At 41.3% G+C, this 60,948-nt stretch overlaps 1 protein-coding gene and 1 long non-coding RNA gene across 3 annotated transcripts; both read right to left on the bottom strand.

Annotated features, from left to right (window-relative positions):
• Nucleotides 1-10,025: 10,025 nt before the first annotated feature.
• LOC308615908 lies at nucleotides 10,026-22,983 on the bottom strand. 2 transcript variants are annotated; one of them, XR_014015637.1, is made up of 3 exons: nucleotides 22,856-22,983; nucleotides 20,582-20,739; nucleotides 10,026-10,061 (listed from the first exon to the last, which is right to left on the bottom strand). It is a non-coding gene; the product is annotated as an uncharacterized lncRNA (long non-coding RNA). The 2 variants fall into 2 exon arrangements; XR_014015638.1 differs by lacking the exon at nucleotides 10,026-10,061 and adding an exon at nucleotides 16,738-16,996.
• Nucleotides 22,984-30,030: 7,047 nt separating this feature from the next.
• Nucleotides 30,031-53,344, bottom strand: RGMB (repulsive guidance molecule BMP co-receptor b). Its single transcript, XM_081233745.1, has 4 exons — nucleotides 53,282-53,344; nucleotides 49,807-50,069; nucleotides 44,183-44,691; nucleotides 30,031-30,993 (listed from the first exon to the last, which is right to left on the bottom strand). The coding sequence occupies exons 1-4, from the start codon at nucleotides 53,284-53,286 to the stop codon at nucleotides 30,325-30,327; spliced, it is 1,446 nt and encodes a 481-aa protein (XP_081089871.1). The 5' UTR covers nucleotides 53,287-53,344; the 3' UTR covers nucleotides 30,031-30,324.
• Between the last annotated feature and the right edge of the window lie 7,604 nt (nucleotides 53,345-60,948).

The raw sequence follows: 60,948 nt of genomic DNA, 5'->3' as shown, positions 1-60,948 counted from the left end.
TCTAAAGAAGACATACAGATAGCCAAAAAGCACATGAAAATATGCTCAACATCGCTAATTATTAGAGAAATGCTACTCAAAACTACAATGAGGTATCCCCTCACGCCAGTCAGAATGACCATCATCAAAAAGTCTACAAACAATAAATACTGGAGAAGGTGTGGAGAAAAGGGAACCCTCCTACACTGTTGGTGGGAATGTAAATTGGTACAACCACTATGGAGAACACTTTGGAGGTTTCTTAAAAACCTGAAAATATTGGATTTCCCTGGTGGCGCAGCGGTTAAGAACCTGCCTGCCAATGCAGGGGGTATGCGTTCAATCCCTGGTCTGGGAGGATCCCTCATGCTGCAGAGCAACTAAGCCTGGGCACCACAACTACTGAGCCCGCAAGCCCCAACTACTGAAGCCTGTGTGCCTAGAGCCCATGCTCCACAACAAGAGAAGCCACCACAATGAGAAGCCTGTGCACCGCGACAAAGAGTAGCCCCGGTCACCGCAACTGGAGAAAGCCCACGCGCAGCAATGAAGACCCAACACAGCCAAAAATAATTAGAAAAGAAAAAAAACCCTAAAAATAGAGCTACCATATGATCCAGCAATCCCACTCCTGGGCAAATATCTGGAGAAAACCATAATTCGAAAAGATAGTTGTACCCCAGTGTTCATTACAGTACTATTTACAATAGCCCAGACATGGAAGCAACATAAATACCCACTGACAGACGAATGGATAAAGAAGATGTGGTATGTATATACAACAGAATATTACTCAGCCATAAAAAATGAAATAATGCCATTGGCAGCAACGTGGATGGACCTAGAGATTATCATACTAAGTGAAGTAAGTCAGAGAAAGTCAAATATCATATGACATCACTTACATGTGGAATCTAAAAAAATGATACAAATGAACTTATTTACCAAACAGAAAGAGACTCACAGATATAGAAAACAAACTTATGGTTACCAAAGGGGAAACATAGAGGGGAGGGATAAATTAGGAGTTTAGGATTAACATATACCCACTACTATATATAAAATAGATGATCAACAAGGATTTACTGTATAGCACATAAACCTCTACTCAATATTCTGTAATAACCTTTATAGGAAAAAATCTGAAAAAGAATATATATATATATATGTGTAACTGAATCACTTTGCTGTATATTTGAAACCAACACAACATTGTAAATCAACTATACTCCAATATAAAATAAAAATTTTAAAAAAATAAAGTGCAAGATGTCAGAGGAAAAAAACAATAAGAAAAAGAAAAAGCAATTACTAGAGACCCCTGCCCTGGCCCTTCCAGATTTAACTAAAGCCTTTGACCTTAACTAAACCCTTCATGAGAGACGGGGAATTGCCCTTTGGGCATCAGCTCAAAAACTGGGGCCCCTTGCTCAGGTGATTGCTTATTCCTCTAAACAGTTAGATCAAACTGCTGAGGGATGGCCTCCTTGCCTAGGGGCAGTAGCAGCTACTACAACCCTGCTAAAGGAGGCTGAAAAGTTAACGTTTGGCCAGCCAGTCACTATATGGACCCCACACCACATTCAGGCTTTAGTAAGTTCTAAGGGAACAGAGTGGATATCCCCTGGAAGGTCGATTCAAGTTCAGGCTATGCTTTTAGACAACCCAGTGGCTAGCATAGAAACCTGTCACACGCTAAATTCTGCCAGCCTGCCACCCACAGAAACGGGGTCCCTGGAGCATGACTGTATAGAAACCATAGACATGATCTATTACAGTCACCCCAACCTAGGAAGTTAGGAAGTGAGCCTCTCCTAAACGCCAGAGAGGAATGGTTCACAGACAGGAGTGATTTTATGAGAGAGAGAAAAAGCCTGGTGGGATACACAGTGACCTCCCAGACTCAAGTCATAGAGGCAAGAAGCCTACCCCCAGGGACTTCTGCCCGAAGGCTGAGCTGATAGCCCTCACCTGGGCCGTAGAGCTCGGACAGGGAAGATCTTAAATGTTTACAGATTCCCGGAAGACATATGCCATCCTACATGCACACAGAGCTATTTTTTTTAAAAAGGGGGTGTGCTTACTGCATAGAATAAGCAGGTGAAACATGGATTAAACATATTGAGACTCCTAGATGCAGTACAGCTTCCAAAAGAGGTGGCAGTGATTCATTGCAGGGGTCACCAAAAGGAGATGCAGAGACAAGAAAGGGAAACAAAAAAGTGGATGCAACTGCCAAAAGGGTGGCCCTAGAACCACTAACTTGGCAACTACCTTTTATACCTTGAAGGCCAGATCCACCCAATTACTCCCCAATCTACACAAAGTAAGAATTAGACAAAGCCCAGAAATGGGGCTTCAACAGAAATCTAGGAAGCCATGTGTGGCTAGTTAAGGATCATGGGCAATACTTCTTCTCCCAAACTGCAGCTTGTCAAGCCATCAGGGAGGCTCATCAAAGAACTGACTATGGGAGGGAAGCCCTATATAATTGATTAGTGGAGCTCATGGTAACTCCTGGCATGAAAAGTATAATCAGTCGAATAGTCGAGACATGCCCCATATGCACAATAAACAACACAAATACCATACCACCTTCCCCTGTCCCCCATGAGGAGGCTCCCACATAAGGCCTTTTCAGCCAGAGCGGCATACCCTGGGGAAGACTGGCAGATTGATTTCCCTGTCAGGTATTTCAGACTACTGGAAAAAGCAACTTGACTAGCAGAAACCAGTCAGCCGAATTTGACCAAACAAATGTGGAGCAACGTAAAACAAGTCCTCCCTGGCATCATTTGGTTTTTACTTTTCCTGGGCCCCTAATGACCATGATTCCCTTGCTAATACTTGGGCCATGCATCCTAAATTGTCTGGTGTCCTTCATGTTCAAAAGTTTTATAAAAGGGAGCAGAAGCCTATGGGGCCTTTCTGGGACAGACGCCCCCTCTGTCCCATGTCCTCCACCTGCCTCTTGTTTGTAGAAAATCTTTAGCCTCCTAGGCCTTCCCTGAGTTCCAAAGAATAAATTTAATCAGAGAAGTGAGAAAATACAGAAACAAAGGAAAAGAGTCAAGCAAGACAAAATAATAATACTTTAGCCATTAAACAAAGTCAAGGACCCTTAGTTCCTCCTCAAGGGCCATAGGTAACATTCTGAGCCAATTCCTTGAGCCGTTTCACAGACACTAAAAGCCCGATCAGGTGGAAGATGTTAACCGCATACTGCCCACAAGCACGTAGACCCCAGACCGGTTGGAACCAGCAGGTTGATGATGTTGATTCCCAAAATACCACCCTGTTACCTCACCACCAACCAATCAGAAGAACATCTATGAGCTGCTGATCGTGCACCGTGCAACCTTCTCCCTCACCCTGTCTTTAAAAACCAGGGACACCTGAAAGCCATCAGCGAGTTCAGGTCTCTTTACCATTAGCCACCAGTACTTGCTTGGCCTTGCAATAAACACTGCGCTTTTCTTCACCACAACCCGAGGTGGGTAATTTAGCTTTACTGCACAAGGGCGAGCGGTAGACCCAAGTTTGGTTCAGTAACAGAATCTATAAAGCTCCAAATCCTGGTCACTCAGGAACGCGAACAGTCAGGGCTAAGGCCTGGTGACCATCAGACGCATCTAAAGGCACTGGGGAGAAGCTCTTCTCCTCCACCCAAGGTTATGACAACACACAGACTCAGCAGGAAGCAGTTTCAGAAGATGCAGCTGCGCCCCGCAGCGCCCCTCAAGAATGAAGACCAGGACGAAAGACAGAGGACGGACTTGTCACTGGCAAAGCGCGTTAACAATTCCCAGGAAATAAACATGGAATCTGGGTAATAAAATAAAGTCTAACCTTTTTTTTTCCTTCGTGCGTCATATAATTTCACTTGCTCAAAGGATGGCGCGTGCAGAGCCTCCTACCCGGAGCTGCAGACTGGAGCTCCTAGCGCGAAATGGCTGCGCCTGACACCTCAGCTCAGCGGAGCGCGGGCACAGGCCTCTGCCACCAGGAGCCAGAGCAGCTCAGCTGCCCCCAGCCCTCGAGAACTCCGCCCCTCCCCGCTGAGGAGACCACAGTGAAGCAGATCCTTCACAGCTGTGCCCCTTCTGCTGTGGACCAGAGCCCTACAGAGCAGCCCCGCCCACGGGTTTTGGAGACCACGTGTGCTAGAGAGCTTGCTTGTTCTCTGACCAAAGCAGAAAGCTTTCCTTTACTTCTGAACTGAACTGCATCTCGTTCTGTTGACGGGAGCAACACTGGGCAGAAAGACCCCTTGTAGGGAGCTGACTTGGGAGGGTCATAACGGGTGTCTTCTAGCACCCCGAGCTTTTAATTTAGCATCACATTTGCCTTCCTCACACCGTTTCTCCACACCTCAGTTCCTGCATAACTTATTTTCTAGTGAGTAGAATTCTAGTTAAATTATGGATCTACTCTAACTATAAATGACGTGAAAATAAGACACACAGACATAAACAAAACACCACCTCGTCTGTATTTCTTCAGTCATTTTAGCATCTGGATAAGTATTTTATATTTAGAATGGAATTCAAGATAGTCTTTTGCTACCCTGGAAAGAAGGGAGCAAGAGAAGAGGTTTACTAGTGACTAGTTGCTGTCAGAAAGTGAGGTCAGATTCCTTCCTACTCTTTTCCTTGTGCTTCTCATCTCTTTGCTCCATTACAATGAACCTTTCTTATATATAGGATATCTTTTGAAACAGTCACCTCTTCTCTTACTCCAAGAATGCAGAGGGTTCCAAAGAATCTTTCCTACTTTAATTCTAGCTATGTCAATAATGATAGAAGAGATTGAAATTAAATTATGTAACTAATAATATTAATTGTATTTATTTGAACTGATGACACAATAAATAGTAATGAACACATGCTAATATTTTAATATTAGTGTTGGCCAATCTCTACTTGAGCATGCAAAACTGGTTATAAGTTTGAGATTCTCTGGTAATCCTAAATATAATACATCTGGGTCACTTCTGCCCATATCTTGAGCTCTAAACCTGCTTGCCAGCCATAGGGGAGACGCTTATGGCCAAGCTTGTTCTTTGTGACTGTGTGAGTCAGGGTTTTCCAGAGAAACAGGATAGATTTTCTCTCTCAGAGATCGATTTAGTTTAAGGCATTGGCTCATGTGACTGCAGGGCATGGTGAGTCTAAAATTCTTATGGCAAGCCCACAGCCTGGAAAGTGAGTCAGGGTTTCTAGGTTGCAGAGTCTGGAGGCAAAAGCCCTTCTTTTTTTTTTTCCAAAACCTCAGTCTTTGCTCTTAAGGCCTACAGCAGATTGAATGAGCCCACCCACATAATGGGGGTGGGGGGGGAGGGTCATGGGCTTTACTGAAAGGCTACTGATTTAAATGTTAATCACATCTAAAAAATACCTTCACACATCTAGACAGGCGTTTGAGCAAACAACTGTGTACTGTACCCTAGCAAAGTTGATGCATAAAATTAACCATCACCATGACCCTGCCACTCCTTGGCCATGGCTAATTGGGAAAAGATGCACGCTTTAAGCAGGACTAATCAAGTTTCTCTCATGGGAATTTATTATGAGGGACTTAGGGACTCTTGTGGGTCTTTGTTGATCCCTTGACCTAGAAAGGTGTATATAGTGGTCATCTTTAAAGGAGCATCAGCACGAAGCAGACATGCAGAGAGATGCAAAAACAAGAGACCATGCACATTCAGAGCAGCCCAGTGAATTATCTTATGGGGCTTGGCTGTACTTCCTCCTCTTACTGTGTGAGATAATATTAGATTTTTTCCAAACAAATTCTTTTCTATTTAAGTTACTTTGACTGAGTTTATATTCTTTACCACAAAGTCATCCCTACGGTGCCATTTTCACATACCATATTCTTTCTCATTCATGTGGTCAACTGTCAAAAGTTGTTGAGTCACTTAAGATAAGAACAGAGAGGTTTTTTTTTTTTTTTAATGGATTTGGTAACAGAGAATTAAATTTCTGACCTTGACAAGTCTCAGCCAAATGGAAGGATATTATTGCAAGTGAAGTAGATTGAAGAAAGCGTGTGAGGTGAGGAAATAGAAACTGTGACGCACAGACATTTTCAAGTTCAGTGGTGAAGGGGAACAGAGAAATAGGTCATCAACTACAAGGTTATGTGGAATCGAGGAAGATTTTTTAGGGGCGGAGGTTGTTTGAAAGAGAAGGAGATACTTGAGGATATTTTTCATCTGTGGAAATGACCCAGTAGAAAGAAAAAAACATGATGCAGAGGAGAGGGGATAATTGCAAGGATCAAGCCTTTATAAAGGTGGGAGTTATGAAGAGAGAGTTTCAGAGCACAGGGGAAGGAGTTACTGTCCATAGTAAAAGAACTGTGAGTGGCACATGGGTGTGATTGCTCACAGGCTGGTAATTTTAGAGGCTGTATCTATTTTCTCACTATAAACCAAGTTCAATCATCTGAGAAATGGAGAAGGGAGAGGAAGTTTAATAAAGATGAAAATGGTGAATTATTTCTCTTAAGGGGAAAGAAATATTTAAGCAAGATACATATAATGGCACTGCTGTAACTAACTAAATAAAAATGACCAAGATACCCCAACAAGTGACTCCCTGTGACTCTATTTCTTATCCCCCAAATGGTCAAACCTGCTTATCTTTCAAATGTATAAAATAGGAATAAGTACAGTTGGTTGCTCTTATTGAGCACCTTACCTGTGTGGTTTTTAGTTTTCCATGGCACCTATGAGGCCGGTAGTTTAACCGTTTTCCTGTTGTGGAAACTGATCAAGAGAAGTTAATTCTCCCAAGATCACAGCTAGTGATGGCTGGGGATAAAATTCAGATATAGTTCTTTCAAATTTCATTATGCCCCACTCTTTCCACTATGCCACACTTTCTCCATTATGTTCATCCCAGTTACTGACAGCCTCAAGGCATGGAGCCCCAGGGGGCAGAGAAGGGCAAGGAGGGAGGATGCTACAGGGAGAGTTAAACGAAGGTAAAGCTCCACAATTGCATGGAGAAAAACCCGAACCTAAACGCCCGATTTTACATTCAGCTGATGGAATGTCTCTATTATGTCTGGAGACTCTTTTTAAAAAAATAAATTTATTTATTTATTTATTTATTTTTGGCTGCGTTGGGTCTTTATTGCTGTGCGTGGGCTTTCTCTAGTTGAGGCGAGCGGGGGCTACTCTTCGTTGCGGTGCACGGGCTTCCCTTTGCGGTGGCTTCTGTTGTTGCGGAGCACGGGCTCTAGGTGCGCGGGCTTCAGTAGTTGTGGCTCGCGGGCTCTAGAGCTCAGGCTCAGTAGCTGTGGCACACGGGCTTAGCTGCTCCGTGGCATGTGGGAAACTTCCTGGACCAGGGCGCGAACCCGTGTCCCCTGCATTGGCAGACGGATTCTTAACCACTGTGTCACCAGGGAAGTCCCCTTGTCTGAGGACTCTTGAGTACTGTCTGGATATCTCTTGAAAGCAAAAATCTGCTTGCTTGGTCAATGCCAAATTACAGTTATTAAAGGTGGACAAGCTGATTTTTTTGATCCATTGGATGTTAAATCCTAAATTTCAAAATCCTGTCACTATATCCACATTTCATAAAAACTTTGATTATGTGTGAAATATAGTCATCTCTACGACAAATTGCTATTTTTTCAATGCAGCAAAAAGGAAATGGAATTGTTTCCAAAATGCCACAGGTCCAAATCTGTACTTCCTCTATAACCACCAGAGGGCAGTATGAATCCACCCATTAAAAGGAACCATAGAAAAGACAGGTGTTCTGCAACATTTTTGCTCTGAGATTCTTAAAAATAATTTTTAAAATTATGAATCCCTCCAAAAAGTTTAAGTCATATCTAAAAAATTTCAAAATAAGGACATAATTTTTGTATGTTATAATAAAGGATATCATTTCTGGTATATTTTGAAATATTTATATTTTAAAATAAAATTTATATCACCTTTTCCACCCATCCAAAGGAAACTAAATACCATGGCAACTTGATACCCATCACCATCCATTCAAAAATAAAATGGTGGATGTATTGGAGGGAGGCCCCCAGGTGGTTCCCCGCTACCCCTGCCCTACCTGGCCTCATCCTTGTACTTTATTAATTAAACAATCTCTTGTTTTTTAACCCCTAAAAAATATACATGGAAAAAGCTTTCTTAAGCAATTGGAAAATTTGCATTTTTCTATTTTCTTCTTAACTTGTATATAAATTCCACTTTCATTACATCACATATACTTGTAGGGTTTTTTGGATCACCCTCTCACACTTTCCTACAACAAAAATACATACATAAATCGAAATATAGTTTTTAAAAACTTCAAGTGACCATAATTATTACAGTTATTACTAATATACAATTAATCACAATAGCATACATGTATTATAAACATTGATATAGAATTATTAAACCTAAAAAGTAAAATTGTATTTTAAATGTAGATATTAATGAGGTGGATAAGGATATATTTATTTTAGAATAAGACAGGATTCAGCATCAATTTTATTTTTATTATGCTGACAAACTCGATCATATCAATAAGTAGATGGAAATGGAAGGAGTTTTGTTCAGGCAATGTCACAAAGTTATCTGAACCCCTCCCAGGTTACATGCTGAAAGTCACATAGTGATTGATCATCAGAAATGTTTTAATGATCTTATAGTTGATGACTGGATTAGATCTTCCTATTTTGTGCTAAGAAATAATTGAAAACTATTTGATTTGCATAATGATTGTTACCCATTCATTAGAGTCATTCACTTGCTTAAGCAATATTTTGAATTGTCCCCTGGCTTGAAGCTCCAGAGGTTTTTCAAATCAGAGTATTGTTCCATGGTAAGACTAGGGATGGTTGAGGGATATGCATTTCAGGTGTTAATTGGGAGAAGGCTGATTATGAAGAGGGAGCAGGCAAGGAAAACCAGCATGATCTTCAACTTCAGGGATGGCTTCAGGCAGAACAGTTCTAAGAAATACCACCTATGAAACAAGAGGATCTGGAACTCACATGCACATATGCCTTAGAAAGTCTTCACGTGCATCAGTTGGAAGATTATTGTCCTAACTTAAAACAAAATGAAAACACAGAACTTCTCTCACTTCCAGACCTTTGAAATCAATTGAGTTGAGAACATGAGATGAAAACTGAGAAGTATGCATGCCCCAAAATCTGATTTTAATCTAAGTAAACATATTATTTTAAGGTCCAATGAAGAAATTTCTTTCTCCAAATCAATGTGTTTATTAGTCTATACCTTCTTCTAATTCTTGTTCCTATCATCATAGATATGCTTTTGTATTCTGCATTTTAACTGTTTGAAATATACTTTTTATTGAAATTAAAAATACTCATGATATAAAGATAGAGATACCTCCACAAAGCTTTTATGAAAAAGAACAGTCCTGGGTCTTAATCACCTCACCACAGCATTGTTTACCTCCCTTTTTAACTCTCTTGCCCCATCTTATGATTGTAACCGACATATACCAAGATAAAATGTGGGTATTGCTGCTTTTCTGTCTTACAGTTTTAGGCATTAACTATTATAACTTTCCATTATGAAAGATGAGGATTCAGTTCAATTTCACCTCCATCTGCACCCCGTAGAGTTCCCGTGCTCCAGTCTTTCCTGTGTAGATGCAACTTCAGCAGGAAACACTTTCAGTTTCCACATTATGAGGGTCATATTAAACACTATCTGCACCTGAGCCACATACTCAGTGCACTGTGATTACTCTGTCTTGCCTGCACAACATTTCATTTTCCTTGGAATTTTTAATAGTTTTCTATGTACTCAACTCAGTTCCAAACTCCTCCTGAACTAAGTTGTATGTCCTCTGTTAATATGTTCAGGCATGTTAGGTTTCAATTTCATCTTCTTGAAGAAGTCTCTTCCAAAGTCTTCTGACCTTTTCTATTTGGGATGGGGCTGCCTCTAGCCTGCTGCATGACCATGGCCTCATTTAGGAATTCTGTTGGCTTCCTTCCTGCAGTGGATCTCCTGGTTCTTGGATCCCCTAGTTTCTCCTGGGTTTATCTCCTTATTCTGGTGGAACATATTCTGCAGTAGCATTCTGAGAAAGCATGAATAGGAATTAGGTTTTTGAAAGTGTATTTCTAAAAATATCTTTTTTTTTTCAAATCTGCAACTTAATTGATAATAGAGAAGGCTTTAAAAATCTAGGTTGGAAATCATTTTTTCTTTTTTCAAACCAATGGTTTAGGAGAATATGTTGCTTTCCAATCCTTGTCCATATTGTAACATATTCTTCTCCTCCTTCTTGAATCATTCATTGTGCCAGACACTCACAATCTGATCTGCAAATTCTTTAAGATCATATAAGCTTCCACCTATGAAAAAGCTTTGGAAAAAAAAAAAGAGCTCAAAAGTTTCAAAAACAAAGTAAATGGAAGTTTTATAAGTCATCAATGAGGAAACAAAGAATTGCCCTTTGAATAACCTTTGCAGTTGTTTTCAATCTCCTATATACTAATTCTTCAGTCTCAGGCACTGGTCTACTCACCACCCCCAAGCTTACCTCACTTTTCACACTTCTGTACCTTTGCATGTACATTTCTGAGTCCTGAAATATATCTATTAGCAAAGTCTTACTTGTCCTTCAATTCCCACTTTATTTCCTATTTTCTTTGTGGCATTTTCACCATTTACTTCTTAAAAAAAAAAGATACTTATTACATTTTGAACATTTTATGTAACTAACAGTGGCTGCAGGTCACTTTATAGCCAAAGCTTAGCCACTAATTTTTAGGCAGATCAAAAAACAAGAATTCATCACAACTTACAAAAGGGGAACAATACTTAAAACATGAATGATCTTTGTTTCAAACCATGGAGAAGAATGACAGTGTCTGCAGTCTTCATGAAGGTAGCACAATGAGGTTCCACATCTGGGGTATTTCTTATTTTGATCTCTATTTTAACTGGAGTAGAAAATCACATTTGTGTATCATTAAGAATGGGAGAGGGCTTCCCTGGTGGCGCAGTGGTTGAGAGTCCGCCTGCCGGTGCAGGGGACACGGGTTCGTGCCCCGGTCCGGGAAGATCCCACATGCCGCGGAGGGGCTGGGCCCGTGAGCCATGGCCGCTGAGCCTGCGCGTCCGGAGCCTGTGCTCCACAACGGGAGAGGCCACAACAGTGAGAGGCCCGCGTACCGCAAAAAAAAGAGAATGGGAGAAATGTTTTGATAATCAGTTTTCCATGTTTGTATTGTACGTAACATTGAAGTTAGATTGCTCACTGAAAATAACTTTCATCACTTTGCTGGACACTGTGTAGATGAGTTATTACACTGAAAACAACACTAGCAACAATAAAAACCTATAAAGTTGATTGCTTCAACATATAAAGTTGAACTTATAGGTTTCATTTAGCTGTGGAACATTTCTTCATGCTCTGTTTTAGCATTTAAGTAGAGACAAGGTTTGGACTGTAATATATCATTGATTTCATTCTCTGAAGGATGAAAAAAAATCAAGTGCTTGTTAACAGTCAAACTCAGCAATGCAGTGATTTGAACCCAAATTTTGTCTTCTTAGGATAATTTATCTTCAACATTATTTTCATTCAAATTCTTATTTTCAACCTTAAGCCTTGTGGAATTTTGGTCTTGAATTATTAGATTCTGGCTAATCACTAGAATAATAGCACAACATGAAAGTAAAAATACTGTCTTCACTGGCATTTTCATTGTCATGATGAAGTGTCTTATTTCATCTCTCCTTTTACAAACTCATGAGGCAACTTTCCCTTCAAAAGCCAGTTTACTGTGATATGTAAAAGCAGAATCATTTACTTATTATTTCTTCACATAACATGACGAAAAGCAGCTGTAGTCATCACAACAATTTAATTATATTAATAATTTTCACAACTTCATTTAGTGGCAAATCATGATTGAATGTCATATATTCTACATAACTGTTCTCTGTAAATAAAGCAGTGTGTAAATTTGCATTAATGTATAAATTATTTGCAATTTACGTCTCTTCCTTCCTGCATGTCAGCTGGAGTGTTTTGAGCTACATTTATACTCTGTATCAGAGGGTCAGCAAACCCTCTGTAAATGTCCAGAGAGTTAATATTTTAGGTTTTTCAGGCCTAAATGTAGCATCAAAGTAGCATAAACAATATAAAGATGAAAGTGCTTGTGTTAAAAAAAAAACTGTATTTATGAACACTGAAATTTTAATTTCACATAATTTTCACATATGAGGAAATTTACTCTTAAATTTTTTTTCCCATTTAAAAATATAAAAGCTACTGCTAGCTGGTAGGCTAATAGGTGGTGAGTCAGACTTGGCCTGTGGGCTATAGTTTTCTAACCCCTGGCCCATATCATGGCTCAAAAAGAAACCAGTTAACAAAATGAAAAGTCTGTTCTTACGTAGCCTGGGTTTTCAGTAAAAAGCAAATAAACAGTAAATCATCAAATACTTCTACCTTATAAGTATCGCATAGATGCCAAAATCTGAACCATACTTTGACCACTGGTGATTAACAATGAAGTAAACGATCTACTAGCACCCAGAAGAAAATGATTGCTCATCCACATTATGTGCCATTCATATTATATAACAACTAACAGTGTCATTTGAATAAGGAATTTTACCAGTAGCGATTTGTTCATTGGCAGGCACATGAGAATATTTAATTGTTGGTATTCAAGTTTCATAATACATTTGTTATGTCCCATCCCAGACACTTTTATTCTCTTGGTACAAATTGTAGCCAAAAAGATCTCAGCTCAAATTCAATTTCTCTTTTAAAAAAGTGTGTATTCATAAGAATTCATGAGAGGGTGTGTGTATATTTATGTCTTCATTCATGTCTTTCATCAATTTTAGAAAATATTCAGCCATTATCTCTTTGAATATACCACTCTTCCATTCGCTCTAACATACCCTTCTGGAACCTGTGTTTTACGTATGATGGACCTCACATTCTATCAGCATGCCTCTTAAGCATTCTTTAAGTTGTTTTTACTATAAACTTTTTTAAGCATAAAATAGAGAAGTTATAGAAAACAATACAACCCACACCAGTAAGTCAACTTTGTCAGACCATAGCATTTTGCCATATATGCTCGTTATACATATTGTTGAGAGATAAATTATAGATATAATTGAAATCTCCTGGATACCTTCTCAGACTCTTTCCCTTCATGCCTCTCCCAAGTTCACAATGATTCACTTTTTAATATTTTTGTTCACATAACAAAATAATATGTCCTAAAATTTTATGTCAAAGTTAAATATTGCAGATGTATCAATCTTTTTTTCATGTAGTTTGCTTCTTGTGCTTTTAGTATATGGTTTAAGAAATTCTTACTTCATTTAAGGTCATGAATCAATCAATCAATCTATATTTTCTTCTCAAATTTAAAAAGGTTTTTCTTTTAACATTTATGTCTTTAAATCATCTGGAATTTATTTTCATCTAGAGTGAGGTAAGGATACAATGCCAGTTTTTGCATGTGAATAAGCAACAGTTCAAGCACACTTTATTAAATACTTCATTCTTTTCTCACTGATTTGAATGATCAATTCCATTATATATCAAGTTCCTATTTATGCTCAGGTCAACTTCTGACCTCTATTCTGTTTTCCTAGCTTATTTTTCTCATTCTGAGGTAGTTTCACACTGTTTTAATTGTTATGGTGTTATATAGTTATAGATAGCTGGTAATCATGCTGTTTGGACATGTTCTTCTTCCGAATTATTCTGCTTTCTCTCTAATAAAGCATACAGTATTGATCTTTTTTGGTTTTAGTCTTTACAGCAATAAAGGGTAGGAGGTATATAAATATGAATAAATATCAGTCTGTGATATTGGTCATTTACCTGCCTTCAAAAAAATTTCAGGGCTTCCCAGGTGGCGCAGTGGTTGAGAGTCCGCCTGCCGATGCAGGGGACACGGGTTCGTGCCCCGGTCCGGGAGGATCCCGCGTGCCGCGGAGCGGCTGGGCCCGTGGGCCGTGGCCGCTGAGCCTGCGCGTCTGGAGCCTGTGCTCCGCAACGGGAAAGGCCACAACAGTGAGAGGCCCGCGTACCCCCCAAAAAAAAAAAAAAAAAAAAATTTCAGCAGTTATGTAATGAATAGCATTATTTTGCATAGTTTTGTAAAACTGTGATTGATTTTACAAGACTAGTCACTATGCAAGAAATCCCCTAGGGCTATATGTCAATACAGACAAGTGTTTTAACAGATAATGCACTGGGACTGGTGGCAGTGGATCAAGTTTCCAATAAAGTTCATTTATCTTATATTCATCATCATACTTAATCACACTTTTCTTTATTGGCTGCTTGTGCAAAATCATTACAAGTTTAATTTTCCTTGCTCTAGCTTATGAAGATTCACATTCTATAGTCACCCTGGAGTTCTGTTCCCTATCTATATTTCCACTTTTATTCTTAGTTGCAGTATTTATACTACCATTTTCATCACTCCTTTTAATCTTTAAAGAACTATTTTTAAGCTATGGATATACTTCCTTTGAATTAGAATGATAGCAATGAAGAATGAAAGTTTAACAGATTTAAGTGATGATACTTAATTGACTTGAAAACACCATGAGCATTGAGATAATATTTCAGTTTAGTTGAATATCAAGTAAGAGTTTCTTGATCAAATAGTCCAAATAGCACATGTACAGCCTCTAAAAGTTTAGAAATCATTAAAACATAATGAGATTTCAGCAAAAATTATGATTAATATTACATTTCAAATTTATAAAATATATGCTAACAGCTGTACTGTGTTTCAGAGAAGTAGAACTTTAACAATCTGAACATAATGAACTCAGATAATTACATATGAACCAATAAGACCCCAGGTCTCCACTCAAAAACTGGCTCAGAGGAACAACTTGGAATCACACAGGCCTTTCTTGGTACATGGTTTCTCCCATTCCTGAGCCTTCCAGAAGAGCTGCCGGGCAAACTGACTTGCTTCCCACTGGTATCTACCTTTACCTTTATCTGCATTGGGTGTTTCTTCACTCTGGTAGATGCGTGACCGTTCCCCTATTCACTTCTGACTTACACCGGGTTTAGGAAATATGGATTTATTTTAGTATCATCAAAAACTGAGCTTCTGTTTCTTTTCTGTTCTCATTTTTGGGCTGATTTTAAAGTGGATAACAGGCAAAAAGGTTTTGGTTTTTTGGGTTTTTTTTTTTTTTTGCCATTTTGTACCTGGTAATGAGATTAGTCTTGTCTGAGATGATAATGCCTCTTTCAGCCTCTGAATTGTCCAGAGCCAGACGCAAGGGTGTAATATCAACCCAGGAGGAGAGGAGCACTGCACTTGGGAGTAAAGAACTCATTCACATTTACTCAGCTAATCAACCCAGATGTCCGTGATTTTCAATAATTTAAGAAACAATTTACAGCCTGCTGCACTAAAAACCTCCAAAAGAATCCTTGAAACAATCATGGAAAATCTGTTCCACCGCTCTCAGGATTTTTGGAGACTTGGGTTACTTATTCTCAGGCAGCTAACAGCACTATTAACGTAAGATAAGATGAACGACCGAGGCCATTCACTAGGGCTTGCATGTACTATAGCCTGCTAAATAAAGAGGTGGGAAACACATCCCTCAGAAGGCCAGGAGGAAGTGTGCCAGGGAGCATCAAATCACTGCAGCGATTCCCCACCCAGGTGTCTCTGATTAGCTGTTAGCTGCCTGATTAGATCACAGTGTGTCTTAAGGATCTCAAGAATACAATAAACACTTTAAAATCACTTGAATGTAAGCATACACCTCTATCTATATCATACACCTCTGGTATATTTGACACTGCTGGGAAATAAGGATACATTTAAGTAAATTTTCCAGTTAATTTTATTAGCTAATTGTTTATGGATTGCAATATATTTTCTTATTTTCCAAAAAGACTTTGTGTAGATTAAAAGATACATATGATAATGAATCTCTCAGTGTCAATTTTTAATGATCTATAAGTGGATATCACATAGCATAATTATGAGAAATAAATGAGTTAATATTTGTAAAGGGCTTAGAATAGTATCTAGCGCATGACAACTTCCATACACGTTTTTAATAAATAAAAAAACTATAGAGCAAAAAGATATACATTCAAAATAAGTGAAAAGGACGAGGCAAATGGAAAACAAAAGGTATGGAAACAAAACGTAGTGCACAAAATAACACCTATGAAATCCCTTCAATAGTGAGAAGTGGGTCACAGTCTTAGCTTGCGCTTTCTGGTACCAAGGCAAAGGCAGTCAGTTATCTGACTCGTAGAGCCCATAACTTAACAAGAGATAGCCTTATTCCTTATATTAAGAACAGAGAGACTGCATCCCCAGGTCCTAATATCTATTATTTTCACTAAGTTTCTCACAGTTACTAAAGCAATGGGTTTTACTGAGCTGTGTCTCATCACTCCATTCAGACACATCAAGCAATCCACTGACAGCAATCTGAGGCTGCAGAAGGGAGAGCACTGGGGCAGTGATGCGCTATCTTTATGGCCTGGCTTAGTCTCAACAATTTTGAGAAAATTGTTAGGAATGAGCAGATAGCTTATCTTCCAGGCCTCAGTTATCTAAAATTAAAAACAAAAGGCAGGGGATGGAAGTCGAGCTCAGCACATAGTAAGCACTCGATGTCTATTTAATAAATGAATGAATTGAAATCCTTTATTTCAGCCATTTTTATTGAAAAACTTTATGTAATGGGCAATACACATTCTGCCTTCTTACTGGAATTCAAAATATAATTTAACCTTTTCTTGATGACTCAGTTCCACTGTACTGAACATCAGTGTTGGCCTCAGGGGATGTTGAGATACTCCCACTCACTGATTTAGAATGATGTATCTTTTATTCTGATGTACATTTTGAAGTTCTCGCTTTTTCATCCAAAGCAGTTGTCAGGTTTACTTTGGTTATTGCTAGTGTGCCTGCTTCTACCGGCCTTCTTTCTTCCTTCTGCATATTTGTTGGTTTTCTTGTGATGCTGAATAAGAAGTTGGTTGATTATCATGTACGAATTGCATGTAAAATAGAAGTAAATAAGCCCTGAGCGATGGCTTGAGATTCTTCTCTGAGTAAAATGAGCAAGATTTTGTGTACATATTCTGTAAGTTTCCTTTAGTGGCTCAGATGACTTTTTTGTGTGTGTGTGCGCTCTACGCGGGTCTTTCACTGTTGTGGCCTCTCCCATTGCAGAGCACAGGCCCCGGATGCGCAGGCTCAGTGGCCATGGCTCATGGGCCCAGCCGCTCCGTGGCATGTGGGATCCTCCCGGACTGGGGAACGAACCCATGGCCCCTGCATCGGCAGGCGGACTCTCAACCACTGCGCCACCAGGGAAGACCTCAGATGACTTTTTATCTTCCTATTTACTCTTGGCTGTGCTCTGGATAGCTGAGTTTTCTAGATAACTGATCTTGGGACAAATACATTATTAATCTACACAGGATACAGTATTATGCTCAGTAACGTGTCAAAGGGAGAGCTGTCTTCCAAAGCATTTCATGAGAAAGAGATTGCAGAAGTGTTGGTGGGAAAGTCACCTTCTTATACATAATAGATTGGTTAAGCAAGAATTGCAGGTGAATGGGGACCAGAAAAACCAGGCTGTAGCACTGAATCATCCAAATGAAGGAGACAGAGGCATTGAAGGTCCAGGGCTTGGAGCTTGAATGTCCTAGATACCCGTCTGCACCCATCTGCAACATTGTTGGCCTGCCCTTGGGGCAAGAGTTTGGAGGTTAGTCAATGCCTCTTTCTGTCATTTTCATATTCCATAGGTGGAGTGAAAAGAACATTCCTTTCTTTTCTGAAATTTGGGCAAGTTGCATCCAATTTTCATTTAGTGACTTTATTGTCTACCCTAAACTTTTTTTTTTTTTTTTTTTTTTTTTTGTGGTACGCGGGCCTCTCACTGTTGTGGCTTCTCCCATTGCAGAGCACAGGCTCCGGATGAGCAGGCTCAGCGGCCACAGCTCACGGGCCCAGCCGCTCCGCGGCATGTGGGATCTTCCCAGACTGGGGCACGAACCCGTGTACCCTGCATCGGCAGGCGGACACTCAACCACTGCACCACTAGGGAAGCCCTACCCTAAACATTTTTAGGTACCTAGAAATATTTGGGAATGGTACAACAAAATGCATGGACCACATAACACAATATAACCTTAAGGAATTCAATTTTAGCAGCATGAACAAAGATAACTGAGGTCAGTTTAGTTTTTTAAGTGGATCAGTGTAGTTCAGTAAACTTGAGAATGGAGTAAGATTCTCAAGAGAACAAGGGATGCATAGTCTGGAAAGAATAAGCAAATCCTTGAGATTGTTTTCTGACAAAATGGTACCCCACGTACTACTGATACAGTCGAAAAGAATGCACGAAGGGTATTTTAAATCTTATAAAATTTAGTCCACACTCTCTACCTATTTGGATATATTCTTCTTGACATTTTAATCAGATAATCATTTGCTAGCAATTGAGTTTGTTGATACTGTTGCCAACTTGATTAATGAAATGGAGTGTTTGGAACACTGACCCATTTATTCCTCTAAAAAACAAACCATTTATCTTTGTTTCTGAAATTTCTTCCCACACTTCCACCACCTTGGTCCCTATCCAGTTCTTCCCAAAGATCTAAATGCATCTCTTTCCTGTAAAAAAATGGGCTTCATAGTGGCCGATCATTGCATTGTGGATTGGCTTGTTCAATTTACTTCAAGGTCATGTTAAAATGACATTGTCCCAACTATAAATTGCTTAAATTGAGGTCAAAGGTAGCCCAAGGAAGTAACCTTCGTTGAGCTACCTGAGCCCACTTCCAGAAATTCATTGACCTACATACACAACACACATTCACAATCGATTAAAAGTTCCCTCCAGTGAACCAGCCTCTTGCTACTTTCTTTGTAACCTCATCAGAGAGCTTGGGGGCTATCAGGACTGTTCCTACTGATAAATGGCGACAAGGCTCATGCTGGGGATGGGAACTAGGAAAGGACTGAATCTTTGCTCTCCATCGTACCAAAAAGTGAGACAGAAGGAAGATCTTGTCAGGAAAAACTGCAACTTTCTAATACCTTTATCTCTCTTCCTGCCATGCCAGAACCTGTGTATTAACCATCTGAGATTTTCTAGGTCCCCACTTAGGTACATTTTCTTTTTAAGAAGACTAAAAAATGCAGGGACATAGAAATTTTTAAGCATTGGGAGAACATTTTGGGGTTTTCCAAGCCTATCTAATGACCATATTCAAACATGAAGAGTTAACAGTTTAAAAAAATTAATTTATGTCAGTTATTGTGAAAATTGTTTATATTTCTCTTTTATAAAAAAATTAATTTATGTCAATTATTGTGAAAATTGTTCATATTTCTCTTTTATATGCTGCACTATGGGAAAATGTTGAGACTTTTACCACAATCTTATCTCTACTGATGGTAAACAAGAGATGCTTGAACATGTATCTAAATTAATGCAGGTTAAAAGGCAGCCTACGCAAAATTAATTCTGAATTTTGTGCAACTTATTCTGGTAGCTATTTGGGGGAAAAAAGCCAAAAACCAATAACACTCAAAAATAAGGGACACATCAACCACTGCTGAGACTAATCATGAAGAAGAGACAATATTTTTCTGACCTTTGGCATAAGTTGTAAATTCCAGAAAGACATGGTTTCTGGATTATAAGCTTTTATACAGTCTAAAACACTTAACAGTATCATATAGTTGATTTCAATAGATTAATTTCTGTTTGAATTGATGAAGAGTTGAAAGGACATGACACTCATAGATAAGCATTTAGATTTATTATCACCGAAGACTGTCTGGATGTATTATCTTGCCCTGGATATTAAAGACTTGTTTCTGTGCTACTTGGGGTGTGGGTGTGCATGTTAGACCTGCACTAGTACTTGTCTCACCATTGGAGGGAAGTTCTTTCCCCAAATGTGGCATTTCCTTCTTTCCCTTAGGAAAGTGTAGATGGGAACAACCTTGCTTGTCAGACAGATGATGATTTACTGCATTTGAAAGTTTTAATGCTAGGTTAACATAATTTGGGACTTCCCTGGTGGTCCAGCGGTTAAGACTCTGTGCTCCCAATGCAGAGGACATAGGTTCGATCCTTGGTCAGGGAACTAAGATCGCACGTGCCATGTGGTGCAGCCAAATAAAAAATTTAAAAAAAGTTGAAATGCAACACTGCTCAAAACAATGACTTTTCTATCTGTGGCAGATGATGTTTTCCAAAGATATCTAATGATAACTCTAATCCCACCTTATTCTACAATGTGGTCTTGATACTCCCTCATCAAGAGATAGAGTTTATTTCTCAATGTTCCTAAGTTTGGATAAGCCCTGTGACTGCTTTGACTTATGAAATACAATGGAAGTGACGCTGTGCTAGTTCCTGGTGTAGCCCTTAAACGTGTTTGATTTATCTTAACTGCTTTTGCATCATGCTTACTCTCCATGTGCTCCCTCTTAGAGCCGCCATGCTATGTATGAAAAGCCCAAGTCAAAGTCACATAGAAAGCCACGTGCAGGTATTCTAGTGTCCAGCCCAGCTTACCTCCCAGTGAACAGTCACCTCTGACTGTCAGCCAGTTGAGCGGGCCATCTTGGATGTCCAGGCCAACTGAACTTTCGGATCACTGCATCCCTGAAGACTGCTAACCACCACTGCATGAGAGATCCCAGGGAAGAACCACCCAGCTGAGCCCAGCCAATCTGTAGAACCATGAGAGAAAGTACTTTACTTTATTGAAATTGTGGATTGATATTATAGAAATAAGTTACACTTGATATATGAAATACATATTAGCTCCTTTAAAAACATTTCATTTAAAGTTGAGCACTGAGTGATATGATCACAGCCCTGTCCAACACCTTCATTGTAGCTTTGTGAGATCCTAAGCAAAGTACCCAATTAAGCCATGCCTAGACTCCTGGTCCACAGAAAATATGAGATAATAAATGTTGGGTTATGCAGGTTTTTTGTTAACAATCTTATTCACATGTAATACAACTCGCCCATTTAAAGTATACAATTGAAAAGTTTTTATTCTCTTCACAGCATTGTGAAACCATCACCACAATCAATTTTGTAATATTTTCACTACTCCCAAAAGAAAGCCCATATTTTTTAGCTGTCACCCACCTTTCTTCTATTCCCTCAGCCCTAGGCTACCACTAACCTACTTTCCGTCTCTATAAATTTGTCTGTTCTAGACATTTCATATAAATGGAATTATACAAACAAAGTTGAGCACTGAGGGTTGAACATAATATTCCTTTTTGCTAAACTGAAAGTTCCTCTAGGTAAGGAAATATGACTATTCGGACTTGAATCTCTAGGATTCAACAATGTTTTGAACTTAGTAGATACTCAGTATATGTTTGTTAAATGAATAACTCTTCCCTTTTATACTACACTCAGTCCAATTTTCCTACTCATTAAGATTCCTCTTCAATGTCAGTAAGTTATTTTATAAATTGAATTCATAATCCTACCCCATGATTGCCAAAGAATGTGGTTCTGATGAGTTGACAAGTTTGGGCACCTTTTTGTCAGGTGATTAGTAATGCTGAAACTTATGTAAGGTTTTATCAATGTTATACACATGCATATGTATTTATATAGGTATTTACACATAAAACAGATGAAACATTCTTTAATTTTTGACCCCACTGATTCAAACAAGGATGATAAACTTCCTTTTTGTATTAATTAATTAATTAATTAATTATTGTTTAATTAATAATTAAGCAAAGTGTTTGATAAGTAAGATTACAGATGTACTATTTACTTTCTTATGACAATATTCTCAAATATTTTATATGTCTTATTAGCAAACAATTAAAATGGTAATTTGTAGTATTTACTATTCATAAAAGAAGGTTTGTTTAATAGGCTATTTAACCAGACTTTGTTAGCATTTCCTTTCAAGCAAGTACTATAATTTAATGTAAACCATACAGCAACAGTAAAACATTATTGGGCTCGAGCATCATCTCACTGGCAAGTGTGGGCTTTCCGGTTCCAGTGAGCCTGGACGCTAATGTAAGCTCCACCCCCCACTGCTTGGTGATCAGTCTAACAACTCAACCTCTCCCCTCAGTCTTCTCACATCTCATGGAGTTTGCAAGGTGCCTGCATTGTGTCTGAGACATAATAAATGATCAACAGCTATTAGATCTCTGTTGGATGCAGGATTAGTCCAGTTCTAGAATCAGCTCCTCCCCTTTCACACAGCCTCCATCTCGATATTCCTAATAGGTAAGTGTCAGAAAAAGTGGTTACCATAAGCTTGAAGTCTTCCTGATTATAATAATCACATCTGTCAGCTTATTCTCAACTCCTCTGTTCTTTGTTTCTTCTAATTTCAGTCCTAGCTCTACTCTTGAGAGATCACTAAGTTGAATTTCAGCATATCTTCCCCCTTTCCTCCCTCCCTCCCTCCCTCCCTTCCTTCCTTCCTTCCTTCCTTCCTTCCACAAATACTCTATTAATACATAGTGAGTGCCAGTCTTCTCTAGGGACAAAAAAAAAAAAAAAATCTCTGCTCTTATGGAGTTTACATCCTAGCAGGGGAGACACAATAAACACATAAACATGAAACACAGTATATTGTAAAATAGTGAAGAAATAAATCATGCAGGGTTTGGGAGTAGAGAATGAGGGAGGGGGTATCATTGTGGATGGGGCAGTCATGGTGGGCCTCTTGAGGCCTGAATAAAGTGGGCCACACCATCAATGCACTAAGAGCTCTCAAGTGCCAAAACTTCACAGAGGCCTGCAGTGTAGTGGAGATGCCTGCTGCCATCCTGTGTTATGCTCGCTTACCTGGCTGGCTTAAGCTGGGCCAAAGAGATCCCCAGTGAATACGAACTCTCTGTAGGTAGATGGAACCACAACTCTGTAGTTTTACCAAGAGTTCCTGTGAAGTAGAGGAATCAGCCTGCAGTGTGAGAAAAGAAAAGGCGTTTAGAGTCAGAAGCAGAGATGAGACCCTCACAACTTTCCAGACTCTGTTTCCCTCCTTGTGAGCCTGGCGCCATTCCTGCCCTAGGTCCATAAGATGCTCTATAACTTACAACAAGGCCCTCCTTTCCCCTTTTGTGCTTGGTAGTTTGAATTAGATTTTGTTGATGAAATCAGGCTCTTGATTCCTTCTTACTCCCTCCAATGCCCGAGGGATATATAATAAAATGTAAAAGCAAATATATAACAGAAGGATGTGAAGGTTAATTTTATATGCCAATCTGATTGGGCCAAGGGATGCTCAGATAGCTGGTAAAACATTACTTCTAGGTGTGTCTGTAAGTGTGTATCTGGAAGAGATTAGCATTTGATTCAGGAGACTGAGTAAAGGGATCCATCCTCAGCAATGTGGGCAGTCATCAGCCAATGGGGGGCCCAAATGGAACAAAAAGGTAGAGGTAGGCAAATTCTCTCTCTTTTCTTGAGCTGGGACATCCAGCTTCTCCTGCCCTTGGATGCTGGAGCTCTTGGTTCTCAGGCCTTCAGACTCTGGGACTTAACACCAGTGGCCCCCGGTTGTTAGGCCTTTGGACTCAGACTGAATGACACTCAGGCTTTCCTGGGTTTCCAGCTTGCAGAGGGCAGATGGTGGGACTTCTTGGCCTCCATAACCATGTAAGCCAGTTCCTATAACAAATCTCTTCATATATGTATTCTGTTGGCTCTGTTTCTCTGGAGAACCCTAACTGCACAAGGATATCTGATTCCTCTATGTCACTGCTCTTCTTCATAACTACTTCAAGCACTGCCTGCATTTCTGTATCTCTATTCCATGTTTTTATTTGCTGTCTACAACTTTTCTCAGTCATCCCTCCTTCACCCTTTACTTCTTTGTCACTTTTTCCATTTTCTCTTTTTTTTGTGTGTGTGGTACACGGGCCTCTCACTGCTGTGGCCTCTCCCGCTGCGGAGCACAGGCTCCGGATGTGCAGGCTCAGTGGCCATGGCTCACGGGCCCAGCCGATCCGCGGCATGTGGGATCTTCCCGGACTGGGGCACAAACCTGTGCCCCCTGCATCGGCAGGCGGACTCTCAACCACTGCGCCACCAAGGAAGCACCATTTTCTCTTTCTTATTTCTATTATTTTTGTAGTCTTTTTCAACAACTTTTCTTTTCATTAACTTTTTTCTGTGTGGCCTTTTTATTGAGTGATTCCTCTCCTCTCACTTCTTAACATTTGACAAAAATCCTAACATCAGAAAGCAGAAGGACTTGCTCAATCAAAGACTGCTAGCTGCCATGGTAGATCTCTTCTCTTTCCTTTCTCCATTTTCTCCTACAATTCTAAGAAGATAGGAGTGTGTTAAATTGGCCTAGTCTGAACAACTAGAAGAGATCTGTGGGTAAGAGTTCAGTTTACATGTGAGTACTGAAGGCCTTGCTAGCAAACCTTCTACATGCAACCCAATCTATGAAAACATGGCAGTGTCCTTTCCCAAAGTTGGATACTCTCTCCACTGGGACTCTTACTGGCTGAGATATATAGCACATGACCAGAAATCTCTAGCAATTATTTCACTGGTAGCAGCTTTTCTTCAGAGTTCTTCCGGTCCCCAGGCCATCCTGAATCCCTGAGCTTCTGTCCAGGTCAAATGGTTGCTCACACGTCTGGATTACTCTCTTAGTAGAGTCCTGAAAGAGTCTACACTGAGATTTTGCGGGAGGACGGGTCTGCAGTGAGGAGGTAGACAGGAGGCACCTGGGATGCACAGCTCTTGCTTTTGGTCTTACCCATTCCCCTAGGAGCCATGGTACAGAGTTCATCACCCTTGTGGATGTGTCTAATCTCAGGGATTGGCAGAACTCTGACCCAGCCCTAAATTCTGGAATGTTCACAGGGGCCTACATGCAAACCTTGTTCTAGAAATAGCTCAAGAGTTTGCCAGTTCCTAAAAGTAAACAAACAATTCTCCACCTTAGGTACATTTTTATGTAACGTATGTTGAGGGCGAGGTCTGTACTAGGTGCTGTGCTGAGCACTTTAGATGTGGTAACATATTTAACTCTCATAATGAATGTTTGAAGTGTGAAGTTCTATATGGCTTGTCAAATCTAAGGCTGCACGCCTAGTAGAGTATGTGGATTTGAACTCAGAACTGTGTGACTCCACCATCCATAATCCTGACCGCTATGCTATGCCACCTCCTCTAGGGAAGAGTATATAAAACACGTTTACGCACCAAAGAACCTGTGATAACGGCCCTGTGGCTGCAAATGTAATCAGGATGCACTCCGTATTTGTCATTCTGGTTTGTGAGCTCTTCCTGTCCTGTTGCCACGTTTCCTCCCAGATCCCTAAACTTTCACCTCTTTCCCAGCCTCTTAACCATCACCAAAATTCCCATCTTGACAGGATGCTGAGAATCTTATATTCTGTGCTATCCCAAGTTATTTCACCGCTCTTTCCTTTTCCTTCCCAAGAAGGAAGATGAACATCCATGCGGTGACTCTGGCGCACAATCTTTCCCTTGTACTTAGAGTGAGCCAATCGACAGCTCCCCACAGACTTCACTGCAGCGATGGCCAGCAATGTATAAATAGCATTGTTATTTGGCAGATCCAAAGAAGGTCTTGGGAGAAAATGAATGTATCCTCCCCCTCATCCTCCCCTTCAGTGACTCCTACCTTACTGCTTCTTGTTAGAAGCCCCTGGAAGCAAGTCCTTTATGCCATCAAATAGCATCATTTCCCTTGGTAGTGCTACATTATTGATTGAGACAATCCTGGTTTTTAAAACGTCATTTAAGGTAGGTACAATTCATACTTGGTTAATTTGTGTGTGGTTTGATCTCTATCCAATCTGATAGCAGAATGTTTACTTTTTTCCCTTCTTCTGGAGTTGGAGTTTTCATTATTAAAATAAAAAACGGGTCCTAGAACTGTTACCCATGAAGAACTCTCAGTTAGAAAACATTGCCTGGTTGCTTTCTTCTGGCTAGAGTTTGATGGACCTACTTTAATACATTTTAGTTGACAGGACTGGTTTGTTCAACTGGTTTGAACATCATTTTAACGAGGCCAATGGCATACATTCTACCTCTGTAGGATCTGTTAGTATATTCTCCTGGGGCTCAGATGTCCAGTCTCTTTGTAAATCCACACACTGCTCACAAGGGAGAGGAGGCACACAGACATCCCCACTCCAAGCACATACCTCACAGACATCACGTTTAGGGAACAAAGGACTGCGTTAAGCATCGTGCCTATGAGAGATACTTGGGGAAAGAAGAGAAGTAAATTCAAAGGAAAATACCATCTAAATAATGTGAATACGACTTGTCCATTTAAAAGACACAGAAAATAGATGGAAGCAGAAACAATACGGTGAGCTAGGTAGTGAATAACAAAGAACTGGGAACTGCTTGCTGATTCTTGAATGTCTTGATTACATTCTCTATGAGGGAGGGAGATGTTCCTTGGTTCACATACAAATAGATAACTGTTTATGGGAACAGGGGAAAAACTGTGGCAAAGTATCTTTGCCCAGAAAGGGCAGCAGCAATCCAAGACTGTGTTATTCCAGGTGATTCCAGGCAACAGGATGCTGCTAACTGCTGTGGGTACCAAAAAAAAAATTTTTTTAATAAAAAATAAATAAAAGAGAAAATTGAGATAACAGGATTCTTAATATTTGTTAGTCACCATCTGCAGTTCAAGACAATAACGACCTCTTTTTAAGATTTTTGGACAGCTGCTCAAGTTTCAATCCCTGAGAAGCTGGAGGTCTGTACATGAATATAGTGAAGAATTTTTTATTTTTAAGCATAGACCTCACTGTGACAGATTATTTTGTAGTGTTCATTCAGTACAGACATAAGCACTATGTACTCAGTGGCTGTTAACACTGTCATCCTACTTCACGTGTGCAGTTCAGTTGACATAATTTTCCTTTTTTATTTGTTCTGAACTGCCACACATAAACACTAAGTATAAGGATTAACTTTCTCTTTAAGAAATGATTATATATGTTTTCCCCAATCAGAATTCGCTCCATTTAATATTCTACCTAGTAGCACTAACAGTGCTTTTCTGTGCCTTCAGTTTGGGTTTAATTCTTTTTCAAGCTTTTCTACCCTTTGGCATGTTTCGTGAACAAAGCCTAACTTACAATCTTGTGATGTCTCTTTCTGGAACACCCAAGAAGTGGGGCTTTACAAAAGTTTCCAAAGCCAGAAAATCCTGCCCCCCAAGATCCTCCCCACCAGGACTAAGTTGTTACCATCCAGGCTGCCTTTAAAGAACCAAATGCAGGTCCCATGTCTGCAGGGGCCCAAAACTAATACTAAAAACAGACCTTTGGGATAATAGTGACTTATCTGCAATTGCTGAAAATTTAAAAAGGAAAAACCACAGTAGTGATATAGTTCAGAAAATGAGTCTGTGGACAAGTTGTACGACTTAACTGTCAGTAACCATAAACGATTTTGCACAAACACACCCTCACTCCCTTTCTTCTATTTCTCGGCTCTTCCAGCAGGTGTCACTATAATCACAGAACAAACATTCCACAGGATGGTATGTAACTTTATTTTTCTACCATAATAATTTAAAGTATTTACACACTGCACACTCACTGTTTTACACAGATACTTATTCATATACCTATGAGCCACATCTAAAGGTTTCTTTGCAAAGACTCTACACACTGTGGGAGTTTCCAAGCATAACAAAGAGAAGGACAAAAAAATGTTTCGAGTCTTTTAAAGACAGCCACGTGGAGCATCTGTGAAAACCAGTGTTTTCCCACAAGTTTAAGCTCCCCCAGAAGACGTTTGAACAGCTACATCCTACCTATGTGTTAGTATGACCCGACACTCTTCTGGTTAAGGAGGATTTCAAAAACCAACATGTGCAAGTAGCATTTTCTTTAGACATTCTACGAAAGAAACTGGAGAAAATAAACCAGGCCCTTCTCTAGAGAAATACCTGTATTTCTCAAACAGTTATCTGTGGGGAGGGCCTCAGTGTCATACAGAGATACTGACTATAAAGGGAGAACAGCTAAATACACTGGTACTAATAATAGTGATGTAGGATGCTTTTAAGCATCCTTTCCAGGTAAATGATATGGCAAAACAACCCAATTTTCTTTTCCCAACTATTAGCAGAGGTGGTTGATTTGCTTTCCCTGAAAAGGACGAAGGTATGTTAATCATATACACTCTAAACCCAGATACTGTAGAAAACTTCTACTGTTTTTACTTCACTTTTAAGACTATTTGCACAAAAATAGTGGTTAGAAGTACCCTAAATATTTTTCCTTCATTCTACTCAATTACGTAACAAAATTACTAGCTAACTATAGCTTCTAACCTAGCACACAATTCTGTAAGTGAACAAAAGAAGTCACGGTTCAGAGCTAATGGTAGGTAGGCCTCCGGTCCAGCTCTTATACAAGGATAACAGGTTTGGGTTTCAACTCTCTGTAAGCAGGATGCCTTCATGATTTTCCCAGACTGGCCAAGATTATTCTCTCATGTACCAGAAGATGGTCGAGAGGAGGTTTGCCACCTCTGGATGAATCCACATCTCCATCCTGTGACTGATAGATCAGTTCACGAAGAAATAGAAGTGCACAGAGTGACATCCTCTTTCCTGCCAGTCTGGGCCTCTGGCAGTGCCACTCATCAACAGGACATCGCAAAAGAAATTACCTGGCCAACTAAAACTAAGCAGAATCTTGACCCAAATTGCTGTGAAATTTAAAGTTCACTAACTTTTGTTTGCATTTATGTAAACGATTAGGGTAAAGTATAAATATTACCACTAATTCTTGGAACCATACGTTTACATTTTAGATGTAACAACATAAACCTACCTATCCTGGAGTTCATGTTCTCAGTTACTGTCCTTGCCTTTTGTTGGTGGTGTTTTCCTTTTGCAAGAGGTGCCAATAATGGAATTGAAGAGGCAAGGAGTTTCTCATGTAGCTTGGTGAAATTACTATAAAGTAAAATGATTAAATAATAGTCACCTACAGATGTTAAGAGGGAGAGTGTCTGATTAAATCGAGAGGCCACCTGGGGTGCAATATTGCCCAGTGGGAATATCTGGACTAACCAGCACCCAGAGTTAGCTACATACAGAGTCAGGCCAAGGAAGGACTTCTGTCATGAGCGCCCCAGTCCACTCCATTATGCACACAGATATGTCAAAGGCTGTGAGGAAGGCCTCAGTGTGGAGGGCAAGGAAGAGGAAAACTTTGTGATGGGATCTGGGCCTTGATGTTAAAGAAAGAATCTAACAAACCCCAGTCCCTGGGGTCCTGAAGTGAGACTGAGGAGGGCTCACTGGGTGTGAACACAGGCAGCAGTGTGTTTCTGAGCCCAAACAGCCAAGGAAGAGAAGGCTAAGAATGTGGGCTTGCAGAAATTAGAGAGATAAGAGCAGGGCATGATCACTCAGTTTATGTTTTTGCGTTTTGTTCGTTCAATGTAGAATAGAGTCAAAAGAGGGAAAAGCTACAGTTTACACAAGGACACGGGATGACAAAAGTCTGAGAGCTGCCGGGTCTAGCAAGATGCCTGGTATTTATCTATGAAATTGTCATCACTAGCCCCTTCTGACCTATAAAAACAGCAGTTTTCATTCAACCTACCATACTATAAGAGCTCAGATATAACAATCCTAGTTAATAAGAACTGTACTAACATTCTCCCCACCCTCTGAAAAAGTGACAGCTGTAAAAGAGGGAGAGGGCCTAGAATCAGTGTTTAACAGCCAAAAGCACCTGGAGGGGGGTTAACTGTCCTTCCACATCGAGAGAGGGCAGAAGAAGAGGGTAAGGTCCTAGTGCAAAGGAACAAGGCAGCTGCACCAGGAGGCGGCAGGTGAAAGCTGCGTGCGTGGGATAAGCAGCAGTGGGAAAGGACAGGAGGGCGCAGCCAGGAAGAGCTACAAACAACATCGCCGGTCATCTTCAAAGGAACGCTGCGTACGATGTCTGTGCACGTGTACTATATACATACTAACCAGGTACACACATAAATATTTAATATATAAAAAATAAAGTGCTTTCTAACAGGTCCCCAGGCAGGGACATTATAAAACATTTCACAAAACTGCAAAACAAAATCGATACAATCAAAGAACACTACATCCAACAGACGTGAAAACAGTCAAACACGATATGTACAATCAGGTGGGTGTCCCAGGACAAACATCCTGTCATATACATGGTATATACATATATACTCTTTTACTCAATATATTATGACAATATATATTTTAAAATTTTGTTATAGACAAAAACAGAAACAAAAGACAACCCCTACAAAAACACGATAAGGATGGAGCACACGAGGCCTAGACTGACAGACAAATGGCTGTCTCCATGGGGAGTTCCGAGGCCACTGCTTGGGAAAATGTGCCAGCGCTCTTTCCTGGGGTGCAGTGACGCCACGTCTTCCAAGGCACTGTGGGCTGCGGCAGTGAAGTTGGCATCCCCTGTGGTGAGCAGGTCAAAGACACAGGACTGGAAATAGATGTCCTTCACCGGCATCTTCTCGTGGCATTGAGCATTAGCAGTCTCCAGTGTGTAGCCAGGCCAGGCCTGGGCCGAGGACGTGTGAGGCAGGCTGTGCCCCAGGATGGCAGACACCTGGCCCTGCCCGTCATCGATGCGCTCGCTCAGGGGGCAGCCGTTCACACACAGCTGCAGGTCCTGACTCTCTTCGTAGGACATGGCCAGGTCTTCAGGCATGCGGACGGCGAGGGTCAGGTAGCGACCCAGCTGCCGCACGAACACCGTGGTCCCTATGTAGCGAGCGTGCATCTCCACGTAGCGGCCGCTCTCCCTCTCCACAATACGCAGGCTCTTGATGTCGCCGTCCCCTCCGCTGGTGCTGCCATCCACAAAGGCAGCTGGCAGGTCATCTGTCACAGCTTGGTATACTTTCTGATCTGTACACTCGCGGTGGGCTTTGAAGATGATGGTGATCTGTGGGAAGGAACGCGTACAAAGTTTAACACGGTGGGAGGGATACAGGACGGTGCATCCTTGTGTGGCAGGAGCTGCTCTCCATTCTGGAGTTGAATGGCTAGAGACAGAATCTCCAGACTAGGCCTCTTTGCTTCTGCCTTGCAAATGAATGGTGTCACTGTTAGGGAAACTTTTTAAAGTCCTATGTATTTGGAATGAGAATTTAACACAGATCCAGGGAATGTGCCTCAGGAAAAAATTTTCATTTTCCTAAGACAGAACAATGCTGTTGTTGGGATACAGGCAATTTTTATTGGTAATTTATATCTTGTCTCCTTCCAAAAACAGGTGAGCTGTGGTAGAGCTCTGAGAAAAAAAGATTCCGTTCTCAGTTATGCAGAAGCTCTAAGTGGCTTAATTAACAATAAACCTACCAGAACTTTGATTTCTAAAAAGTTTCTCCCTTGGACGCTAAAACCATATCCCATGACTCATCACTACAAACTTACTTATAAACACTGAGGGAGGAAATGGAAAACTGAGGAGGGGGCCATCCCAGCAACAGCTACCAATCATGTGCCTCAGGAAAGATTTCTCTTAAGTCCCTTAATCAAATGTTTCACATGACTGACTAATCGCTGTGACAGCAAACTCACTTAGCAAATGCAGCTCCCAAGCACTGGCAGAGACTAAATACCCTAAACCTAGTTACAGCAAATGTTTTCCCCAAACAGCACGATGGCCCTTCGACTTCTCAGAAATCTGTTCCCCAGTCACTCTCAACCCTCCAAGTTAAGCAGACAATCATGGAGAAAAAACTACTGATAATACAAAAGCTTCCCTTTAGTGAACCGATTTTATTTCCTTAATTAGAACAATTATTTTAAAAAATGAACCTTGAACACCTTTGTCTCCAACATCCTCAACATCTCTGCCGCAGGGGATGGAAGGAAGATGACGAGGAAGAGACAGGGCCTTCTGGGTCACACAGGTGGGAAAACGGTCCCCAAGGGGAAAAAAGACTATGCTTTGAGATCTGAGTTATTGTCAATAACTGAGGTAGCAGCTTATTTTTTTTCAGATAACGATTTTATTTTAAATTAATTTTTACTGGAGTATAGTTACTTTACAATGCTGTGTTAGCTTCTACTGTACAGCAAAACGAGTATAGTTACTTTACAATGTTGTGTTAGCTTCTACTGCACAGCAAAACGAATCAGCCATACATACACACCTATCCCTCTCCTTTTGGACTTCCCTCCCATTTAGGTCACCACAGTGCATTAAATAGAGTTCCCTGTGCTGTACAGTATGTTCCCATCAGTTTTCTATTTTATACATAGCATCAATAGTGTATATGTGTCAATCCCAATTATTCTTTCTTCTTGAAGAAAAAAAAAAGTATCAGGTGACTTCAGTCAAGGAGGGAGGTAGACAAGCCAAACACTCTACAGATTACTCTGGATGGGGGGAACCTTCCACCTCCTGCAAGGGGGCTAATCAAAACAATAGACCCTAGTTAAAAAGGCCATGCCAGGCCCTCCCCACCCGGCTCTCTACAAGTCCTCACCACCACCCTCAAGTTTATGTCCGAAGGGCTTTTTCCCCAGCTCGGCCAGCATTTGCTCACACTATTTAATTCCACATGTTACCGCCAGTGTTACCTGACTGGAATTTTCCAGCCATTTCATTTCATTTCAGCCAGTTATAAAGCCAGATCTGAACCAGCTGCACTGTAGCAACTGGTTAAATTCATATCCGTTGTTTGCAGCTGCAACTAAAAGCCAGACAATGCCCTATGAAAATGCTTGGTTTTCTCCCTTCCTAATTACCCTGAGCCTCAATTTAATTTAATGACCAGTCTTCTCACATTTCAACACCTTCCTAACAACCTGAAGGAGGTGTACCAGAGATGATTCAGGAAATTTGTTGTGCATCCAACCATATGACCTTCCAGAGCGAGTGGGATTTTGAGCTAGATATCTAATGGGACTATAAAATAGATTTATTTGGTGGCTCTAAAGCCAGTTTGACAAGTGCTTTTTTAAGGCAAGCTGGGATCCCTTGGAGGTGAAAAAGATTTATTCAAGTAAATTCTGCACCTGAAGAGTTGCAAGTTAATACAGACGGCTACAATAAGAGTAATAGACTTTTCATACAGCCACTCTCCTCATTTTCAACTAGAACATCCACACTCAAAGAGTAAATGAACTCTTCTACAACAGCTAGGCCATTTGTCCTTCCAGTCTAACAAACCTCAAATTTAAACCAACTTGGCATTATCTGCAAGAATTAAGTACTTTTTAGTTCACCTTAGGAAAAACAGACGAATTAGTTTTGTTGGGACAACACACCAGAGAGATCCAATTCCAAACAAGTTTCTAAAAAGGCAAGCAAGGGTCAATATTAAGACGAGTGGAATAGTTCCAGCTCTCACCAAGTCCACCAATTCCAACTCAGGAGTCATTTCAAACACTCTCACGTTATTGTCCTCTGCTATGCCTGTGACACTGACAGTAACTCCCATTACTTCTAGAAGATCAAGTAAAACTTAAAGCTTGACTGCTGCATACTTTCTACACTTACAAAATATTCCAGTTTGCCTAATGGATTTTTGTCTGTCCAATTTCCTAGGAGTGATTTTCTCTATGAAACAACAAAGCTGGTATTTCTCTTGTTGTTCCTCCTTTAGGTAAAGTAATTCGCACGGAGCATATGTATAGAATTAGCCCTTGAATCAAGATGCTGAGGGTAATGAAGCAACCTCAAAGCATGAGAGAGGTTTCCTGAGTGGTCCTCTGTAGTTTAAGTAGGTACTGAAGAGATACCTAGAGATATAATCAATGTAGTAGAAAACACTAGGTAACAGTTTCACATGACTTAAGTTTTGTAATGTAATTTCATTCCTCATACAATTAATTACAACTCGAGGTCTTAAAAAGCAGGCACTCAGCCGTGAAGGGCCAGAAATTCATTTTCAGATTCTGTCCCCCTCTTCAGAAAAAAAAACACAAAATTTATTCACTCTCAATAATTCTTACTTTAAAAACACTCAAAATTTAATTGGAATGTTTGGTAATTCCACACATTTTATATTTCCAACTAGCAGCTGTCAGAGGGTAAAAACAGGACATTCAAAATTGTATTCTAAAGCTCTCAAACAGATAATTTAAAAACACCAGCTATGCTGCTTACCTTCCCCCCTCTATGAACTGATCCATATGCTGTAATAACTCAATTTGGCACATCTGTTCTATGCCACACCATGTATTATTGATGGATGGCATTTCTGTGCATTTAAAACACCAGTGCCTTTTGTTAAACCTCCCCCGCCCAGCCCCTCCCAACCCTCACCTCAGACAAACTACTCCAGTCCCCTCATTCATTTTTAATGTTTCATTCCCTGAGATCTTTACCACCCAACGGGTCTCTTAGGAAGAGCAAGATAGCAGCTACAAATCAACCTTTCCACACGAGTAAGGCAATAAGGATTTAAGGTTTGCTGTGAAATACCAATATTTAGAGGCAGCTGCCTCTCCTTTCCACCAGGAAAGTAAAAACAAATTAAATGAAAACGACGCAGCCCAGAGAACCAGGCATTGCCTTGGCAATGCACAGACAGAGCTTCCCCAGGCTCAACAGCCTTGCAAAGTGCTGCACAGAAGTTTTCAAACAGTAGGATTCCCCACAGGCTGTGCACTTAACTATTTGTGCTCATTGTATTTTGGAAGAAACATTTATTGGTGTTTAATCAGGCCATCTGGCACTGCAAGTGCAGGACCTTACTAGATTTCTCTAATACCAGAACTGGACTTTAAGATCAAGGGACTCCATCTCTTGGATTAAGATGGGCCCGCAAACCAAACTGAAAGTCACAGAAATCAGCCTGGAACATAGAGAAACAATTTTGATCTGTACCTAATTAAGATTCTGCTTGTGTTAAGGAAGCTAAAATTAATTTTATTTCATATAATTAGCTGATATGTCTACTTCCTCAGATCCTCTGGGTGCAATTATAGGTTGAAAAAACAGGCGACTGTGGGAGAATAAGAGAACGCTGTGCCCATGGCCCCTTTGCTCTTACCAGATCAGTGGAGTACAGCCTCTACACTCAGTCCTCAAGGCTGAGCAAAATAAGAAACCATTCCAACAAGAGCACATGCTTCAAAGAAATAAATACACGTGTTCTATCTCCAGCTCTAAAACACATAATCTTAACTTCAGAGGGTCAGTTTTTCTAAATGTTGAGGAGTCTGAGCCTAGGAAGCTCTGAAGCACCATAAGGAAGTATCTCGGCTGTACTGGGGAGAACTCTGGATCTCTCTCCCTTTTGTGGAGCAGGAAACAAAAGCGTATTCATCTAGAATTACTTTCTGTTTGAACAGTTTCATACAAAATCTAGGAGAGTATATGTACCATACTTAAGGAAAAAATGTTGCACTGGTTAATAACTGATGTCATTGATAATTTTTCTGAAAAACTAAGAAAAAAATCCGTCAAAATCGATGAACCGAATGTAATTTTACCATTGCGACTCAGCCTACATATCAGCTATCTACCTATAGGAAATCTGAACTTAAGATCTACAAGAGTATAGTTTCTTAAGTAATTTCATTGGACTAGGACAAGATACTAACAGGAAGACAGTAGTACATGTGTTTAAGAGGAGGGTGGCAGGTTAAAAATCTTACTCTAGACTTCTTTTAAGTCCTGAATGAGACAATAAAAATCTCCTACCTTCTAAGGATATCAAAATAGGTTTCTCTATGCTCATGAGTCTCTTTCCACAGAGTTCTGTTCTAGGAACATTTACAGGATTCCAGAGAAATGGAATGGATCAGACTTATTTATTCTTCAGCGTTGCCCTAGGTAATACATGCAGGAACAAGGGCTGCCTTGGCTGCTGGAGGGGTTCTTGGCAGCAGATGGAGAAAGAAGAAACCAAACCAGAGGGAAAGGACACCCACAGTTGAGGCTGTTAGGGTGGTCCAGGGGAGAAGCACTGAGCTCAGTGGCTGGAAAAAGCATGTGAGAGAGAAAGGGAAGCAGGCCCAGAGATGACACATAAAAGGGATAGGCAAAAAAAATGTCGACTTCCAAAGAGCAATTTCTGTACACTTAAAACAAGGAAGGCTGGAAGTAGAAATAGGCTCAGAGACAAGGAAATTGGCCAGCTTCCTTGTACAGACCAGAGCTGAGTTTGGGGAGGAAAGGCCTCTGGTCCTCACAGTCTTGGCACTCAGAGAACTCCAAAGGGAACTTCTTGTTTGTTGTGTTCGGACTTTGCATTGAGGAGGCCAGCAAATGTAGGAACTCACTACACTCCCAGATGCGAAGTTAGATATGTGTGGACAGTATTACAGGCCGAGGCTGCCACTGTGCTTTAGACCAGAGGCTAAAAATACTCTGAAAGGTGACAGCCAGGGCCAGAGGCAGTAACTCTAGGGGAAGGAATCTGCCCTAGCAAGTCTTGCTTTCAGGGATCTCCCTCCTAATTGGGGGGAGGGGGGGATGGGCACAGGGCCACAGATCCCCAGGCTCTAGCAGGACCTCGGGCAAATGCTCTGGGCTTAGGTTCAGCACAGCTGTTTCCCAAACCAATGGGGATTAGGAAATCACAGTCTCATCGATCATTTTTCAGTTTGGGTGATTTAAAAGCAAAAGGGCTTGAAGGTCTCCACATACACTCACACTCTGTCACTTGTAGGTTCAATTTCAGGTTCCCAGGGCTATTAAAAAAAAAAAGCAAAGCCCAGGAACAAGGTGGTTAAGAGGCAGTGACCATATATTCCAAGAAGCCAGTTAACTGGAAAGTTACACAACAATATCCTTCTGTCTTCATTTTCCTGAGGCAAGGAGCGGGGAGAGCATGGACACCACATAAATGCACATGTGTGCTTATGTGTGTACCCACACACACCTTTAGATGGAAAGATTAAACCCTGACCCCCTTTTCAGGAGCACGTGCAGAGCAGATGGGAAGTTAGTATTTAAGTGCTGTGACACCAATTCTATCCACAGTGTGCATACTAAGTTCCAACACTGAAAGAACCCCACCAGCAGCAGCAAAGGTACTTTGGGCTCCAACTCTGCAAATAACCAGCTAACTGGGACATACAGAGCCCCTCTCTCCACAGACCCGACTTCACCTGAAGTTCTTTCTAGACCCAACAGCATCATGTTTTCACTACAAGGCTCTCCAGCTAAATTCTGCATCTTAGATGGGTGCTGCTATTCTTGTTAGTTATTACTTACTGACAAGCTGAGCAGTTTAAGAAGTCCTGAAGTTACCCCACCCATGAGAACACAAAATTCAAAACAGTGGAAGAGCAAGTTCTACTACAGTCAAAACAAATAAAGACAAAATGGGTAAGGTAGCATTTTTCATTGTTCAACACTGTAGGTAACTATCCCACATTCCGCACAGGCAGAAACTGTTTGGTTAGCATTAATTGAAGCCAACAAAAAAAGTACCAACCATCCAATGTTTCCTTCTTGCCCCTTCCTCTCAAAATGTTAACTCAAAGAAAATTTAACAGGGCAGAGAGAAACATTTGGAAATGTGACAGAAAAACAAGTTCTAACTCTCAGCTGTGCATCAGACTTGGCCTCCTGCCTCTGGTTTAAACTATGAAGGAGTGTGCATTTGTTTTAAAGGAGTAGAGGCCCACAGCGCTCGCATGGAATCCTGGCTGGCTCAGGCAGGCGCTGGGTTGATTTCACTTATAAATGGGGAATTACGAAGGTCCTTTTTGTCCTTCCAAACCACATCTGGGACAGAGGGAGCGGCACAGAGAGATTCAAAATATAAAACTGACAAGATACACAGACACAAATTTTATACATTTTTAGACCGTTTCCACCAACATCTTCCGTGTTTCTTCATTCTATTCCAGAGAACAGAAAGATGATAAAAGACTCATTACCCAGATTACATGAATCTGTATGAACAATATAAAGGTGTATCTTGTTTGGAAAGTACAGCATAAAGAATAACCAAGGCAGGCCCATTTTCACCTTACAAAATGATCTTTCACACTTACAGATACATCATGGAGCTAAAAATTTCTCCTTCTTGTCCTGCTTCCTTTGCCCACATATACTTTTACCTCCAGGTAATATGTTGAAGTTTCATATAGTTCTATGAAGCAAAGCTGAATAGTTTCTGGGCCTGAGACCTTACAATCCAGTACAAACGAGAGCTATGCAGGAAACAGAAAAGGACAAATAGGAATACTACCACCTGGAATTATAGCTGATTTCTGCTTTTCTGAAAACTATTCTTTAATGTTTCAATATTATCTCTACAATAAATAAATTCAGGGAGGATAAGGTTATCTAAGACATGCTTTCATGTGTCTTAAAGATGAGATGGAACCCTGAAAAAATGATTTTAACTAAGAACTGGTGACACTGATGGTCAAATTCCCTAGAAAGCTTTCTGGTATTAAACCAAAGATCAACAACCTTTCAACAGTGGCAGCCAGGGTTCTAGACCCTGCTAGGGTAATACAGGAGTGAGGAGACCTGGGTGCAGGTGAGGGGCCACCTGAACAGTGGGAGGTGAAAAGGGAGACTGTGACAAATCCTAGGAGTAAGAACACTGACCTGTGATGGTGACCAGCGGGGACAGTCAGGCCCTGGGTACAGCAGCCCATCTCTCTGGCCCAACCTCCTGGTCCTTCCTGACACCCGAGACAACTCGCAGCACTTGGAACCAGCTTATAATGTGGGCCACCAATGTTCTAAAAAGAAACCCTGCAAATGGCTTTCCCCCCCCACACACACAAACCCCACAATTCTCCACTGACTGTTGCAAGGTTTAGTTACGTGCTTAGACTGAGGCAGAGACAACATTCACCTCTGCATCTCCCATGCACAAGAGGCCCTTTAATGCTGGGTGTTTCAAATGCAGCACCACATTACACATTTTATCAGAGAAATGATTATAGTATACGAGCTGGGAGCTACAACTGCAAACTTCTTTCCCATCTGTTCTGCAATATGCCTCAACTGGTGTTACAACTTTTTTTTTTTTTTTTTTTTTTAGCGTTTCTGCAAAACAAGGAGGACCATGACAAGATGCAAATCTTAAAAAGATGGCAAGAATTAGCTGCATAACAGATAATCATAACAAAACAAAGAGCAATCTCAGATTTTAAGGATTAGTTACAATGTATCTGCAAGACAGCTTGTGCTCTCTGAAAGGAAAGGGCTCTATATTCTCAAAGAAACTGCCACGTGTCCCTTCTGTAACAATGTTGCATGTAAGCACAGTGTCCATGTATTCAAAACACAATCCAGCAGAGGGAAGGATGAGGCATCTTCCTTAGTCCACAAAAATAAGAATGATCACCACTGTGTAGCTCACATTATCTCCATGAAGATACTAAAAACATAATTGGTTACAAAAACTTGGCTACAAAAAAATGCACTAGGCCTAGGGTCAAGAGAGGACAGATTTCCAAACCTTGATCCAAAGATATGCCTAAAAAAGACAGTGGAAGGGCTTTGCAATGCAGGCGCGTCTGGCTCTGATTTTGTAACCAACAGAGAACGACCCAGAACATTGGTTTACATGCCCACATTTGGTTGTCGAACAACAGTTCATGCTAAGGGGCATCAGAAAGGAGCACAGGATCCAATCATGCTCTAGGACCCTACAAGTGAAGAGTATTTTATCATCAGGGAACACCTTGGGTTATACAGTTTGATGAAGATAGTAAGCAAGAATGGGTCAAAGGGACTAAGTCTTCCTGTATCTCTAGCATCATCAACCAGTGGAAGTTTTCAGGAAATTTCCCAGAAAGTGGCCAGAGTTTGAGACTTAGGGATAATTACGGACTTTCAAAGAGAGGGTCTCTTACCATGCTTTGGATAGGTACTGAAAGCTACTGCCCATGGGGTCACTGGGAGCTGGTGGCCCATGGCAGCAGCAAGAATTTACAAGGCACCTCAGAGTACCTGTTCAACAGCCACCTGGCTTGGTCAAGCACAAAGAACACACCTCTTCCCCAAAGTCAAACTGCCTGAAGGTAAACCACTTTCTCTCACTAAAGGATGAAGTACAGAAAAATCTGAAGATCTATAAAAGGACCTGCTGTCATCTCAGTCACCCCTCCTACTTGCAGTTTTCTTTCACTGAGTTTGGAGAACAGCATACAAAAGCTAGAGTGATGAGAAAGGACAGGATTACGTTAAAACAAAAGGAAAAACAAAGCAAAGGTATACCGATTATTTGTACAGAATAATTTTTAAAAATATTGCCATTGTTTAGGTGTGTAATAAATTCATCCTTGAAATTTTTTCGTTAAAGGAATCATTTTAAATGCACCCGAGAGATTGGTGCTTTTAATACATGTTACTAGGAATACATTTGTAAAGTGCAGAATCCTTTCATAAAATAATTTATACCAAAATCACCTTCTGTAATCATGGCATATACAATTCCCTATTAAATCCACATAAACAGGGATACATAGATACACAGAATGAAGTAAAAAGGATTCGAGACTGAGAGGCTGGCAAAGAGAATGTGGAAGAGAAGGTACAGAAGCCCAGCATCCCCACAGATGACCTGGTTATTTACCTGTGTGAGGCCCAGGAGAGATACTGGCATTGTGTCCCCTCCCCCACCCCCAGCCCCAAACAGAAACTGCTTTTCTTCCCACATAGCCAGCACTGCCAGTTCTAAGCCTGCCCCCTCTCTCATCTCTCTCCCGCAGAGTGCCTGCAGGCCAGAAGCTGCCCCTTACAGCCAAAGGTGTAGAATGTGGCCCAGAGCTGACATGGATCTCAGCAGAGGTGAGCAGGTGTGCCAGGAACCCCGGCAGCCCCAGGGCGGGGAGAGATGAAAAAATAGCCCTGGTGTCCCCTTTAGGAACACATCTAGCTGGCTAGGTGGCCAACCATACAGACTCCTGGGAAGGGATCCCCAACAGGCTGGTGGAGGGCACGACATAAACCCAGCGGTCCTGAGAAGGCATACCTGCACGCAGCATGACCGATGTTTCCCAGGGAAGGGGGAGAGAAAGGAGACAAGGGAAGATGAGGCCAAACTGTCAAGCACTGCAGGTCTTGCTGCCCTACACTCACTGCTTGCCAAGTGGATAAGGAAAAGTCTTAGCTAATAAATGACCCCCTTGAGTATACAGGTGACTCTGTAGTTCAGGTTTTTTCCCCCCAAGCTTTATCTTTTCGTAATGAGGTTTGAAACGTGGGTGTTTAGGGGCAGGTAGAGCTCACAAAGACAGCCTTGAAGATGACTTGCTTAAGAAGCCAGGTTACCAGGACTGAGTTGCCTTAGGGACTTCCCTGAGCAAAACACCTGAGTCTAGTGCTTCAGTTTAGTGCCGAAGGTGGTGAAATGAATGTTTGCTTAAATACTATAATTTCGGCATCACAACCAGCCAGCCTCTATGATATGACATCATTGGTCAGTCTTTAAATCTAGTGACACTGAGCACACAGGTCATTAAAAATGCTTGACCACAGGATGACACAGTATCTGCAATGTGCAGTGCTGTGTTATCCAATAGCTGGTCTATGTATGTGTTTAATGTCTCAGTAAAGCTGGGACTCATATAAAAAATTCTTCTTAAAGGTTTCTTGAAAACAGTATTACAGTAGACATCAAGGGAAAAAAATTAGATCTTTTTGGGAACTTATTTCTTATGTACTTTTTTGTCTCATTGTTTTTTTTTTATTGCCATCATTTTTTCATTGCTTAGAACTTTTAAAAGGTTTTATTTTGGCCCTGGGTTGGTAAAAGGAAATTGCAGTGCAAAATTTTAGGCCTTTGTTTGGTTTCACCAGCAGAAGCCATACCAACATGGAGACAGGCCCTCAACAGTAACCTTCCAGATGCTTTTGGGGGCTTTGGAGAGAGTTACAAAAAGAAGAAGGAAAAAAAACAACTACTAGAGGTCACAGAGTAATTTGTTGCTGAACAGCATGGTCACCAGATGTGGGGAAATACTTTCCAATAGTGCAATTAAAGACCAAATATTCTCACTGTCTGATTGAATTTATGTTAGAGGATACTTTTTCCCCTCTCCTTTCTGAAATGGGTAAAATCTTTGATCCTTACCAAAGTGAGGGAGAAAACAAATTGTATTTTATTTGCTAAAAACTATGAGAGATTCAACCACAACTGAAATAGAATGATCTAAAGTCCTTCAGTGTCAACTGTTCCATTTATATAATGTTAATACGCATAAGGTAACCAGTTGTCCCCAAATATTTTCAACATGATCAGTAAAAAGTATAAAATTTTGAAAGGTTGAACACCAAACAGAAGTGACATGTGACTGGATGGAAGGCTTGGAAAACAAAACTTTGGGCTTGTGAAAAGAAACAATATAGTTGACCCCTGAACAACAGGAGGATTAGGGGCAAAGACCCCTGTGCAGTTGAAAATTCACATATAACTTTATAGCTGGCCCTCCATATCGAGAGTTCTGCACCCAAGGATTCAACCAACTGTGGATCGTGTAGTACTGTAGTATTTACTACTGGATAAAAATCCACGTAAGTGGACTGGTGCAGTTCAAACCCATGTTGTTCAAGGGTCAACTGTATTTTCCCACGCACACAGCACTTATTAATCTCAAAAGTATCGTTTGAAGGATACCACTCCAAGCCCTCAATTATTTACACAATGATTTTGATGATTTTCTACATTCCTAATGGAACTGTCTTCTTGAATTTTCAGTGTTATGTCTTTCCAAAGACTATTCCCAGGTTTTACATCCTATGACTGCAATAATGATGGATTTTTTGCCCATGGCTTGTCTTATGACTTCATAATTATATTAACTTCATATCATAACATACAGCAAATACATATTTTAATATACAGATAGGAAAAGTTATTTGCATACTTGTAAAACAGAGGAAGAAAAGTTTGAGATATAAGATTTGGAAAGGTAAGCTTGGGCTTTATTGGGAGTTGAAGTGTAAATAGTTTTAAGTTCCCCTAAGATGTCTAGACCGATGTAATAGTCTTTGTTCAGAGCAATGACTTCTAATCTTAGATTTGTGACAACCCTGGGGTGTCTCCATACATCCCTGGAGGTGCTGTAAAATTCCCTCCACAAAATGTCAAGTAAAATAATTTAAATTCACTTAATAACTATGCCGCATATGTGTGGAGGCAAGGGAGGTGTCCTGGAATCAAAAGAACTGTCGTAAGTATTATAAAAGCTTGTTCCCTGTCAATTATATTTTAGTCTAAACCAACTGATGAAAAGATAAACAAAGGAAATCAAGCAAGATGAGAAAACCTGTATGTGTGATTTTGTGGTTGGAGGAGACAGTGAAGGAGCTGCTGCTTACTTGGGACACTATTTTCATGGACAACCCTTTTTGACTGCTTTATTTATTAACACCTGAATCAGCTCGGACTGGCAACTGGAAAGCCAGTCATAGCTCCTCTCCACCTACTTGCACTAAGACACTGGTGCCTTAAAATTGACTTAGAGGATCTCTATTCAGTATTAGTTTCTTTAAAACAAACAAACAAACAATAACCACAGACACTGGCAGCTAGACAGGGTAAGCTTAACTTAACTATGTCAGTTTTCCCCTCAGGCTGACTTACATTTTTATCCTGAGATTACATGGGGTTATAAATCACTGCTCTGCAATATCCAATTCTTAACTTCCTTGGTCACCACTAGGTTAGGAACTAAAACACCACTGTGGGCTTGCCACTGAGAAGCTGGCTTATAGACATTACATTTTACTATAGCTTCCAAGTTCCCAATAAAATTTCCTGATGGGTTACTGCTTCTGGCTTCACAGCGTTCTTTATTCAGAACACCCATTTCAGTCATCTGATAAATCTGAACATGGATTTCTTCAAGAGCCACACACATCTGCACTTAAAAATGACACCACCGAAAAAAAAAAGAACTTTTTTTTTCATTAAACAGGCCTGCCTTTTCTCTAGAGAACCCAACTTCAATGTTTACTTTTTATTTTTCATATCACTGCCTATTTAAATTTAGACCCACATTTTACATAAGCCCTAGAATTCCACTGAGAAATTTTTTTACCAAGTAATTTTCATTTAATTCTTCATCCACCCTGCATGCCAAGATGACCAAAAGAAGCTTTTAAACTAGGTCTTTTGTATCACACTTCAAAAGTTGTCTGAAGAATCAAACTCTGAAAGTTATAGGAAAGAAGAAAAGAGTACACTTGCCTTATCTGTAGCAGTAGCACTGGATCCAGGGACCACAGGCACATTCGTCACTTGAACTGAAAGATAATTATTATCTATGAGTGGCCAGGCCCCTTCCACTTTGCACGTCTGGAAGTGATCCTTGAAAGTTCTAAGGTGAGGATCTCCGAACAAGCCACAAAAAAGGTAATTGGGAGGGTTCTGGTCCCCTCCCCTGTGTTCTCTGGCTCCCGCATGGCTATGATAGTTACAAGGGTCATGGGTCACTTCAGGGTTTGTGGAGGATGTGGGTCCGTCCTTAGAACAGTTCCTCTGGCTCATGAGGTCACTGATACCCAACACAGCAGAATGGTATACTAGGTTACCACGGCAGGCTTTTGAAGTTCGCTGGGTGCAGCCGGCATAGGCACGCAGAGCCTTGCAAAACTCAGAATCAAAGCCATCAATGGCAGAGTTCAGGTGTGAAGTCAGGGACACAAAGTCCGTGGTACATTTCTGGATTCGACATTGGGCTGGCTGTTGGCAGTCACCTATGAGAAAGAAGATAAGAACAAACATTTTTTAAATGCTTCACAACTTCCTGAGCTACATGAGAAAATGACATTCTCCTCTGGGAACTGTTTGTTCTATTTCATATACTCCTATTTTAAGAAGGCCTTCAGAAATAGGGTTGTATTGTGCTTCTTGGCCTCTCACAAAGTAAGCCACTGGGAGAAACACTGCATGCAGCTAGTTAACTTGAAACTAAAGCATGGGCCATTGTGAGTAAACAGGAGTCTAGCCCAGTGTTCTTAGGGTAAAATTACAAGGGAATGATAAATGAAATATTTTATCAACTTTGCTATTGTTTATAGATTTTGAGAAAGATGTCTTTGCTTTAAGACCAAGTCAAAGATATGAACTTTGTTTTAATTTTGAAAACTGCATAAGTAATTTGCTTTGGAAATCACTGTCTATGCACAAAAACACGAGTAAAGCCTGCACACCTCAGGGAGGGGAAACTCCTAAATGACAGGATGATTAGTTAAAACACCTTTACCCGATTCTACTATGGCTATAGGCAAAGAATATCAGGAAAAAATCCAGGTACTAAGTTATTCTGCATTTCTTGAGGAATGTTTATCAACAAATTGCATATAAATTAACACTTAATATCCTGTTTTCTATCAATACAAAGTGTAAATGTTCCCTTAAAAAAATGAAGTGATTGATTTGACCAAGCTAGGTATTCACTTATCCCATAACATCAATCACACTAGGATTCCAGCTCCTAAACAGTTCACCAGTAAAAGTACACTAAATCAAAAAGTACATAACACTGACAGGTGATCCCACCAACTATGTTTTTTTCCAGAAGCAGAACCAGAGACAGAATTATTAGAGTATATATAAACTACTTTTTCCCTAAATCAACAATTCACATAAACTTAATGATTTATTCACATTAACTTAATGATTTAAGTCAAGCTAAAATGAAGTAATGAAAAATCATGTAATTACTGCCCTACTATTTAAAAAGTCAGTTTTCAAATTATGGTATGCCCCTAGCTTCTCATATAAAAATTTGTAAAATCTCTCAAAGCACAAAAAACACAATGAACTGCCAATACTAGTCAGTGGTGTGCACCAATCAGTTTAACACTATATTCCTTAAAATGGGGACACGAGAACTACTGAAAAGAAAAACAAGTTTTATCATCCACCTCAAATTTTATACAAATGAACTGTAACATGTATTTGTATTACTTGCACATTCTTTATAGGTCTCTCAACCATGGAGGAGCCTCAATGTCAAGTCTTAGGTTCCTCATATGAGAAATGAGTAGGTTGTTCTACAGTAAACTCTGTGATCTTTTCTAGGCATAAAATATCTATTGTGGGGGGGGGAATCAGTCAGTAGAGTATTATTAAATGTATAATTATTCAAGATTTAGGCATAACAAAACTTCAGGATAATATCAAGATTTAGTACTTTATCTGATAAAGACTTAAAACTAACCCTAATAATCATCTTAGAAAGATATTTTAATCTTTTCAGTAGTAAACTGCTTTTAAATCTGAATAAAATAGCCTGTAATCTCTGCTCATGGCATCAGCTGGGGAAACAAAGGGTAGGAAATGACAACCTCTTAAGGCACTTCCCCAACCATTCTTAAATTTCAAAAACCAAAAAGGGAAAAATATAGTCAAGACTGGATATTTGATTTAACACGAGTAAAAGAGAAGATGAAAATATTTTAATATTTTGGAGCTATGAATTTACAGCTATCACTAAATCACACTTAAAAAAATCAAATACATCTTTATGTGTTTGGTCCCTTTTATGTTGCTCATTCCAAAGTTGATATTTATAGAATTCCTCTCTATAAAGTAGATCAAATCATTTTTCAACTATTTTTACTCAAAAAAGTAAAAATGCGAACAAAAAATACAACCAACCAACAACCCCCAAAATGGTATTAAACCCATTTTACAGATGGGAAAATCAAGACAAAGCGACACTAAGGGCCTTGTCCTGGCTGGATTGTAAACAGCTAGTATGAAGCCCAGAGCATGGTGCTTTTCCTCAAATCCTGTTTTCATTCCTCCACATGTCACATCTCTACTAAATGCGATTCTCAAGACAGTACTTGATAGCTTAAAAAAAGACGTAACTACAGTATTTCTTTTAAAATCAGTTTCACAGTAAGCAGTAAGCAAGAAAATAAAATATGGGCCAAGATCAATCAGTAATGAACAGTTCTTGGACAGCATATAAATGACAGCACAAGAACTTTCTGCTAAACTTGCAGTGCCTATTCTTTTTTATGGCCTATAAAATCTAGCCAAGCATACACTTACTAATAATTATTTCAAATAGTCATAAAATATCAGAAGTAAGACCAGCATGGAAATGCAGATGCAACTGTTCAGGAAGAAAGAGAAAAGCAGAATTTAGATTCCCAGCTCCTTTTTTGTTCCTTTCCTTCCTCCCCCCTCCCTTTTTCATAGCAGGTGGGTGCCGATTCCTTTGAGAAATCTCACATAAACCAGAACTCCTTGGGTTCCTTTGTTTTGGATGAGGTTTCTAACAGGCTTTTTGAATAGAGGTGATGGGAGGGAGGAGGGCTAAATAGAGAGAAAGTGCATTGGGGTCAGCAGTTTCAGCCCCATCACAGGCTCCTGTATAATGACTAACTTGCAGCATACACCCAGAAACATCCAGCCTTCATGAATTTATAATGACAATGCGCACTTCGCCTGTCATAGGCGGTAAAGTAAGCCTCCTGTCAAAATACCAAGACAATGCAGAGCAGAAACAATTTCAAGGATGCAGCCAAGAAGGCCATGAAGTGTATGAGTAAGCAAGGAACTCCCATATTGGATCTCCATTCAGGAAGTGCAGAGATTTGCTTAAGGAAAAAAAAAAAAAAAAAAGTGAATAAAAGCATTCTTTTCATTTCCCAAGGGCAGAATTCAAAATCTGCAGCTACAGATCTATTTTTCAAATCAGATCATCTATGATGTGACAGTATTTTCATTCCGGTAAATGAAACTTACTAAGGGATTTGTGGGTCTATAGCTTTCATTAATGATCCAGACAAAAAGACCTCACCATTCAAGACAGTTTCCTCAATGTCCGGACTGCACGTGTGAATCTGCAGCCCAATCACCAGTTTATAATAAAAGAAATCAGATATGCTGAAGTGAATTAAGTGAAATGCAGAGCCATATGGGGTACAGAGGCAAATTATATGGATCCAGGCATCAAACATATGGTAGCCCATCTGTAAAGAGCACTCGGCTAGGCTCCCTGCTCTGAGGAGAAACAACCCCTGCATTTCAATAGCACTGCTCTTCAAAGAAATCTCTCAAAAAGGAGCCCTCTTTTCTATAACCAGATTAACTGCTCCATTCCAACAAACTGTCCACAGATATCACTCACCACAGCAACTCTGGGTAGAATCTAATGGTGACTTCAGCGTGAGTACGTTAGGATACTGACAGGAGTTTCACATTCCAAGTTCTTGACCTAAGGCACCTTAATTTTCTAAACTTTTAAACCAACTTCTTAGGCCTTTCATGGGCCAGCGAAGAAATCTTCAAGGACCACATTCCAATCCTGTTATAGGACCCAATGGCAACTAAAGGAAACGATATCCAAGTAGTCAAGAGGGACACAGTCCTGCCTACCACTTCAATTTCCATTTCAAGAAACCTACACTTTGACATTATGGACACATTTTTTTCACACAAAACCCTCCTGAGTAGATTTTTTTGACACGTCATAAAAAATTTTCCATGTAACCATAAGCAAACTGACTTTATTTTCTAAGGTTCTAAAGTCACTAATTTAAAACCTTAATCATTGTAAAACTTGCTATTTACACTCTCTATTAAGACCTCGGTCTGTTTCCACAAGTGACAGTGTTAAAATGCAGCTGTTACATCACAATGCAAAGTTATGCAAAGTAAATTAAGTCGCCTCCTCAAATGCCACCTTTCCCCCCCCCATTACTTAAAAGACCTCCTGGATTTTTAACACTGCTGCTATGACTTAATAAATAAATAAGAATTACTCCGCACAGTTGGGTGGCATTAAAGTTCAGTATTCTCCAGATCAGAGCGTTGTGACTGCTGTCCTACAAATACAGGACAAAAAGATCTCGAAGGAAAACTTACCTAATGCTCTAGGTGTTCTCAAACTAAAAGATAAATTATCTTTCAATTTGGTATTAAAAAAATTCTTTGTCTAGACCTGCTCCTAGAAGTGGTATTTATTAGTAAAGAGGGTCCTAGATTTTCCCCCCAGCTTTATTGAAATGTAACTCACATATAACATCGTGTTAATGAAACGATTTTAAAAAGAAAAGTAGGTTAAAACATGCTAAAAGGCTCATCTTCGCTAAGAAGAACGAAGAAGGCTTACTTCGTTAAGAACAGATTCTTCACCGCTGCTTCCATAGGGGAAGCGCCAAACCTCCAAAAGGCAAGACATCTGTCAACCTCTCCTGGAACCCGAAAACACGCGGCTAGCCACAAAGCACGAGTTTTTCCAAAGAGGCTGAAAGCTGAATTAAAAGCAGCTTTCGCAAATATGAAAGAAATCCCAGTTTAAAAAAGTTTAAGTTACTTCGAGTTTAACCCCCAGGTTTTCCAGCTCTGGTGAAAATCTTTCCATCTGGTGCGATTTCTTCGCCTCGTCGCCACCCCCAACTCCAGAGAAGCAGCACAAGGCTCCTAGTCACCCCACCGAGGAGGCGGCGGCTGCGGAAACCTGATCCCAGCCTGACTTTCAGTAAACACCAATGCAGAGAGCAATAAAGCATCCGGAACATTTGTCTCGGGTGCGCAGCCCCCGCCCGCTACATGTTTGATAAGTGGCTGTTGGAGGGGAGATTTATCAACGGTCCGAGCAGAAGGCGGGGAAGGCGGGAGGGAGGGGAAGAGGCCTCTCCTCTGCGCCCCGGGCGCTCCGTTCGGTCAGCGGGTGTGTTCCTGCCGCCGCCCCGCGAGCCCAGCCAAGGTGCACAGCAGGGGCTAGTGAGGCCTTTCCCGTCGCGCCACGCCGCCTTCCGCCCCGGCAAGCGCCTACGGGACCGGGGGTGTCGGGAAACAAAGCACTCGGCCCTAGAGCTGGCTCCCCTCGCGCGCGCGCCTCATACCTGCGTGAAGAAGCCCGAGGCTGAGCAGCAACAGAAGCAGCAGCGCCAGGGGCGGCGGGCAGAGCCGGGGGCGGGGGCGCTGCTCAGCCCCGGCGGCAGCGGCGAGGGCGGCGGCGGCGGCGCAGGAAGATGCTGCTCTCAAGCCCATGCCCGTCCATGCAGGTCTCGTGGGCTCCGGTGAGGGCGGCGGCGCGGGCGCCGTGGCGGGTCCCGGGCCGTGGCTGCGGCATGGGCCGGAGGACGCGCCTCGCTTCCTCTTCTTCCTCCTTCAGGCCCGCGTCGGACACGGGCCGCCGCCGCCGCCGCAGCGAGCAGTGCGCCGCGGGCGGAGCGAGTTGGCGGCGGCGGCAACAGGGCGCAGCGGCATCGTGGCGGCCGGAGACGGCGGCGGGCGGAGGGAGAAGGGGCGGGAGAGAAGACACAAAGACCGTGAGCGAGTGCGGGGCCCGGCCTGCAGCGCGCGGGCGCCCTGGCCGCGGCCAGCGTGGGCTCACCGGGCGTGGAGCTCGGGTGTGGACGAAAAAGAGGAGCACCCAGCCCCAACCAGCGGCCGCCGCCGGCCAGGATATCTTTGCGCGTCAGCCCAGCGCTCAATCAATCTCAGCCCCTCACTGCCGCCCCGCCCGCCCTAAACCCGCCAATCCGAGTCGTCCCCACCCCAGCCTCGCCCCTCCCTCTAGCTCCATTGGCTGAGAGGCGGGCGCTCTGGGCCCAGCCCGCCACTCGTAGGGCCCAAAGCGCCCGCCCCCCCGTGCCTCCTCCTTCTTTCTGCCTGCCCAGTGTAGTTCGAGTTCCGCGTCCGCCCGCTGCGAATCCTGTCCTTCGCGCCCGGGCCCAGCCTCCCTCCGGCTCCCTCCTCTGCTCTTCCCTCCACCCTCTTCTGCGATTTACAGTTTCCTCGCGCCCAATTGAAACAGGCGATAGCAACTTTGTCCTGGCGTCGTTACAAAGGCACCGGCCTTTGACCTCTCCTTGAATTAATGTGATCAGGTTCAACCTCCCTCCATGACTTTTATTAAAACATTTTTTTCATCACCCCCACTCAGTCCCTCCAGCTCTAGCTACGGCTCCGGCTCCTTGGAGGAAGCGGACGCTTTTACCCTGAGCCTTGCGGCAGGTCCCTTCGCAGCCAATCACATCTACGGAACCGCGTTCCTAGCCTGTTGCGGACTTTTGGTAAAGCTAGCACCCAGTCGCGTTGGAAATCCGAATGTGACCCACGGTCCGGAACAAATCGGATGGGCTGGGAAGGTACCCGCCACCTCCCGGCGTAGTTCGCTGGCAGCTGTGCGAGGCTCCGGTGTTCTTGTTCCTTTGACATTTCCCTTCCTGAAAGCTGCGGGGAGGGGTCTGAGAGAGGGCGAACTTCAACGTGTTCGGCTACAGTGTAATTAGATTAATGAGGATAGTGAGTTTTTAATGCAGTGTAGAATAATTATGCCATGATTTCTTGTTGCTCAGTGGCTTTTCCACAAATTTTCATCGTCTATTAGCAAATTAACTCAATGGCAGGTCGGTTTCTACTTTTGCGATTGAATGGATCCAAAAATGAGGGAAAACCAATTGTCTGCCAGAAAAGAGGTTGCCAGTGGAGATACAGGAAAGCATGTTGTGAGGTTGCTGATAGGTTCTAATTTGTTATGAGTAGGTGTGAAGTGGTATCTAATCTCAAGAATGGCCTCAAAGGCCGGGAGCCACTTCGTACTGCTCTTGTCTTTGCCCTTCTCCAAACGGCAAAGGGCTGCCATTTTAAATTCACTGATATCCAAGTCACAGTCTGCAACCCTACCTGCTACATTACTTAGAATCTCTAATTAGGAATTTCGTATCAACCACGGACACGTTAATATTCCACATGTTAAAAAGTGCTAATCAATGGACCAGGATAATTGAGGGCAAACCTTCCAACGCTCCAGCTTACTCATTAGACGCATTCTGAATTATGCAAACCACTAGGTCCCTAATGAAGGATGCCTATCTATTTTTACTGCAACTTTTCATTACTTACTTGTTACGTACTATGATGACTTAAGTGGTAAACACACCTTTCACTGCCCAAGATATAATCCAAACCTTGTGTGTATCTATAATATGCTTAATAGTAACTTCAGAGTTGCCTGGAGAAATGACTTTTGGGGGGGAGTTATCTGATATGATTTTTAGATGATACTGTGTTGTAAATACTGTTAAATCAAAAATTTACTCTCTTACAATTACTACATATTACAAATGAAATCAAGTTAGTGAAATACTGGTAAGTATCTTTTAAATAGTAATCAAATGTGAACACTATCTTTCAAAGTATTTTGCTAGCAAAGACTAACAGTAAGATGTTTCTTCTTCCTTAACCCAAGATTTAATTCGACCCCTATGAAAGAAGCATCCTACTTTATTGACCATACTTTAAAACATATAACCAAGAGTTAAGGATCAAATTCAGTTTAGTTTGAGTCTTTTCACTCCTGGTTTTCTACGATTTCCCCCCCTTTCCTCTTCTCCCTCCTACATCCTGCTCCTTAAGTACACGGATGCTCTAGATTTTATCAACAGAGGGCACCCTCGAGTCACTGCAAATCCTGGTGTCCTGAAATGGAGCTGTTGTTCTTTAGAGGAAAAACTTCATTTTTTCTAAGGCACTTTACTGCTCCTCTGTTGTAAAATTTGACAAGCTTAATATTTATACGCCTAACAATTCACTTTTTATTGCTGCATAAGTGTTCAGCCTGCTAGAGGAAAATGTTAATTTTCACAATTAAACTGCAAGGTGGTTCCTATTAGTCTAGTTGACACATTGGCGGGGTAAATTCGGACTGTTAGCAAGATTCCGAATCAGCTTGGGAAGCAAGAGCGTAGTGAATGGTCACTTACAGCGCATCCACTCCCGCAGCTAGTATGCTGCAAGTTAAGGAGGATTTTAAGACTCTACAAAGAAAAATCTGAGGAGGGAGCTAGAACACAAACATAAAATCGATGACTTATAAAAGTTTTTATATTTTACTCAGAAAAAAAATCGTGAAGTGACAGCTTGCACAACTCACAAATCCACCCTGTTTCTTGCCACTTGTACTCTTTCCTCCTGCGTCTTTGTTTTCAGGAAAAAAAAAAGATGAGACTGGAACAGTATAATTAGGGGACACAGCAAAGCATCCGTGCAAAATGGGTAGAATTAAAACACATGCCAGCAACATTAATGGATTCTAAACAAGATGTGGTTTCTTATCCTGAACCTTTACATGATGTCTTAACTGTTCCCCTATTAATATACAGAATCTCCATTTCCAGAAATCTAACACGAGGTCTCTAACAGATCACCGGGGTCAGAGGAGCCAGGAATCAGACCCGAGGTTGCGATTTGTGCAACCCATTTTAGAGTAAAGGCTCCCCTGCTGCTCCCCAGTCCACCCTACGCAAGGCAGGGGTGAAGGAGCCCGGAGTCCTACAGCCCAGCGGCAAGCAGCTTGTGTATTGTACTTACATCATTCTTAACCCTTCCGTTCCTGGAGGGGGCTTGGCGGGATCAGGGGATCCCTGAGCTCCGGAACACGCAGGACCTGGGTGTGAGAGAAGAGTGCCAGAGCCAGGGGTAAGCGCTGCGCCCCCGTAAGGAGAGGGTCCGGGGCGTGCGTGGGGCTCATCACACGAGCGTACACAACCGGCCCCCGCGATCCCTTCGGGCTCAGCCGCGGCTCGCACCGCTCAAAGCGGCAGGTGCAAAAAGCATTTGGGAGTCGCTTGCCAGCGCGCGGAGGTAATGCGCTTCCTGTCCATTTATCTAAGGAAACCAGCGCAGCCTTCCCTTCCAAACAAAATTAACCTCTCATTACCCAGCCACTCATTCCCGAGAAGGCCTTAAAAGCTTTACCAGCTCGCTAATGTATTTAAGCTTTTCTTCCAGGCAAACGCCGCCGCTGCCGCAAATGCCATCAGCCCCGGGGGTTCCTCTGAGTTCCGCGGGGAGCCAACCGCTTACTTCCCTCCAGCCTCCAGGCTGGGAAACTCTGGCCAACCCAAATCCCAGTTTGTACTAATGGGCTGACCCGACACCCCTGAACCGACTTCATGCCGGAAGCAGCCCAAACAAGTTACCACTAATTTCACAAGAGCCCCTCGTATCAAGTCCTCAGCTCCCCTATCCTCAAGGAACGGGGGAGGGTACCCGGGAGGAACTTCAATAGCAAGCTGTCCCCGGGGAGTGGGCGCTGACTCCCCTTTGGAGCGCCAGCCCTGTTCGCAGCGGGGGCGGGAAGCACTGATCAGGGGCGTTGGGGGTGGTGTTAGCTAGGATCCAGCCGATTCCAAGAGTGGAGAAGCAAAGGTGGTTCTAGGTCTACAAGGGGCAAGAAGGGGCCTTTTGGAGGGCTGAGGTTTTCTCACCCTGGTTCCCGCCGCCCCGAGGCTGGCAGGTTTATACCACACAGGTGGACGGAGACCTAAACAAAATAGTCCCGGCCGCTGCCTGACGCTCGCCCCCCACGTCCCTCTGGCCCACCGCAAACTTCAACAAAATAAACAACTCACCACAGGCATTCCCTTGTCTGCAGCGCGACGCTTGCCAGCTGGGAAAATAAGCCGCAAGCCACGCGGCCGGGGCGCTGAGGGGGGCAGCGCGGCGCCCGCTTCTCTTCCCCAGGTCGGGGCGGCGGTAACCCGAGGCAGGAGGGAGGCTCCGCCTCGGGGGCTGCTCTCCCTGTTCCCCGACTGCTGCGTGAGCGCCCCGCGAGCGGCTGCGCCCTTCCGGCTGCCGCGATGTCTCCGCTACCTGGGGGAGGGGGCGGGAGGCAAACCCCTCGATTCCGTCTTGCTTTTTCCAAGCTGCTCTCTCTTCACTCCGGAATTAAAGACCAAACCTAGGGGCCTCAACCCCACCCCTCCACGTCTCCCCCTGCCGGCACACCCCGGATCTTTCCAGCGCGGCTGCGGAGTGGCAGGTAGCGGTGTCCCAGAACCCCAGCCCCCGGCTCCCGCTCCGCTGGCGCCTCTCGCACGTACACCTCCACCCCTAAGGCCTGCACAAAGAGCCTTTCACGCTGCCAGCGCCACCCTCCGCGCCGCCCTCCAGACCGGCCGCATTGCTTTTGCCCACCCGCGGCACCAGCCCATTCCCGCTTGGTGAGTGTGCCAGCCTTCGCCGGGGTAGGGCGGCAGTGAACGTGTGCAGGTTGTTCCTGCTCTGCGCTTCGGCACAGGCACAGATGCGGTCCCTGTCCCCCTTTCTACCGCTTTCTCTAGCTGTCCACCAGCGGCCACAAAATGCGTTCCTTCCTTTGCATAAATGATCTTTGAGTGTCTTCCTAGTATGTCTAAACTGGGGGAGGGGGGCAGTTGTGGTCCTCTGGATTTTCGCCGAAATAAGGAATCCAGCGACCTTTCCTGTCCATCTAAATGTGGCTTGAGTTTGCAGCTTAAGAAAGCCCAGGATAACGATTTGGGAATTATGAGGGGAGAGAGGGTTGAGAGAGACATCTAAGACACAGGTGAGGAAGTGTGTTATTAAGAACAAGCCCACGCAATGTTCAAGGAAACAGTCACTTGGGTAAGAGTAGAAGGTATGCAGGGCGAGAGGGAAGGGACTAGCTGATCTTCCAAAGTTGAAAATGAGCATCACAGGTATTCAGCAGTAGCTACTGTTCTGTGCGAGCAAGGCCTGGGGCGAGTGGGCTGCTTCTCTTTGTCCAGGCAAATAAATATTCACGCGTCTTGACCTAGGTATTTCACTTTTTGCCTCCTTAGGAGTGTCTCCGACCCTCTCTAGCTTTTCTTCACCTTCTGCTGCCCCCACTCTTTATAGTTTCTCGGTTTAACGCTAGAGGCAGCATAGGGCAGGGTAAAGAGGGAGGAGTGGGAATCTAGTGAGGAGGGTCCAGGAAGAACTTTCTGAATAGGAGTCTTAGGCAACTGATGTCTTTGGACCTTGCGTCACTATCAAAATGGGTGTGTTAGGGGCAATGGCCGGGTTCCTTCTGGTTCTGAAATCCTATGACGAGAGACGTCTCCTCGCACCCTCTCTGTAGGTTCCCTTTTCCCCTTTGAAGCGTTGACCCACCTTGCTTTATCTTCTCCAAATGCCAATCAAATTGAAAAAAAAAAATACTGGGGATGTGTCACGGTAAACGTAAGATACACTGAAAAATGCTCTTTTTGCTATTGAGAATTAAAAAAATAATAACCCTCAGCTCCTGGTCCACAGAAACAAGGAATTTTAATGTCCTCACTTGCTTGCCTTTGAAAAGCCACTCCAGCAATCAGCAGAGCAGAGCTTTGATTTAGAACGTAAAGGCAAGTCTCCTGTGTTTTTCTTTTTCCTTCCACCAACACAAAGACAAGCTGCCACATAAAATAATGATGAACAAGAGTTCAAAGCAAGACCAGAGAGCCAGCCCAGAGGACGTTTTCTAACGCAGCCCCAGTCCCTCAACACTCCCCTGCTAAAGCTGGCTTTGGACAGCACATAAATAGTAGGCAGAAGCTGCCAGAATGCCCTTTCCCCCCCTTCCCATAAATATTGGTCAGTGGAATCTGTACTGTCAATCATCATGTAAATGCATTCATCAAATATTGTCAGTCTTCATGTAAATGCATTCATCAAATCAATACACTAAATTTTTCCTTAGCCTCATGATACTTTCCAGAATTTTCAACTTACTATTATTCACTTTGGAATCTTTAGCCTTAGTCCTCCCTCTGGACAACCTTGACTGTTTTGTGTGGAATCTTTTCTGAAACCAAGACAAAAAAAGGTGAAATTTCATAATGAAGTGCTAATTTTCAATCTACAAATCTCTTGCTTCTTCAGTTTTATCAAAAGAATTTTAGAATTGCTTAGCTTTCATAGCAATGCACACTTAAAAAGGTATATATTAAAGAGAATTCTTAAGTACACTTTCATTGGGGAATATAAGTTATTGTTTAAACAATAGTGGTGGAGAAACATTTTCAGCTTTTTAAATTCTGTTGCTTTCATTTGTATCAATCACACCTACTCTCATAACTGTCCCATTCATATATGCTAAAAACAGTTATATTTCTTATTAGACACTGTATGTTCCACTAGTAAAAGAACATGGCTTATTTTTTCCTCCCAAAATTCTTTATCTTGCTCAATGCTCCATAACTTTTTTCTCTTATTTCATTTTAATCTTTCTTTTTTTTTTCTCATACCAACCAAAATAAACCAAAGACGAGAATAGAAAAGGGACAAAAAAGTCACCTTCATTGTTTGACTTAGCATTTCTCTACTGACTGTAAAGAAACCTTCTAATGATTCAGTGTGTATTTGCACCATCCTCTGAATTTCCACTTAAACGTGATAGAACTTCAGCTTTTAAAATGTTCAGTTAATGTATACATTCAACTCTCCAGTTGTCAAGGTCATAGTTTGCTTACTTTTGATATTTCTAAGTTTTTCCTTTTGCAAATTAGAAGAGTCATCTCAATGATCAAGCACCAAATGAATCCATTTTTCAGTATTTGTTTTCCTTTTTATTGCATGTGTTGTACTTCTTTTCTAGTTTCAGATTAATGCTCAATTTAATATCCTTTATTTACTCATAATGTTTGAGAATTATTATTATTGCTAATAAGTTACACTATTTTAAATGTTAGTAGCACCAATAGTAAGACTGGTAAGGAATAGAACATATATAAAATAATGCTGGGAGAAAATGCTGTTACACTTTCTACATGTGATTAATTTAGTTAAATGTTATTGAAGTTCATCAAGATCTTTTTTATTTTACAGGATCAGTGTTTAAATTGAGTGAAAACATAAAGGATCTAAGACCTACTTCTATCTGTAAAAGGGTGAGAATTTGCTTTGCTTTTTTCCCTCTATACAAAGATGTAAGAGAGCTGTCTTGAACCATCAGTTCATGTGATGGTTGAAGTAAAGAATTCTGGTAAATTGTAAATTTTAAAATGAAACCCCTGGACACATAGCTAATGAACAAAGAAAAAATTTTTTAAAAGCCTTCAGAAGATGAAAACTATTATATTCTATCAACAATGCAAGCCTGATATTTTAGAGAAACCCTGCAATTCTAAAGTATTCCTACATACATATACAATAAAGTAGATAAATGAACGTGTACTAAATTAATAAAGTTAATATTCATGAAAACGTATGTGATAAAAAGAAAGTAGACAATAATCTCCTTGAAGTTCTAGGAAAAAAGCTACAATTTTTTGTGGGCTTGCTATTAGAAAAGCTCTTGTCATGAATTGTTTAGCCATCCAGTACAGTGTAAGATAGTAGAACATGGAAGAGCAGGGACTGACCTCTTCCCTACTGTATTTGTAGATTTTTTTCAATTGTAGTCATTATAGACACACACACACATACACACACAAATTTTCTAGATCTTGTAATATGTCTTTAACATTTAAAAAAAAATTTTATACAATTTTAAAGGTTATTTTCCACTTACAGTTATTACAAAATCTTGGCTATATTTTCATCTTGTACAATATATCCTTGAGCCTATCTTATACCCAATAATTTGTACATCCCATTCCCCCACCCCATATTGCCACTCCTCCCATCCCCACTGATAACCACTAGTTTGTTCTCTATATCTGTGAGTCTGCTTCTTTTTTGTTCTATATATCATTTGTCTTTCTTTGACTTATTTCACTTAGCATAATGCCCTCCAAGTCCATCTATGTTGCTGCAAATAGCAAAAATGTGTTCTTGTTTATGGCTGAGTAGTATTCCACTGTATGTATATACCACCTCTTCTTTATCCATTCGTTTATTGATGGACACTTGCGTTGCTTCCATATCTTGGCTATTGTAAATAATGCCACTATAAGTGTAAGGGTGCATGTATCTTTTTGAATTAGTGTTTTTGTTTGTTTTTTGGATCTGTACTCAGCAGTGGAATTGCTGGGTCATATGGTAGTTCTATTTTTAGTTTTTTGAGAAACCTCCATACTGTTTTCCACAGTGGCTGCACTAATTTACATTCCCACCAACAGTGTACGAGGATTCCCTTTTCTCCATACCCTTGCCAACATTTGTTATTTCTGTTCTTTTTGATGATAGCTATTCTGTCAGGTGTGAAGTGATATCTCATTGTGGTTTTGATTTGCATTTCTCTGATGATTAGCGACATTGAGCATCTTTTCATGTGCTTATTGGCCATCAGCGTTTCCTCTTTGGAAAAATGTCTATTCGGTTCAGCCCATTTTTAATCAGGTTGTTTGTTTTGTTTTTTGATGTTGAGTTCTATGAGCTGTTTATATATGTTGGATATTAACCCCTTATCAGTCATATCATTTGCAAATATTTTCTCCCATTCAGTAGGTTGTCTTTTCATTTTGTTGATTGTTTCCTTTGCTGTGAAAAAGTTTTTAGGTTTAATTAGGTCCCATTTGTTTATTGTAATATAAATCTTAAGAGGCAAAATACATATCCCCCAAATATTCACTTTCTTTTACATTACATTTGCTCTATAAAAGATAAACTTCAAGAAGCTGGAAAAGAACCTTTTAAGAGAGGTAAAAAATTGTGAAGTTACTCTTCTGTGAACCAATTTAGACCTACCATGGTAATTCATAACTTCTTTTAGAGATGAAGTCTCTATTCCCACCCTCACCTGTATAGAGTGGCAAGAACATTATAAAAATATGACAGAATGGAATATGCCAAAATCCTTACAATGTCATGAAATCTATGACATTTGGGAAATTGGATAACCTCAATTCTAATAGCCAATATTACCAATTAAGAGTTTAAGTAATAAAAAAACTAAGTGTGTTCTAATATATGAATGTTATGTTTATACCTACCGATATCAGAGAAAATTTCAAGGAGATATATTTTAATTCAACTTACTAAATTGAAAAAATAATGGGACCAAAGAAATCAGTGTTCAAATAATCACAAATACAAAAATATTAAGTATTTTCCTTTTTCTTCTTTTTTTCTCATATTTCATCATGCCATCCTTTCAAGTTGTCTAAGCCACACAAATAGACTCAGGCAGTGTTTGTGCCAGAAATAAGGTTAGATTGGAGCCTGAGAATGAACCCAGGGATGAAAACAGTGCATGTTCATCAGAAGTTTGAGTGAAATAAATCTGGCTGAATTCTAGAGTGGAGCTTATTTCACAACAAGAGTAGGAAAGGATTCTCAGAGGTCAAGCTCTTGCTGTTGAGTTGTTAATGTGCTCTTCAGCTGTCCCAGCTGGGACTGTCCATCAACTAAGAATGTGAGGAATGCATGACTGGTGCAGGGATCTATGTGAAATAGATGAAGTTTCCCTTTCCCCTGCCCCCTGGTAGGGGTGCGACAGGGAGATGGGGGATACACACCCCCCCAGACCCCCTGGTAAACAATCAGCATCCAGGATACTTACTCCTTGTTACAGAAAGGATCATGAACAAATATAATTCCTTTCTTTTAATACTTCGATTAAGCAAATGATTTTTGAGCACCCACCAGTGAGCCTGGCAATCCTCTAAATCCCGGGGATTTTGCTGAAAATAATTCAGACAAGGCTCTGAAGAATGTACATTTGGATGGTGGGAAAATAAACAGGTAAGCAAGTCAATAAACAAAATAACTTTAATAATGGTATAGAGTTTAAGGAATAGGGTACATGTTAGCAACAAGGGTGAGAAGGAGTCACCATTAATGGAAAGGGCTTTCTGAAATATCCTGGAAAGGCCTGTAATAATATGGGGGAAAGGGTTCTAGGCAGAGATCAGGGTCTCAAGGTATGAACAACCTTGCAGTGTTCAAAGAATGGAAAAAACTATGGCAAAAAGTATTTTACCTGGGAGAATTTTTAGCAATCTAAGGCAGAGTTCTTTGGCACTTGAATGAGGGAGACTTCTTGGTTGTTCCCAAACCTCAGGAAGGTAAGAAACAGAAGAAGCATTTATTTAATTAATATTAGGAGTGACACCTTGTGTCTGACTCCAACATAGGTGGGAGTGGGTGGGCTCTAAGTGCACCCTCATAACCTCTTTCTGAAGCACAGATTGTTGTTCTCATTTTGTAGATGAGGAAATTTAGATCGAAAGATTGAAAAACCTGCCCAAAGATACATAATAAGTGGTTGGTACAGGATTTGAACCAAGTTTTTCTGATTCTAAAGTACAGTTTTTTTCCATTAGACTTCATTGCTCTATGTTATTTAT

Source organism: Mesoplodon bidens, assembly GCF_964165515.1.
Source record: "Mesoplodon bidens genome assembly, chromosome: 4".
NCBI lineage: Eukaryota > Metazoa > Chordata > Mammalia > Artiodactyla > Ziphiidae > Mesoplodon > Mesoplodon bidens.
The sequence above is the reverse complement of the archived record's forward strand: the minus strand, read 5'-3'. Positions and strand labels throughout refer to the sequence as shown.

What these genes read in the sequence shown, in the direction of transcription:
- RGMB (XM_081233745.1), bottom strand. An exon ending in CCTCGGGCTTCTTCACGCAG is followed by an intron (nt 44,692 to 49,806) that starts GTATGAGGCGCG and finishes TCTTTCTCATAG; the next exon opens with GTGACTGCCAACAGCCAGCC. An exon ending in GTGCTACTGCTACAGATAAG is followed by an intron (nt 30,994 to 44,182) that starts GCAAGTGTACTC and finishes TCCTTCCCACAG; the next exon opens with ATCACCATCATCTTCAAAGC.